The following is a 60,948-nucleotide window of genomic DNA, read 5'->3' on the forward strand; positions in this document are numbered from 1 at the left end:
GCTACAAAACATTTCTTTTCTGGTTGCTGGCGCACCCACTTGCGTCGGTGCAAACATCGAAAAGCAAATTGCTACAGGTTGTGTCTGTGCACTGATGAAAATGGGTTTTGTGAAAACCGAGATGAAGCTCAGGTACAATACAAACCAGGCAAAGAGAAAAACAATATATAATAATTACAACAAATGAAACACTGACGAAAAGGAATAATATTGTTATAATCACGACACAAAACATGACAACACAATGTCACAACATTCAACATAATAAACACGAGCTTCATGGTAGACCAGCCGCGTTAACATTGTTTTTGGCCTGACCACACATTGGGATGAATGGCTGTATAGAGTAAGAACCACCTTAGCGCGAGAGCTGCAAGCACCGACAATAAACGCTGTGGGTCAAGGGGAACGAAGAAAAAACGTTCACTGCGCAAAAGTGTTACGTGGAAACAGATGGAGAAATAAATTTACACAAAACAGTGTTTCAGTGTGTACTTACTTCTGTCCCTCTGTTTCACAATATTTTCACTCGGTGTTTGCAGTACGGTGCATACGCTAGAGCCTGTGACTGAATACACTATTTCGGTACTTCATTTTAGTGGGTTTCTATGTGGTGTGCAAGTGTTGGAGCACTTCTTGTTGGGTGATATTGCTTCCACCAACCAACGCAGTACCTAAAACAAGACGCCGCGGTCAACGAAATTAATTTTTCCAAGAAATTTAGAATTAATATTAACGGCCAGCTCTCTTATCGCTACTGTTCCTCCAGTGGAGTGCTGCAGGGGTCTGTTCTTGGCCTACTATTGTTCTCTCAGTTTGTAAATGATGTTTTCGGCCGCTATAAAGCACTCATCAAGAATTAAACTTTGCATGTTCTAGACATCTGGATAAAAAGAATACCAGCATTATTTCGGGCAATTATGTACAAGCAAGCTTGGTTTGGCGTGTAGTCCAGCCTAGTAGTCGGCGTGGTTTAACCAGCGAAGATATCATCTGGCCTTGGCTGCCTCCTAGTGGTCGATAATGTCGGTGACGATCTGAACGTCGTCATCCTTGACGCCGTTTCGCTCGGCGCCCATCTTCAGCCCCATTGTTAGGCCCATGGCGAAGGTGTACACGCGGGAGTCGATGACAAAGCCTTCCTCGCTGTAGTCTGCATTCCAGGTGTGGGTACAAAAGACAGAGGTGAGTTTGTTTGCTTGACAAGGTTAACGCCAGCATTTAAGATGGAGTAGCAGCAACGGTTATTGTGGAAAGACAAGGTCAGCCCGTTTGTCTTGGTTTTTTGTTTTGTTTTGCTTTATTCGGGGTTGTACCTGCCTGGCACTGCCCCGGTAGCACCTTATCGGCGTGGTGACACACCTCAGCAGCGAGAATGGTCTTCCTAGCAGCCATGGTACATTTCAGCCAATTACCAATATTGCAAAAACCTCCAGTAAGCTTCACTCTCAAAGGAATACATCCCAGGAAGATTGTATATTTACCAAGGAATTAGCGCTTAAAAAGTATTAGTTGAAAATTAGAAGCGCCAGAAAAAATGTGCCGGCAGACATCGTAGCACAGCTGGCTACAAATAACAACAAAAATGCCTCCCCGCCCACCCCCTTTTCGGTTCACCCAAATACCGCATTTACTCGATTCTAAGCACCCCCTGTTTTTCACGATGGTGGTGCCCAAAGTGAGGGGGACGCTTTGGTCCCAAAAAATCTAAAAGTACCCCCTTTCCTTCCCCTGTTTTTCTCTGTACTATCTGGACGAGACGGGCGCAGGGTATAACGTTTTATTAGGGAAATATGAAAAAGAAAATAGGTGCAGACCGAGCAAGCGCGCTAGGTGGCCTGGAAACAGGCACTTCCTTGAAGAAAACGGTGCTTCAATTCGCATGCAAACGTTTTCCACATTTTTTTTTCACGGAAGTAGGGGAGGGTGCTCAGAATCAGGAGGTGCTTAGAATCGAGTAAGTATGGCGTATTTCCACCACTATGCGACACTCAACACGACTTGCCTACCTTAGTGCGATTTCTTTCAGTAGGTACCATTATAGCTGAAGAATATCTGTGCAACAACAAGCGTGAATGTAGACGTACCGTTTAACCGCTGGAGGACGTCGTTCATGGGGACCTGGACAACTTCGTAGAACTCTGCGTGAACGGTAACAAGCGAGATAGAAAGATCAGTCGATCTGCATTTTGACCACACTGACGCAGCAGCGATAAATACGATATTTAACAAGCATGCCAATGCTTCCTTCAAGCTAAGCGCCAGCTACAGCACTTTTGCATAAGAGTTCGTCCAGCCTCGGACGTTGCCACAGTGATGCACCGATGTGGGTTGTTGGTTCTAATGCTTTGACAGCTGCCTTATCGACATTTAATGTCCTGATTGAAACTGGAATAGGAAGAACCCACGATTTAAACTTGGCAAATACAGTTACGCGAATCATGTGCAGCTTTCCCGCTCATGGCAGTCCTTTCAACAGTGATTACTTTGCAATTTTTTAGCGAAATGATAAGTTATTTTGCACAGCTAATATATGGGGTGCACATACTTGCTTTGTGCACAGTTTCAAGTCACGCACGTTGCGCGACTAGGTTCCTGAGCCATGGAAACTATCCCACAGAAATGCATGGGGAGTAAGATTTGACAGCGAATTACACTAAAAGTGTTCAGAATCCTGGAAAGTTCTTTTAGTGTTTTCATCTTCACGTGGACTTCTGGCTTTATGCCAAATATCACTTTCCTAAAGTGGTTTTGCTAGGTTCCTGAGAGGTTGGAATTTTGAGTGAGAAAGCTGGGTACGAGTTGATATTACGCACTCCTATGCACTCCCATCACCGTGCATGAGCACTCGGTGTTAATGTCAGCACATGTGCGGGCGCCACGGGTTAGCAAAAAAAAATCAGCTTCCTTCGCCAGTTGGTATTTTATTTATTCCGCCACGTATGAGGGCAAGCCATGAAGACAAAACACGACTTTGGTTCATTCGAAAAATTGCCTCGTTAGAATCATACTGACACCCCTTTAACGTAAACTTCGCCCAAACAAGCTTCATAATTAGGAAAAACGGCAATGGCCATGCGACTCACTAGCTCATTTCCCGCAACAGAACCCATGATGTCATACCAGACAGCTCTGCAATTGGCAGAGGCCGGCAAAAGCAAATGCAAGTTACGCAGGGCTTATAATCTTCACTCACGAAATATTTTCGCTGAAATCTAAAGCAAATATTCATTTTATAGAAGTAAGAATGGTGAGGTAAGCCATAGAGGTTTCATACTAATATATACTAGAGGGAAATCTGGCGCTGCATTCGCGTGCCGCCGTGGGCGGCGCCATTGCAGCTAGCGACGTTCCTCGCTTCCTTGGCTTGGTTAGCCACATGGCTTCTTTTTCGTCTTGAAGCCAAAAGGGTAGCGTTGTTCTTTTGTTCATCATCCAGGAAGCTTCTAAATAATCCCTGACAATTAAATCTTTCTGGAGCTTTAATTTTATAATAAAGGAACAAATTTTATTAATCTTCTGCAGTAATATTGTTGCATTTTTGCAGCCAAAGCCAACTTTTCAGCCTGTTCGTGAGCCATGCCAAGGACAAGTGGAACGTACCTGCCGGGTACATGACGGCACGCTCGCTGAAGCGCGGCTCCCCTAGACAGTGGCGCCAGATTTCCCTCTAGTGTATATTAGTATGAAACTCTATGGGATAAGCATGGAAGCTGCGAAAGTACACGTAAACATTGAAGTACCAGAGCGTGCTGTTGTTGGTACTGCGCATACTTGGCTTGTCATAGCTGCACAGCAGTATGTCGCTTTCGGGTTGTCTGACACGACACAGGAAGATTAGCGTAAGCGACATTGTCTTACGGGACCCTGTTTGTCGAGTATACCCCATGTTTCACAACACGAGTACTTTCTACGTTAATAAAAACAAGCCAGGCGCAAATACGGTCAAAAACAAAGCAAACGCGGGCAAATGTCAGCCCCGGTACGGTAGCGCCATCAGGGAGGACTGATAGTAAACAAGGCTCTGTAGTTCGCTGGATGCCTTGTGCCGCGTACGCGTTCACTTAAAGGGGTCCTGAAATGCCTTCCGCCGATGCATGGATGTACATGTAACCAAATAAAGCAATGTATTAGCAATCTCCTCCTGCAAGAATTTTGTTAAAGCGATGAGTATTAGCTGAGAAATCGTAAATCAAAAACCGCGAATTATCGTCGCGCCGTATTTCCTCCTCCTTTCAACTGTTTCTTCGCTGTTGGCCTCCCCTCCCATGATGCTCCGCTCCTTAGCGGTGACGTACTTCCGCTATTGCGCTCCCACAGACTGCCGTCTGCTACGGGCCAGCTCTTTCGGCTTTTTCATCTCTGTAGACACCATGGACACAGGCTGGAAAAGCGAACGAATGACCTGGCCGCATGTGTGCGGCCTGGCCTTGCCCTTTCGCGGTGTACGTAGCTGCAGGGCTGCAGTTGGTATCGGCGGCGAACTCGCAGCCCCGTGGGGAGAATCGTGCGCTCGTTCCCTTTGGTGCACCGCGCAATGTTTATCCAAAAAGCGCGGTCTCAGATGTGGCCCCGCTGGTGCCGGGTGTTATTTTGCGGTGGTTGTAATTCCTACTACCGGCGGCATGTGAAAAAAAACATTTTCAACCGACACAGAACCCGTGCACAAAACGCGCCGGATCGGATCGCTTTATCAGCGGCGATGAACGTGAAGGCGAAGAGCAAACCAACGCTGCACTCGATCAGCGAGAACCCGTGTTCTGACAAGCTGCACCCATGTGTTGCATTCAACACTGACGGGAAAGCGTTTGTTTGCACTTGTTTGGATAGTCGTAAAATGTCCAAACACTCCGGCACTCCGCTAGCAGATCAGCCGGCGAGACATTTCGGAAAACATTTGACAGATGGCGCCGTATGCATTAGTGTGTCGCTACGCAAAACTGATGAGACGCTCTACTAAAACTCCCATCGCGGTGTCACGTAGCGGGACGCAAAAATTTAGCGTTTAGCGTATGCAAAGGCCACAAACGCTGTACTAAAACTCTATTAGCAACAAAATAGCGTGCGTATGTGAAACCGCTTGCGTTTACAAAGCTGCACGCCGAGCGCGTACGTTTCAAACCTAGTGACATCGTTTAAATACACTGGCAAGCACAGTGTAACGTAGTCAGATATCAACCGTATGCTCAGGCGACAAGCAAGAGCTTGTTTTATGTGGGGCGGAGATTGCGCATAAAGGCCCGTTCGCACTTGCGACGAAAGCGAATGAGAGCGGCAGGAATTCCGTCACTTTGTCGCGCGACGATCGTTTTTGTCGAATGGTCGGGACAAATTTTGGTTGCGCGACAGAATTCCCGTCGCTTTCGCTCGCTTTCGTCGCAAGCGGGAATGGAAAGTTCTGCCGCTGCCGTCTGCTGCGCAGCTCGGAGGTAACCGCGCGATCTGCTCGGGCCGGATGAACGCGCACACTCCCGCACGGCAGCGCCCCAAGCGGCAGACGGCCGCGTACATCGCTCCCGGCGCCCGCCTGGAGCCCGCCCTCGGCACACTAGCCAGTATATTTCAGGCACTATAATGGAGGAAAGATTTTTTGCTTCCGATGAACCTAGTTCTTTGCCCCTGTGTTTTTAAATACGTGAAGTGGTTAGCACGTCGTCCTCACGCAGCTCTGTATCGTCGTAGCATCGCTGATTGTCCGAACGAAGCTTGCAGCTAAGCCAATGCAGCGACCGAAGCTGTGTGTGTGTGTGTGCATCGCCTCCTGTGTGTTGTGGACGCGTTCGTTTCGCGATGAAATGCGACATTGTACTTCTGCGGGTGGATAGTGCTTCCCATGGTCTGGATTATCTTTCTCGAACGACGTACCACTCAACCTCGCATTTGGTATGTGCAGTGTGCCTGGCTAAAAGCCTTCTCGCTTGCGCGCCAGAGTTGTGACTTGCTGCTCGTCCCCGCAAACCGGGTGTGAGGTGAGTGCCGTATTTACGATGGGCAGGAGGAGGCAACTCATCGTCTGTCAATCGCGGTTCAGACTTGCAACGCATGTTGTGACGTTGCGTTCGTTCGAAACGCATCTCTGGATTGTTTTGAAGTTGAATAAAATGTACGCGTCAAACCCGGGCATTCGGCTCAGGGCGTTCCCTGCGATTGCACCAAAGAAGTGCCACGGGACTTTCTTTGTGGTACGTACTCACGTAAGATAAAATCCACGTCGTGTTATGGCCGTGTTGCATTCAATACAAACGGTTAAGCGTTTGTTTACACTTGTTTCGTTTGTCGTAAAATGTCAAAGCACTCCGGCACTCCGCTGGCAGATCAGCCGGCGAGCCGACGCTGAGCAGACGACTCATCTCTTTGCCGGAAGTGCGTGAAAAAGCCGCCCAATAGCAGGATGTCTAGCTCATGACGAACATCTGGGAATCGATGATGTAGACATGTGAAGATGGCGGCGTCCAAAAACACGAAGGAAAGGGTGAGAAAAAAGCGACAAACTTTGCAACAAAAGTGTGAGCTTTCCGCTGCGCGTAAAAGAGTAATACTTGGCACAGGTGACGTTGGCGACCCAATCTAGCGATTGCGCTAGTTCATTTAGTGTGCTCAAAATGCCTTTCAGGGCCCCTTTAAGGCCTGCTTTTCTGACGTCATCGCAGACGACCTCACGAAACACAAGAGTTGGCGGGAAAATCAAAATTTTAACATAAATTGATTAATTTTTGAGTGAATAAACTATCGTATGCTGCCGGACAAGCGCTGGGTGCATATATAAAACACCATATCTTTCGAATAAAACAAACTTGTACTTCGTCTTCATGGCTCCTTTAATGATTACGGAAACATCAGAATTTCCGCTTACCTCCCTCACCGAATTTCTGCTGGGCGTTCAGGTTGCGGAGGTCATCGCCGTTGATCTGCATTGAAAAAGAAACATCGTCTCTGTGAGTGACAGCAACTTCCGCATGAGTAAATGCTCCCTTCTAGCCAGCGTCTCACCCACGGCGCTGGCTACCACCCACCCCCCAAACATAGGGCAGGTACAGTCATATACAAATGAAACGCGAATACGAAAAATAATAATCAAAACATACAAATAGCAAGATTTCTTTCCATGCCCGTCAAACTGACGCGGGGCCTAATTACAGTAACAACGTGGGAAAATGGGGCTTTCTTAACACATAGATAGCGCGCCGTTGTTTGACCTCCACGAATAGTATTTTTAGATTTTGCGTGTTCTGATTCATATTTCCGTGTTAGCATTTGATTTGTCCATAATTGTACATTTACAAAAATCTTCAAAAACGTGACAGCCGCCCCGGCACAGCCGCCCCGGCACAGCCGCCGCGGCACAGCCGCCGCGGCACAGCCGCCGCGGCACAGCCGCCGCGGCACAGCCGCCGCGGCACAGCCGCCGCGGCACAGCCGGCCCGGTAGCCGAATCGGTAAAGTTTTGGAACGAAGTATTGGACCGAAGTAAAGTATCCGTCCGAAGGCAGTGGATCGGCTTGGATTCTATTCGGAGTGCATGGTTTCCTCCACTTTCTTTCAAAGGTTCAGAATCCTTATTTCCGCACAAAAAATGTCGAACTGCTCCCTGTTGAGTACTTGGCGTGCTTGACTTGCTGCGAACCGCTTCCGTGGCAGCCATGCAAACGAGGCCAAACAAAACAAGCACAGGTATGTGCTGGCCGCAAAGTCCACGTGGTAAGCCGAAAAAAAAATCAGTGCCCTGACACTCTGTGAAGAAGGACGATCAGTGAAGCTGGGCGCAGTCAAAAGAGCGCACAAAACAAAACGTTTGTTTGTAATTTGCGATTGAACGTATACTACCTAGTTAATTAACTGAATAAAACTTGGACGGAGAGGAGTTTTAACCTAGACGACAAACATGGGCCTGTCCGTATCCCTGCCGCGTCGTAGGCGCCTTACTGCCTGTGTAACACACTAACTCAAACCGCTCGACCACGGAGGACAGCAGTCAGGCGGCATTGGGCCGTGAGACATCCTCATTGAAATCTCCCACCAGCACAATGACCATGTCATCGGAGAGCGCTTGAAGCGTATACGTTAGCGTAAAATGGCGCTACCCTTTCCTTCGCGGTCGCAGCGACGAAACTGTGCAGTCCGCCTTGGTTTTCATAGTGACATTATATAGAGAGTTTAAGCAGTCCGTCTGTTCCGTCTTGTACGTTGTTACCGTGTTGACCGGGACCCGACTGCGCATGCGCGCGCGGAAGGGCGAGGAGGAAGGGCGAGGAGGCTCACCCCACCGTGGCGAATGCACGGACATGGCGAAGGCCGGCCCGCGGAACTATAATCCTCCTACCGCGACGAATGCTCAAGTGCCCAGACGAGTACCGGTCAACACGGTAACTACGTACATGATGGAACAGACGGACTGCTAAAACTCTATTACCTGGTCGCTCACCCACGCTTGCCGCAGTGGGCCGTTTACCCTCCTGTTATATTTTCTTTCTCCGTGCTCCTGCGTGACGCAAGACCTACAGCATACGGACGACATGTCTCGACCTACCACAGCTACGCTGTTAAAAAACATGGAGGAGGGCAATGCAAGCAGCGTGAAATGAGAGGAAGAAATGAACGGAGAGTAGAGGCGCGAAAAGCAGGAGCTATGCCGGCTTCGAGCATTTCTAGTTTCGCGGTAGCCTTCGCTTTGTTTGTAGAGGAGCTTTCCAGGCCCACCCTGATCCGTTGCAAGAAGCCGGTCATGGCATAATCTGGGAACGCATAACCAGGGTTCTACTCTACGTATCTGTTTGTAATGGTTTTTCTGTTGTGCCAGTACGGTGTCCGCATCTTACAGTGTGTAAAGCGTACGATAAAGCTGATACGTATTGCTGTTCTCTGGGCTGCCTTGTGAGGACAAATATTTTTAAGCCACGCTTTTTACTCCGGGGGCCGAGTTCTGGAAAACGACGGCCTTCACTTTGAAACGACGCGGTAGTGGCGTGCAAACGCGTGTATTTCTGCGTTCATGTGTCCTTCGGGTGAGCGAGGAACTTCAGAAAACACAGCAAGTTGCCCGGATCAGGGCCTCCTTTTGCGCGTCGTTTTGTTCCCTGGAGGCCCTTCTGAAGTCCCTTGCCCACCCAAAGGACATACAAACGCAGGAATACATGCGTTTTTACGCCGCTACCGCGTCGTTTCAAAGTGACAGCCGTCGTTTAAGATAATTGGGCCCCTTGTCAAACCCAGAACACGGCGAGTTCCTCGTAGCGTCTACCCGACCTTCAAGTTCAGCCAAGGTGAGTGAAGCCAGGCCAGCGCCTCTAGCGGTTGCGCAGTGAAAGCCTCTAATCGCTCGTTCGTTCAAAGGAAAGGGGTGCGGAGAGAGGGACACACTCTTAAAAAAAGGTTGGGGTATTCACTAACGGAACACTAACAACTCATTTGTACCAGTATACACTAGGTACTTAGGTACTGGAGGTAGTGAAAGCAGCACTAGTCAGGCTTACTAACTGAAGCAGGCAGTAAAGTCCTAGCGATAGTAAAGTCCTAGCGATAGCACCCTTCTGAGCTACAAGCGTTTACTAACTGGCCATGCATAACCTAGTCAAGTACGATCTAGTGTATACTACTTGATACACCCAGTTAATTTCCTAACCATGCAGTTGCTAGTGGCAGAGCCTGCGTACAAAACCACGGGGTAGTAAGGTTCGTAAGGTGTTAGTAAATACGACCGTTACTACCCTTTTAGGACCTTTTTTTATTAGGAGTGGGGGGCGGAAAGGACAAGGGCGCGTTCCATCAAAAAGTGATACGAGAAGAGGCTTTGGCTGAATCCCGCTCCACTGCACCCTCGCTAAGGTGACTCAGTCGCCTACAGCGCTGATGCGCCGAGAAGCGTCACTAGTTTAGTCTTGCGATGCAAATATGTGCGCGCTCACTGCGCGCACTCAGCTAGAAAGCGGAACTATCCTTCGAAAAATTTGGTTTTACCGCGTTCAACTGCGGCTAGTTGATACATAAATTATTTGTCAACTCATGTCCTAATAATTATGGTTGGACACGCACCTTCACAGAGTGAAATGGGTGATGATATTTTTTTTTTTTTGCGTTTCGTGCAAAAACTGATTGTCCCTGCCACCCCGTTTGCGTAGGCGTTGTACTCACATCGAGAGAGACGAGCTTCGTCGTGCAAGCTGTGTGGACTGGGTCCGAGGCGGTCACTGCGAAAAGGAAAAGAAGAAGGCGCGAAAAATAAAATACACCCACCGAAAAATTTCGCTGGAAATGTTTCAAATTACATGGCAGTGTAAGTATGCTTTCACAGCTCCATTCGAAGCTCCATTGGAGAGTTAAAAAGCTTAGAACCGGTCACGGTACGATACACAGTAGCCAACCGGCGCCACCACGCGTGCGCAGAAAGAGCGTGACGGGTTTCTGGCATGCGCATATGCGTCAACCGTGTACCGTGCACCGTCCCAGCACCGGTTTTTCGCCGAGCTACACCCTCATCATCATCCATGATGATGGACGGTAACGACGTCCATCATCATGGGCGTCGTTACCGGAAGTTCCCTCACTTCCAAAAGTATCGTAGTACTAGCGCCATTAACCTGGTCGCGTAGGACCAGGCACTTTTTAGAGCGAAAGATATACTACGTCCCATCTTTTAACATCATATATCACGTCGAAAGTGGCCTTCAGCAGCCAGCGCGCAAGCTGAGGCGTTGTTGTCACTTCACTCGCTCGCTTGGAGACTCGCTGCTTCTGTACCACGTGACTAGGCGACTTTGAAACGGCGATTATGCGCATGCGCTTCAGCGCAAGCAAACCACGTGACTAGGCGAGGGTTTAATGGCTGCTTCGCCGGCGTTTGGTTTCTCAGTCTCACCATCGACAGCGCGCTGGCTCGGCTGTCTATCCAGTCATCCAGTAGATACAGCTATACGGCAGGCTGCGACCCCTCGAGAGAAGGCAAACTGTCACGAAACACTGTTTTCATAGTCTTTGCTTTCGCTAGTGATAGGTAGGTTTAGAGGTGTTAAACCTGGGCCATTTTTTTCAAGCGTGGGTGAACTGCATGAGCAAGAGGGCGGCGTGGTGGTGAAACTTACGAGGACTGACTTGCTTGACGCCCGTAGACGTGTAGCCAGTCTGCGAGTTGAGCCGACGCAAGGCCGAGTGCTCGGAGGTGGTGTCCCCGGATTCAACAACGCCTTCGGAGGAAAGAATGACAAGAATGAGGAGGAGGTTAGGCGTACTCCCGTTAGGAAGCGATGTGCTTAGAACGGCGGAATCGGGCAATAGGGAACAGCCCGCGGGTGCATTGCCTTTGACTTTCGTTGTTACTTTCAGCCGTGTCAGCAATGCTTAGCTTTCCATGAACGCCGTCTGTAATCTTTTTTGAGGGTTTTGGTTCTTTCAAGTCGGTACTTCCAGATTCCACAGTGACTGCTAGAACTTTACGGAGACCGGCCCCGTTAGACGAGGCGGTTCACTAAAAATTGTGGTTGAACCCTTCGCACATGACGGGGGTTCCTTTAACATTCAACTGCTCCTGTGAAGGCACCTTTCACTTTCGTGTTTTATACCCATTCCTATGACAGAGTGTCATAGAAATCGGAATAAAACACGAAAGTGTTTTATATCGGTTTGTCTACTAAATAAATTCGCGTAAACGCACCAAGAGTGGTCGAAACATGGCCTAGGGACTGAGTACTACAATTTGCGCTAGTAATCCCGCAATATTTACAAATCACTTCAGTGTCCCTTTCAATGCCACTGTACCGCGAAATTTAAACACTCTTCGATATCTCTTGCGTTTTTTTTTTCTTTTTGTTAAAAACATCTTTCCTGGCTGCAATAGAGCACAGTCAGCTACTAGAGGTTAGGGCTTCAAATTAAAAGAAATTTTATTTTGTCTTCATGACTCTTAACGATAGGCTGTCGCTTGCTGTCGTTTTTTTTTTCTCTTGTTGAACGCGAGCGAAACGGCTGGTGGTCGCGGGTTCGATTCCCGGCCGCGGCGTCCGCTTTTCTGATGCAGGTGAAAAGCAAAAACGCCCGTGTGCACGAGATTTCGGCGCACGTTAAAGATCCCCAGGTGGTCGAAATTAATCCGGAGCCCTCCACTACGGTGCGTCTCATCGCCTGCGTTGCGTCGGCGCGTTAAACCCTACAATCAATCAATCAATCAATCAATCAATCAATCAATCAATCAATCATCGACATGGCTGGTCCCTTACCGGCGGGGAACTCCAGGGTGAAGGACTTCATGGAAGGCCGGTACTGCTTGACTAGGACGAGGCAGTCGTACTTGAGCATCCGACGAAGAATCGGCAGCGCGCACACGGCTGCGGCGGGAAAAACAGAAGCGTCAGTTTAACACACTACTTCTGTTAGCCACTGTGGGCAACTTTCAGCAACTTCTCTCTCCCTGAAGCTCAGAAGGAAAGCAGTGTGCGTTAGTTTTCTTCAGACTCAGCTAAGTAAAAGGTGCCATTCAAAGTTTCTCCAATGGTGGCACGACACCGGAACTGCCTCCAAACGCTGTACATGGTCACGTGTTCGCAGCACTAACGATAACTAGACGTTGCATGTACCGCTAAGCTCAAAAGTAAGGCCTGTAAACGCACATGAGAGCCGCGCGTAGTTGCGTTGCACACGATAAAACGCAAACAGGAGGGCAGAAATGCCAGAGGCAGTGATGGGAGCGGAGGGATCCGAGTATCAGCAGCCTAGCCGGGGCACGAATCTTCGAGATCTAGGCCTAAGACTAATGGACCATTACCATAGTCTATAGATAGGGAGTATCCGCGCCCTGCGTGGCCGGGGACCTCCCGCACGCCGGATGTTTTCTATAAAGTCTTTTCTCTCTCTCTCTCGTTAATTCCTTCCGGTGTACAAAAGAGCCCGAGCCTTCCTGCAAAGCCACTCTAGCATCCAAGTCGCTTTATCTGACGCTTAACTATTTTAATGCGAGCGTTGGTGGCACTCTATGGAATAACGTGCAAATGGCAAAAGTTAACAAGCGACGTTAAAAGATTATGCGTCCTTTTGTTATGTTGACGCGTCATCACGAAGATTTGCTTGTAAAGAGTGAAGCTCCACATACAAGGTTATTATGCGGCAAAGCTGGCTTTACCGTCTAACTTTACATTAAATTTAATAGTTAATTTTGTTCCCCAGATTATGCACTTAGTTTCTCTGGCTAGAAAGTTCCCGTCAATGATTTCACACTTACAGTCAGACTCGTGGCTTCTCGGCTTCTGACATCTCTCGGCCACCTCCCAGACCCTGGGGAAAAAAAAATCGGCACATTGAAATTTCGCTTGTCTTGGCAACCTGACTCCCTGCGCTACGAGATGCAGCAAGCGCAGATCCTCAGTTATTTTTGTCAGAGCACAAGAGTTACTTACTTCTGGTTGCCGGTGGCGTCCACGTATTTGTACTTGGCCAGCGACATGTGTTCACCGCGGGCGATCTCCTGCGAACGAGAGAATGAAAAAAAGACGAACTCGAATTAATCACAGCCACATACCGCACGTAAACAAAGGTGTAACATTTTCATCCAATTGTTGACGCGCACACCACCAAACATGGACATGCCCTGGAAGTAAGGGCATTCGAAGGAAATGTTTGATGGCAGCAGGCCTAAATTTGCGGCAAGACACGCATTACCATCGGTGGCTCCATGGTCCTGCCTACCGTTCCCTACTGGGCTGTAACCGGGAGGCCAACCTAGTTTCCGGGATATAAATCGGACGCGCTTAGTGTCTACTAAGCCTTCACGCTATTATATAAACGAACAAACAACAACAACAAAAGGTAATGGGTGTTTGGTGACACTTGAAACAAGCCGCCGATGGCAAAGTAGGTATACCAGTGCCGACACAAGGGGTTCTAATGCGTAACAAAAGGGTGTAAGGTGTGGAGGTGATAATGTGACGGGAGCAGAATGAATGTGGGAAAACGTCGAGGGGTGGGGAAAGCCAAGCTATTCAGGAAGGCGGATTAATATGCTCTAACTAAAGGAAAGTTTCCAGTAAAATGTCGCGGCAGCGAGTGCTTGGAGCAAAACATGGGGGTATGAACTCATCTAGATGAACCTCGAATCTGAAGCCCTTCACAATTTGGCAAGAAGCTGAAGCGAGCATCTGCAAACCAGGTCACGACACGTTCTGCAGCGTGCCATGCCGCTGAAGCGTCAAACCAGGGTCCGCGCAGCGTGCTAGAGCATATAGCACATGCACAGAAGGAGCGGAAACAAGCAGTATAAAATGCACAAAACAGCGAGTGAGCCCACAAAAACGCTGCCTGCAATATTGCTTCAAAACAATTGAAATGGCGATCGCGTAATGTGACACGTTTGTGCATCACATGTGCATTTTGCTCCAATCAAAATCAAACCATAAGTTACAGTTTTAAGAGGGTTAGTTCATCTGTGCTAAGATGTCACAATCTAATTACAGAACTGTGTGTAGCGTCAGCAACATAACGCTGAACAGAGGAAAGCCGCTTTCACACGTACGAGCCACGCCATGTATATATGCGCGCCCCCCGTTGTCCCAGGACGGCTGATGTGTAACTTCTATTACTTTACCATGCACTAAAATTCATGCTAATCATTGTTTTATAATTACCTGCTACCGCAATTACAGCTGTCAGGGATGCGCAGTTGCCTAGTACATTACAGAGTGCCTCTGCAAGTAGGAACTTCGTTTAAGTCTAACGGAGCATTGGACAGCAATATCAAAAAAAAAAAAGTCATTTGAGATAAAGTTTGCAATCTTATTGTTGCAGCATGTGTTAAGCAGACATCTGTATTTTTCCCACGGAGTTGAGATCCAGACATTGCCGACATCAGTGGACGCTAACCTAACACAGCGGGCAGAAGCAGGTCATCAACTTATATTGCAGAAGAAATCCGGACAACTGAGGACAACTGCCCGTCGAAAAATTATAGTGGCGCAACAATTAGTACCAATTCGACTAGTAGCCATGTGGGATTTGTCGTGTAATCGATTGTGCTCTTTCTAGAATACGTAATGGGCTCTCGAGGTGGTGCTGCGCTCGGCATTCATTGGAGGGCTCCATTTCCGTCATCAATTGCATATTGGAATCAACTTCCATCAATAGCTGTGAACTGTGGCACAATAGAATGCTTTATTGAAAAGATTAAAACTATTGATAAGTTTTGAAGAATAGATGCAAATGTACGAATAGGGGCTTTATTGTAAGCAGTTTTTCCCCTTAGATTCGATTGTACTTTCCCGCGTGATTCTGAACTTTGCATTCTGACACTGTTGTTTTACACTACTGGGAATTTAATAGTTTTGTTCTCTTCTTGTATTGTGCCTGTGCCTTTCTGTTCGTGACATCGTTGTTTGTATACGCTATGTACCACTCCTACTTGGACCGAGATGGTCTGGAGTATACTCAAATAAAAATAAAAAAAATAAAATGGTATGCTTCCGCTATCAGTTCCAGCCGACTCTTTCGACGAGCAACCGCAACTGCAGTAGCACTATCACGGCACACAAAAAGAAACCGGAACGGAGCTGGTATATTTGGAGACGGCGGTTCGAGTGCGTGCACAGTTCGAGTGGAGGTGCTCCACTTATCGCTGCGAGGCAAACGAATTACGCGCTCTGCCAGCAGCGTTCGACATGCACCGATTAGCAAGTCCAATAGCAGCAACCCGAGTGTCCCGGCTGCATGGGACTCGTCCTGTGAGAAGCGCCGTCCCGGGACGGGAAGGCACTTGAAACGAGTACCATATACCGAACCACTTTACGTCCTTAGTGCTCTTCTGAAGAAGAGCAGTATCGTTGGAAAACGACGGTGTCCCTGCTGGATAGCAGATCGATAAATGGCACGCCCTGTTCGAGTGCTCCGCAGTGCGCTTAGACTGCGGCGCCGACGATGAAATATCGGAAACAATGGAAGTGAAGGCATTACGTATATTGCCTGTGCTTTCTAATCGCCTCTAGCACCCACACTCTCGTGCGCCATTTTCTTCAAAATTTCCATAGAATACGTTGCTCAGGGAAAAGCATGAATTGTTCGGTGCTCTTGTTGTTTTACACTTCTCGGTGTTCAGAGGTATAGCGCACCTGTGCAATTTGTTGACGGGAACGCGTTTTATTTTCTTTTTTTGCTTGAATTGTCCTTAACAGTGCTACCAAGGCAGCATTTGGCCATTTTCTGGGCCAGGTCAAAAAAGTGCACCGCTTGAAAAAAAAAAAAATGCATCATAGGGCAAAGCCTGCGTTGCCGCACAGAGCCCGAGGTGGCGAGTTGGATTTCCCAGTTTTACGGCTCTTTTACGATTAAGGCAAAAAAATGGCGATGACCAGGAACACGAAATTTCGGTGTTGGACATCCCCGCGTGGTCTGAGTTAACCCGTCACCCCTCGTGGCCGTCTCATGGCTGTACTGACCTTCTCAATCGGTCAACGACGGCTAGAGAGGTCTACTATCACAGTTCTTCAAAGAAAGAAAGAAAAAAAAACGAAAAAAAAAAGGCTCGCCGTTGCCCGACGCTGTCGAGGATTCGTAACGGAGATAAAGTTGGCGCCTCGGCTATCCTTTATGTCTCGACTCGGCATCAAGAAGAAAGATACTTTGCATGTGTCGCTCGCTTTCCTCGGGGTAAGCGGAGACGATCGCTGCCCGAGGCTGTTACAGTAGGCGGTCGTCGCGTGAGCAGCTTTGTTGCTATTATCGGCACGTCAGGAGAGATTTGACGCGGGCAGAGAGCGCACTGGCCCCCAGAACGGATTACTAGCAGATACTGCCTGCCGCAGTAAACAGTGCCGGGGGAGCAACGACACCTCCGAGACGGAAACACCCCGTAAGATGGGACCACGCCATTTCAAGGCCCACAGAGGGGACGAAAAAAGATAGGTGGTAGAAGTTCCAACCCATGGACAGTCATGCAAAGTGTCCAACGGGTAGCACTTCAAGCTTTCAGAACTGGACAGACGTCACCGCCGGGCTTCTGGTCACACCTCGTGTTCAATACTTTGCAAGAATTGTCCGTAAATGCGAACGTTCCCGGTGAACGCTAACAAATTCAATTCAACATTAAAATAGATAAAAAGAAGGTATTGCGACAAGGCTGCGTCCAATGTTACGGCAGCCGTGACAAATTGCCCCCGGGAAATTCTCACGGCAGTTTCCATAAAAGCTGGCTGGCCTAAAATTTGCTGAATATTACGACCCGACTTACCCTAACCTAAATAACATAACCTCACCGAACCTAACGTAACCTAACATAACCGAACGCATCATAACCTACCCAAATCAAGCCCAACTGCAACAAAGCTAATCTAACCTAGCCCAGCGACACAGAACACAACCTGTATTAAACGTAATTCAACACATTCTAGAAGTCTACATGTGCGTCGAGCTATGTTGTAAAAACCATAGTAAAAAAAACGTTAACAAAATTACCACGACCAAAAAATTCCGAAAGCAAAAAAAAAAAGAAAAGAAAATCTCTTAATGTCGAACCCGAACCTCAGTCTTCTCGCTTAAAGGAGCCATGAAGACAAAATACAAGTTAGGTTTGTTAGAAAGACTGCTTAGTCCCGATAACAACGACACCAATATCATCGCAATCTTCGAACAAATAACGGAGATATTAAAGAAAACGCGTGAAGCAGTCGCGACCCCCTAGCCAATTTCCCGCAACTTTTCTATGACGTCACGGAACCTTGTTTGTGCGATTGGCGGCCGCCTAACTGACCTGTCGCGACGACGCATGACTGGACGTCTGTAATGGGGCCTCTAGTTCCATTTGACCGCATCACTTGAATGCTAACGTGCAGTTAATGTACTGAAAATTACGTTTTATTGTTGTCCCGTATGACGTTATTCTTGCTCATAACACGTCACTGTGGCGCAAAATTTGAAAGTTTTTAAATACTTCTTGCTTTTTTTCGTTAAAAAAACATCTTTTGTGGCTGTAATGGAGCTGAGTGAGATACTGAATCCTAGTTCTTTCAAATTAAACAAAGTTGTATTTTCTCTTCCTGGCTCCTTTAAAAGCCAGTAGTATACCACAGCGCTTCAGGGGCAGCTAAAAACCCGGCTTTTTAGGGAATATGTTTCCCATTGAATCTCAGCGTGTTTAGCCAATGAGAAGCGACTGCCGGGAGAAATTTGACAATTCGTACCTTGCGGGAACCTTAATAATCGAGTTGCATAATAGTTATTTATACTTGCACTACCAACTGACTTCAATATGACCTCTCCGAGCTCGATCTCACTACCGCAGGTGATGTTACTATACACTCGGGAGGGGCCAAAAAAATAAATGCGGTGCATTTATTCGCCATTATAAGTGTCAGATGCAATGCGTTATTCAGCGGCCAGGTGTTACGCATTGTCTACGGAGAGCAACATACTGGAAAGCTACAGATTTAAGTTTTACCACGTCGTGTTATATAGCCTGTGCGGCAGTGACGTACCCAATGATATTTTAGAATTTTTAGTTCCTCCTCAATTGAGCAAAGGTACCTTTGTGTCGATTTGGGCGAACAGAGAATGCAGCGCGAAGATTTCACAAGCTGCCGGAACGGCGCCGTGTGTACTTTCGTCTTGATGGCGCCGCTGTCTGATCACGAGTTCTTGGTCGCCCAGCCACTTACGAACGCGAGAGAACCGTGCACAACCAGCAGCCGTGACTAAGTTCTCTCACATCAGTCCACCGTACAACGATTCAGCCACCTGACACCCTTCTCGGTCTCGCTATCTACAGTTACGATTCTTCTGCGTTTTTGTTTTTGACTCGCACGCCAGGTCGCACGTACAGCCCCTCCGAAGCACGCGCCAACGCCAAACAACCTCGAGAGGCTATCTACGGCCTTCGTATCTCATTCCCCCTTCCCCCATAAAAAGAAAGGCGCTAGCGTATTCTCAGCCACTGCTCGAAGGCATCACATGGTTGCAACCTGGAACTCCGCCACGATCTCCTTGGGGCATTCACGGAGCACGTGAAGACGCGCTTCCGCGAAGGAGAAGAAGCCTTGGCATTGGACGGCAAGGAGCATCGCATTGCCTCCGATAGCGCCGTTGTGATCCGGTTCGCGCTGCCAGCTAATCTCGGCACGCAAGGCCTTGACCGCCGCGCCCTCCTTTCTTCCCGCCCTCTTCTCTCCCCAGAGTACACAAACTCGACAGCTCGAGGCCATCGGCGACACTCGGTGTTGTTGTTTGCGTCGTTTTTGTTTTGTGCCGCTGGACAAACAAGGTAACCCTCGTCACACCGCTGCAATGTGTTGGCGAATGAAGAACCTCTCAAGCGCCGAGCCATCCGCGTAGGGCTAACGCGGCACTTCGAAGCACGTCCGAACTCTCCCTCTAGCGACCCGGCCTTTAGGTTTTGGAACAGGCGTTCGCTGAGCACAGTTTTTTCCGCGGTTCAACTACAGGAACAAACCACGCCTGTGCAGGTGTGGTATGAAATGAAACATGTCAAAATGAATGGAATACTCTAAAATACTCATTTTAACACGATAGTGTTTTATTCCGGGATACACAAACATTTGTGACGTCATATCCGTCACGGAAAGGACGCCAGTACAACGAAGCAAGCGGCCTGTAAAGGGTGCACCTCTGCATACAGGGTCTTTTTGCAGGGAAGCAACCTTCAGTACTAAAGAGTACATTTTTCATGGGTTGTTCGTTTTCGGGCTTTGTATTTTAACATGGAAGTGTTTTATGTCATTATGCACCAAGATTTCACTGGTGTCATATTCGTCACGGAAATGACGCCAGTACACCTTTGCCGGAGCGACCCACCAGCCGGACGTCGCTCGCCAAACACACCCACAAGACACCCGCAAATCATGCTCAGCTGTAGATTTCGCTGCACATTGCACTTTCGTGCTTTACTGATTCCTATGGCAGAGGTACCAGCCACGGTTTTTTAGCAGATTTTCTTCATCAAGACGGTTCTTACGGCTTGGTTTGAGCCAACGTTATTTATATAAACGATGCTTCGAGCAAGTTGGTTCTATGAACGTTGGTTTAAACTGCGGCATCGGATCGTTGCCAGCGACCTGTGCACCTTGTCCCAAGGCGACGCGATGTTACGCGCGAAGTACAGGTTCGATACCCAATGTTCAGATTGCAGTTCTGACGACGGCGAAACAAAACCACCCGTCGCGCTCTGTTTTATGCAAACGAAACCGTCCCACTCCGGCATTAACCACGACGAGTGAGGCAGCAGGTTTCTCTGGCATCAGGCCGGACCTGGCAGTAATGAAATTACAGTAATTAAATTACAATAAAATTACTTTCTGTTGCAATTAGTAATTTAATTAATTACTTTCGAGTGTTGGTAACTCAGTATTGTAATAAATTATGTCACGCCAGTAATTTCAAGGAAATTACTCATTACTTTGCCAATTACTTTCGCCTACGATATAGGCTGTCTGCTTTCCTTACGGCATAAAAAGTTGACCAAGACAAGTTGAACAAGTAGAGTTCCAATGCTCGGAAAGTCTCTGGTCACTGGAACTCTACGAACGCGAAGGAAACAACGCTTCGATGACAGCTCTGCCTGCTTTCTAGTGACTCTTCGTACCCTTTTCATGCGTTTCAAAATAATTTTATTACTTTTGAAAAATAATAGTAATGTAATGTCATTATTTTCGGCTACCTGTAATTTCTAAAGTTTTTTTAATTACATTTTAGAAAATTCCAGGATAGTAATGAGTAATGTAATTTAATTACTCTTTAGAAGTAATTTTGCCATCTCTGGCAGCAGGCGACGTGCGCTGGCACATACGTGGCATGCTCTGTTGGTACTGTGGCTACAGCACGCTACGCACCCTTGCTACGCTACATCGAGCGGGCGAGTTGAAGGGCATACGGCCACTGCCTTGAAGAATAGGATTGGATGGGGAAAAAATTCCCCCGCACCTCCCCGAGGGGGACTGTGAGGATGCAGAAATGCATTGGGTGCACCGATGAGTGTGATGCGATTAATGGCGAAGAGAGAGGCGAGAGTGTTAGCGTAATCATTTATTTTTTTCTTTTCCCACACCCGTCATTTCCGCTTCGTTATAGAGAAGCGTCTTCGAGACCGCGTTGAACGCAACCGCCAACTGCAGAGGATAGTTCACGTCAAAGTCGTCGGGAATCGGTTCGAACTCACCGTCAGCATCATCGACGTCGTCTTCCTGCGGTTCCTCTCGTTCGCCGCCGTCATCGAAGTGATCGAGCCGACTCCAATCGACCCGAACGTTGATGGCGCGATACAGCGGGGTGTGTTCCAGGTGCTTGAGCCAAGCCAGGATGTTGCCGCGCTTCACCAACCCGCGCTTGTACGTTGCCGGAGTCATCAGCCTCCGCTTGATGTGAACGTCTAACGTAACGTCCTCGGGTACCATGCGAGGAAGGCACCTTCGAGTCGAGGCACGATGAGCCGCTCTTCGACCGGGTTCAGATCGGGAAGATGCGCCGGCCGAGGAGGATAACGGTAGCCAAAACTCACGCAGCCCTCCTCTTCGCAGCTTTGTCTTCTTCTCCTTCTTCATCTTCAGCGGTTCCCCTACGGGAAGATGACGATGGTGGTTGAACGCGAAGCTATCTCGTGATGGATTGTTTGGTTGGCCAATCCCTAGGGGCATCATGCCACAATCATCATCAGACGCGCTGCGGACGCCGGCCAAGGGACGCACGACAACCCCCGACTATAATGCATTTCTGCATAAAACGTCTTTCGGGCCTGCGAATGAAGTCCTATTGCTAGGTCTTCATGACTTGGCCGGAGTCGTCACCACAGATGTAGCCAACCCGGCTAGGGGTCCTCCGCTCCCCGTCACCGGGTCGCCGGGGTCCTCCTGCCTTGCCAGCGCCACGTTGACTCGCTGGACAGCCAGTAGTTGAAGATTTTGGTCTTCAGTCCGCACCGCCTCCTCGAAGGCAGGTGGCATCGTTCTTGTGTTTGATTCGTCCGGGTATGCGAGGCAATCCCAGATGATGTGCTCGAGTCTTGCTGGAGCTTTGCGACACACCCGACAGGTGGCATCAGGGTATGTCTCCGGGTACATCTTGTGCTTTAGGTAGGGGTTCGGGACCGCCTTTGTTTGGAGTTGCCTATCGATGACCGCCTGCGCGAAGCAGATCCAACGCACTCCGCTGAAGCTTGGCGCCAAGGAATCGAGCTCCTCTTTTGTAGCGTGAGCTACACTGGCAGAGGTTGAGCAGTTTCGCGTGGCTCCTGGAGAGCCGTGCTGCGCATGCGCGAGGAGCAGTGACGTCACACGACGCACAGAACATTACTCGTTGCCCGGCGTCTCTAACACACCCCACGCACTCAGTGTCTTCACCGACCTCCGTTCCGCACGTGGCAGCCCGGTCCACTTGATGATATCATGCGAGGGGTGGCCGGGTGTGCAACCGATGGCTCGTGCGCCGCAGCAACACCGGCGTGCGCCTGTGGAACCAGCTTAGCTCTAAAGCGATCGGTGACGCTGCGCCGGAGCCGCTTGATAAATATACATGTGTCACATAATGCCTACACCGTGTGTATGTGTCATTCAAGCAGCAGTAAGCATGATAATCAAGGTAATCCTAGACAACCAGGAAAGCGAAGAATAACCAGTTGAACCTTAGCTCACGCTACGTATACCTGGCATAACCTAGCTAAGCCACTGCTCATTTTTTCTGCTGTACTTATTCCACCGTCACACACCTTGCAGAGACGATTATTTTTTCATGTGTACAAAAAGTCTCCTTAGCGCAGTCCTAGTCTCAGGAGTGGATCAGTGCCACTCTAGAAGGGCTTCCGCCTATTGCGTTTCCGTGCTTAGCATCTGCTCTTCAAGTTCAGTGCCCCTAAAATTGTCGACACCGATGTTAGGCCTCAGTATTTCTATATTCTAACATGAACAAATAACGAGAGAATTGTCCAGGGTTATGCATGGACAGGCGGCAAACTGTCCATTGAAACGAAAACATTCCGCTCACTAGTGTTTCATTGCATGCACCATCGTCAGCCTTATCTCAAATCGACCAGCACGTCCATGTTGGGAATGAATGGCCCGACTCCGATGAGATTAGGTTACAAAGACCAAGTACGCACCTTTGTACGCACCTGGGCTACCAGAGATAGAGAATAAGCTTTATTAAATGAAAGGAGCCAAATGTTTGGTTTTCTCAGTTCACGGCCCCGTTGGAGCGTCCAGCCATCTCAGCCAATGGCTGGACGCAACTCAAAATTCTAGGCATGATTTTCCAAGCAGATTGCGCGAACACCAGGTGGATAAGGAATTTGGAATGCGCAAGGGGACAGGTTGTTCATATGCTTCGTCAGATCACGGTAGAAGGAAGAGGCCAGGGCTATGAGGTGCGCCGTAGTGGAGGGCTTTCGCATCTTTAGCGTGTACCGAACTGTCGACACGCGGGCGTTTTCGCTTTTCGCCTCCATCAGAGAAGCAGCCACCGCGGCCGGGAGTCGAACCCGCGTCCTTCCGCTCAGCAGCACAAACCCTTAGCCACTGAGCCACCCTGGCGAATGGCAGTGGAATGCCGCGGATTAACCGGCGCCAAAACGTCAAGCGCAATACAGCTTCCACGACCAGGAATACGAACCGCGGTAAGCGCCGGCCTACTTTCTTTACCCCCGGGCTCCTAGCCGAAGCCCTAGCTAAACTGGCCCCTTTATACAAATTTACACGTTTTCTTTACTATAAAGATAAAGTGACTACTTTCACCTCTAAGCAAATATGTATAGCACGGGTTCTCTCCGAAATTGTTAACTATGTGCGGGTGCATTCACAAGTTGGATTCGGAATTCTCCAGCACCTTGATTCCGAATATTCACAAGTTCGTTCACGATTTTTTGCTCAAAATAAAAAGAGAAAAGCTTGCCTGTGACACCCAATTAGAAGAATAGTTCAAAATATCCCGAATTTCTCATGAAGAGGTCCTTTCCTGGGCAAAGTATAAACCTTTTCGTCCGTTAGTCTTTCATAAGATCAGGACACGTTCTGGGCCGTGTTGCGCATGCGCTGTCACATCTTCCTGTAGGCTGCGCTAATTATAGGGCCACTAACACCGCCCACTAATAAAATGGCAGCTGTCAGGACGAAGCAGTTAAAAAGGTTTACAGATGTTCCAGCACGACAGATAGGCGGTCAGTTTTTGACAACTACGCCGTACTCCGACAAGCACGCGCTGGTGTAAGCATATCACTACCGTCGGCAAGATTCAAATTGAGGCTCCAGGAGTGCTCCTGCAAACAGATAAAAGAAAGCCGAAGCACATGCATGCGCGATAAGTCTGCCAGACCCTACTCGATCCTGAGAGCCCACAGATGCCGCCCCACGTGTGGTTTAGGGCAACCTTGCGCGAGCGCAGCTGATAACGGCACCGGAAGCAAGTCAGGGGACCAAGATACGGTGGGCGAGTGGGGCGGAGAGGAGGAGAGATAAGAGGAAAGGTCCAGCCAGGCCGCGGATAAGTGACAGCTGCCGGGCGCGTGTCCAGGGGGCGTAAAGTTCACTCCTCGAGTCCGTTGCCAACTTTCGTCTCCCCTTGGATGTATTCATATCAGCGCGTGCCCCGCTTGTCTTCCTTTTCCGTCCTTCCCCCAAGTACGCGCTCCGATTACGCAAGCTGACGCAGGAGCTTCCATTCTAAATTCGTCCTGGCGAGAGCGCGAAAGAGAAGTAGGCCTACGTTCCGGTGTGCGCAATACGCAAGCGCTCCTTGATAGCGGACGGCTGAACAAGCTGGCAACAAACAGTAGTCTGGCCCCACTGAACCTGGCTACATGGCACTGGTTCATTCTCCTACTGCGCGTTAAAGTAAATACACTAAACCATCGTTTATGCGAATTCCTCGGCACACCAAACTGTCTTCGCTGTAAGCGATACTTTCTCAAAAGAGGGCATTATTTGCTCTTAAGCGTTGCGGTTGGGATCACGAAACAATTGGAATAAATCGAGTTAATTATATCGGTAACTTCACGGTGGAAGCACTCGCGGGCTACTTTTCATGCAGCAAAGTACACTGTGACGAGGGACTTGGTTGCTACAAATTGGGATATGTCACGAACGAACAAGCTCGGTCTGCGTCCCGGAAGCGTCCAGGAACATCGTCGACTTTTGATAAAGTACAAGGGACACGGAAAAAAATTTGGACGATATCCCCGCCCTGCGAAAGTGGATGTCCAGCGAACCTCTTGCAAAGCCAATGCACATCCTGATCGCGGTATACAATGCCTTTATTGCCTTGTAGCCAAGACCAAACCCAAACAACCCGTTGCTGTGGCTTCAGTGGATAAGGTCTTCTGCTACTGAGCCCGAAGAGGCCAGTTCCATCCCGGGCGCGGTGGCCGATCTTCAGATGAATGCGAAAAGCGAAAACGCCCGTGCGTCGACATTTAGGCGCACGTCCACGATCCGCAGGTGACCGAAATTAATCCGGAGCCCTCCACTACGGCGCGCCTCATAGCGTATACCTTCGGCGTGTTAAACCCCAGAATCAGTTTAGTAATGTTGACGTCTGGGCTAGTCGGTTCAACCCTAACTTGTCCTTGTGTATGGTTTTATTGCGCTGTAGCTTAAGCATGTTAAACCCACAATCAATCACAACCAACCAAATTCAAACACGATATGTGCCACGTGGTTGGACGTTGGGGGTCGTTGTAGCATAGGAGTCCAAAGGTATACAGAAGTCTGAAGCCTGCAGAATTTTCGGTCGGGTTTCGCAATATCAATAATAAAGCCACCGACGGATCCTCTGCTGTGTGTTGCGCTTGTCTCAGCCATGCCAACTTGCTATACACGAAGGTGTCGGTGTCTTAACAGTCCGTCACTCTTGTGCACAACACAGACATCGGTACAAACGGTAGCATTGGTCCCTGGCTTCAGCATCAGCGACTGTAGGCGCTTAGTGCTACCATGTTGCTCACATTGTACGAGTTTTTGGACTCGCACGAGGCAGAAAATGCTGGAGAAAAGCGTCACTGGGAACATGTAACGTTGTACGAGTTTTAGGGCTAGCACGAAATAAGACAACCCGGATGTAAGCGCCGGTCGAGCGGTCGTGGTCGGTCCGTATGTCCCTGGGGGTATGTCCAGCGCTGTGCATATATGTACGACTGTGCGAGCAATACGCAGGATGGTCAGTTTCGTGCACTAGCACGAAACTGAAAATCGCGAGAGTAAGCGTTGAACAATACAACTCCGTGAGTGCGTGCTGTGGCCCTTGTTAGGTTTAACGATGGATAGCCGCAGCTTGTTGAGCGTAGCCACGTGCCAAGCAACGTTGAAATCATTGTACGGCAAGCTGCGGATACCGGAAAACGTTTTGAGATCCCAAAGTGTAATGTCAGGGTAAATTCCAGGAAAATCCCGTGAAAACAGGGACGGCCACCATCTTCTCGGCGGCTACGTCACGTGCTGAATCATGGAGCAAGAAAAAGGTAGGAGACGGCATGACGTCCTGCAGCCAGCCTTCGCAAGCCCATCTCCCTCGGCGCCGCACCCTCGCTGTTTCCCTTTCCCGATCCGCCGTAGTCCACCCCGCACGTGACCCAGCGGTTGCATGGTTGGAGGTAGCTTTTAGCAGGCCTCCCTGTATTCTGAGGCCAAGAAATTCCTCCGCGCGCTATCACATGGCGGGGTCACTTGGCATTGTGACGTCTGGACCAATTCTGATTTGATTTTTTTACTTCTCGCGTGAGGATGGAGTAGTACAATTCTATTGCCGCCAGCCTTAACTTAGCCGAGGTATTCCGAAAAAAAAAAACGCCAATGAGAACGTACGGGTGAGTAGACTACATGTCAACACTGCGGACCCCAGGGGAGCAATGGAGTGACCGCGAGTTGCCGGCTTAAACTGTGCAAAAATTCAGTGATTTGGTTAACTGCATGTAGTTCTCAGCTTCGATAAAAATGTACGTGGTAATGAGCACACAACAGCGCTAACTTTCGTTCCTTTTGCTCAAACACACGTCCCTGCAAACTTCGCTACTGGTGTAACAGGTTTACCGCAAGCAGACGACAGGATAATATATAAAAATGTATCCACTATGTTTACATAAAAAGGCGAGCAACGAAATTTTCTCAAAGCAGAAACAAACAGTGAATGGGGCAAGGCCATTTTCGAACGGATTTTCATGCATCGCACGCCGTCCAAAGGTTGCCAGAACAACCATGCGGTCCCCCGAGTTAGCGAGGGAGTGTGACGCCAGAAAACAGACGACATCAGTGAGATATAGAAAGCTTCGCTTTAAAAGATTATAGCGATGCGGTGTTTATAGCTTGGCTCTGTGCATTGCCCGAGACACCGAAGCAAATATGTATGACATGCGTTTTTGTGTAAGAGGAGCAAATTGGACGTGGTAGGTTCACTTCCCGTAGGCCCAAGGAACCGGCATTCCAACTCGACAAAACAAGGCCTGGCTGAATCCGTTCAACTTGGAGCTTTCCGTGACTTTGTTGGTGGGCAGCACCAAACAGAAGAGCCATAGTGCAAGAAGATAAGCCCTCAAACAGTGGGAATACTCACAGTAGCAGAATAGTGACATATAGTCTAGAATTTTATTACTTTTATAGCGTACTAAATTTGGAAGACGGCAGAGGAGTTTCGCCAAAAAAAAAATCGTTAAATTTCGCTCGCCTTGAGAGCAGAATGTCGCAACCTGCATGCCTTTATTGCAGCGATTCCGAATTCTTTATTCTCGCTATAACACTGTACAGGAAAAAGGACAATGTACGCTGGTTGCAATTTCGGCTAAAAATGTCTCTGCCGCAAAAAATCGTCCGTCTTCGTTACACTAACAAGTGGAACGGACAGCTAGCTCCCGTCTTAGCGGAACGCTGTTTCCTTACATCCTCAAAACAAACAAAAAAAACCGCTGTTTATGGCGAGAAACCCAACTGTCAATGTATATCCGAGACTGTCGAGGAGTCTGAATTAGCTCTGTACTTTTGAAGCAGGCTGAGGGGAAATAAACTGAGCGCTTAACTGAGGTTGGCACGCAAGCCACGCACTCAAGAACAGAGCGCATGCGCAAAAGATACCGGCACTGTGTTGGGTGTGCAGTCAACGCGCGGGAGAATCAAACCTGGCTTCGCGGAGACGCGAGGACCATGTATCCCACCTCATGCCATTACCGTTTTTCCGATATGATATTACAACACGAGTTATCTGGTAGCACATTAAAACCGCAGCATGCATAAAGCCGAGGTGCTTATGCAGATAATGTCACTCATGCGACGAAAGTGCAGAGGGCAAGAATCATTGGTGCCTGATTTGCACGAAAAGAAAAATGCGTGACTGTACCTTAGGCCGAAAAAAAATGTTATTCCTCATGCTTTCCTCGCATAAGAAGGAACCTTATGGAACTGTTGAGGAGGATGATGATGATGGTTGGATGCTAATAGCGTAAGGCCAACTGGGGCAAAGAGCGCCAAAACAATACTGTTGAGGAACGAACTAGCATCCCGCAGCAAGTTCTGTTAGACAGGACATGGTACAGGAGGCGGCCTATGGCCAGAAGTCGCAGGTTGGCCTGGCCCTAAACACGAATGTAACCACCAGTGCTAACTCCAAACAGCACAAAGAGGCCTCGGCGCCAAAAAAACTAGCCGGAGTAAACTGACCTCTTCCAGGACAGCAGGCATCGTTGAGGACGGAGAGGAGTGAAGACTATGGTGCAAGACTCCGCAGGGGTCTGAAGGCGACGGGAATCGGGCGCGAAAACAGACTGACTGCGCAGCCCAGTGCGCACGGTAATTTATGCGCCCTGGTGGAGGAAGTCAGCCGTGTGGAAGAGACCACAGTGTTGACGCTTCGCTTTATCGCCAGGGCGCAGCCCCAGTCATCGCCCTTTCCCCTCAACGAACTCACCCTCACCGCCACCTTTCTCCGGGTACCTCCTCCCCCACCCCCTCCCTGGTTACCCTCGCAGGCAGAGTCACTGCGATAAGGAGAGGAGGGTGGCGAGTCGCGATTTCAGGAACGCACAGTCACTGCGGAACGTGACGCTTTCCGCCATTTTTAGGCGACGATATCGGCTGCGCCGTTTCCGTAAGGTGCCCGTAACACTCGAGGAATGCGCCGTAACTGTCGAGTCACCGCTTCTGGTTGCAACGACAGAAGCAACGAATCTTATCTGCGTCTCTCCGCGCTGTCACTGTCGTTCCTTAGCATCCTTTTGGGTGCGTGATAGCCTTACTGATATCGCTTTTTTCCCCTGGAGTGCAACCAATCTCATCGCTTGATTATGGAAATCTTCCTTCTATTCATTCAACTCGCATCGGGGGTGGGGGTGGGGGGGCGATTGTGCACATAGGGATGATTAGCACGGAGGATTACGTAGTGGACGTACACAATAGCTCTAGCAGCGGCTACAACCAGTGGTAACGGACTGCGAGAACGGAGACAGGAACTTGAACATAATTTCCCTGTATGTCAGCACCCGGATTAAAGCATGGAAATGTTTGCTCACACATTGGCAGGAAACGCAAATTCCAAGCAACGGGCCACCCCTGCTCAACGTAAGCCTGGTGTCATAGACAAGGCCTACCTGTCAGTGTCGAGTCACTAGGCGCAGGGGTTATTACAAAGAAAAGAACTACTTCGAAAATGATACGTCGGTTTGTGAGCATATGTTTCTACAAAACCAGTTTGCGACGCGTTCTTCCCAGTTACGTACATTTCGGTCCATTTTCGTGGTCCTTCATAGGCCATTTTTTCTGCGGGCCTACAAGACTTTTGTGGCCCATTGCAATCTGCTGAATCGGCTGTTTTGTCGCCTACGGCGGAAAAAAAGTTTTGGAAGTGCAGGGGGCGACATACTGGTCTATAGCGCAGCTTTCGTATTTCCAGCTTTGTCCTGTCTCGCTGGAGGGGGATTTGGAGAAAACTAGACTGCGGCGTTCTGAAGTCTAAGAGCACCCCTTTCGACGCCAACACGTTTTAGAAGTGCTTGCGTCGCCAGTTTTCAGATGCAAGTAAAGTTAAACCTGGATATAACGAACCTCTTTGTAATGAATCCCTGCATTTAACGAACTTTTTTCAATTCCCTATTGCCAGCCCCATTGAAGCCCATGTGTTGCGACCTCTAAGTAACGAAGGTGTTACGATACGGCTAACCTTGATGTAACTAATTCTCTACGCTGATGAGCCATTGTTTTTTGTACTTTTTCTGAAACATCGGCTGGAGAGATGCACTAATTTAGCGAATTTCGTCCGCACTGCAAACTGTATACCGTGCGTTGTTAGGTGATAGGCCTGCTTTTCGGCGTGTAGGGTCACGCGTCTGCACTGCTACGCGAGGTGTCGGTTCGTCGATGGTGAATTCTGCTGCCAGAAAACGAAAAGCTTTGTTTCCTAGACAAGCTCGCAATTTCAAATGCCGTCTCCGCTGGCGAGAAAGAAGAACGTAGCCGCCCAGCTAGCACCCTCTCATACATTTTCAGTGCTGAAAGAGCATCAAGTTCACACAATGGCGAACTTTCAGCAGAAGTTTGGCCGTCTTTTAAACGCGTTTGAAACCAAAAAGTCTCAAGAGGCAAAAGTGATACCAGGGTCCCGTACCATATAAAAGCTTAGAAAGCAGATACCACCAGAAAAACTTATACTAGAGAAAAGCACTGAAGAACTCCGGTGATACTTAAGCTATACGTTTGGGAATACGGGGTTAATTGAGTGACGTTACTTCTTTGGAGTGCAGTGTAGCGGCTAAGCTCGTGGGAGAGCGGATGGTGCAAATTACACCTGTTCTCCGTGATATAAATTTTTGAAAAGCAAGTTCACCGTCACTGATGTCTAGCATTTTGGTTTCGTTTCTGCTTCGTTGAACCCGCCGGTATAGACGAGTGTGTTGACCACCGAACACATTTCCACCAACTTCGCGAAACCTGATATCACCATTGCAGACAATTCTAGATATTCATGTTCTCAACTGGTGGTAATTAAACGAGAACTGTTGCAGGGAAACAGCATCAGGCCACTGAGACTCCGACAAGAACTTGTCTTAGCTGATTATTCGCTGAAGTCTGATTCAAAAGAAAATTCATTATGACACACTTCTTGTGCTTCCCGCCATTTCTTCTTCCCCTAAAATTCCGTACACTTGGGGCAGTTGGACCGTTCCACCAGGAGTCTGCCAGATTACAGTGTGGCCGCTTCTTGAGCACGTTCAAAAAATTAATCGTGGAGCCCCCCAACCCTTTATCCTCTTCAGGAGGCATGGTGGCTGCAGACCGCAACGGATAGTACGACTGGTACGCCGGAATACAGTTCTTTCTCTCTCTCTCTCTCTCTTTAAACCTTCTTTGTTTTTGTCCTGACCGCCGGAAAAAATCGCTGCCATCGGCATCAAGAAAATAGCCGCTATCTAGTATGCCAGTGTCTGCACTTTCATTTGATTTTTTTTTTCTGCCCCCATCGTCCAATGTCCGCCCGCTCCACCCGCCGCTCCCACCACACACAGAAGCTGCCACAGTGTGGTGGACTTTCGAGAAGAGTGCATACGGATGCGAACCACCTGCACTGAAACAAACCCTACGCCCCCTATGGAGTTCCGCCCGCGAGAATTCAAAAGTGAGCCCACGTTTTCTTTTCTGCATTTACGCAGAGCGCCCAACTGTTTAATAAACTCGAATACTACGTACAAGATTACACTTGCGGCGTTACAAATACCACACACAGCAATACCGCTCACTACCAACAAGCATTTCTTGGGTAAGTTGGGAGTCGGGTTAATTACCGGAGCAGTGAGACGAATCAAAACAAGGCGACAAAGACTACACCAAAGGAGCAGAACACACAAGACGGGAGCTAAGCATCAATTCTTGGTGTACTATAGGCACGTTGAACCGGACAAAGGCCTCTGTGAGCGCAGCCCTTTTCCTACTAAAGTTGTCTGTAGCGCAGGGCGTCGGTAAAGGAGTGGCGATTCTTCCATCCGTTATCACCCACTGCCTCCAGCATGCCGTGCGACAATCTATGGGGTCGACACTGAGACACGCTGTCAAGAAAGACGGCCGTGATGAATGCATCAATTCCTTCTTGCCATTTGTATTATCTGCGATCTGACTGGTCGGCTACAATATCAACAGCTAATGTATTTTCGTCTGCGCCACTTAAACTGTTCCTTCTGCTCAGCCTTGTTACCATGACGTTTTCTTAGATGCCTTCTCTGTCTGGGTGCCCGTGCGCGACTCGTGATAATCCCGGCTGTTGCTGTCCAGGACAGGCCGCCGACACTTACGTAATATGAATGCTACGAACCCAGCCCGATATGCGTGGCATCTTTCCTAAAAGAAATGACCCCCGAACCACCAGGATATAAAAAACGGCGCTGCTGCTTGCGAGGCAAACATCAGCGCAACATGCCTATAGTTTGTGTTCAACGCTCTTATGGTGTGTGCCCTTTATAGTCAGCGTCTTCACTGCGTTTTTTTATATCCTCCACTCCTTTCACTGCCATCAGAACGAGTACCCTAGAATTTACCACAGCCACGGCGCGTGCGCGCAAGCCCGAAATAAGTAACGCGCATGCGCAGTCCGCCACGCCGTCTAAGGTGACGTTTTCAAAACATCGCAGGCGTGCTGCCTTGCCGAGCGGCAAACACCAAGAACGTCCGATATCGTTCAAGGTTAGCCAGCTAGAAGGCCAGTGGTTTCTCTGTTGCCCTAATAAAAACATCTCGTGCGCCGTGACGAGGCGTTATTTGGAAGGCCTGCTCGCAACTTCGGCGCGCTATCGCGATAACGGAATTCGCCTAACGACCCAACCCGCCTCCACTTCAGTGATAACAATCCGCGCTTGTGAACAGCCGCGGGATTTCCGACGTGTCCAGTTGCATGTGCTTTCGGATTCTAGGAGAAATGCACCCGAGGCGACATCCGAGAAATGTGCCGAGGGGTTCATCAAAACGAAACCCCCTTTACGGCCCCTCATCTACAGCCATTCACAGAGGCGGAACATTGCGATAACCAACATAATGTAGTCGCCTCGGCCTCCAGTCGTGGTAGCCGTATACTCACGCACGAAACAACACCCGTGTACACGAAGTTCGTCGCATTTTACGAACTGAGGCTGCTATTCGAAAGGGCACTCCGCAAGCTCACATACGCTTCAGACCTCTGGAACTTTTTAGCAGCGATTCAAAAACTGCGCTAGAAAGCATCATGCATGGTACTAGTCCCGCTAGAATCCTTGTCATTGATTGTTTCTTTCGCACTTGCTTCTGCGGGCCCCCTATCTGCTCTTGACTCCTTTAAATTAGTCAATAAAACATTCCAGTAATAAGTATTTGCTCCTACACATGAAAAGAGGGTCAGGGCTCCTGGATCGGCGCAACGACTCGACGTAACAAAATGTTCTTGGCGCGTTCATCTGTTTTCTAAATCTGTAAAAATATCCTTGCGTTCAATTTTTCGGCGACTTTGTTGACAAAAATTATTCGCCTTTATGTTGCAAAAACTGCGGCTTTTCTGAATCGCAGGTCCTTTATGCGTCACCCGCCACAAACGTATTTGACAGATAAACATGGTGATATGCCTGGCATAAACCATTAAAATACACTGATAAGTGCCGTTAATATATTTCAAAATGCATATCAAAAAGCCTTCGTTAAGGAAGTGTCTGCATTGAAACGCGTAGGGGAGGGCATGGCATAGAAATGATTATGTTTGCACATGGCAGCAAACATGAATGCTTCACTTTCGCATTATAGAGACTGAAGCCCTCAAAACAATTTCATTTGGCGCAAAAATTCAGCGGCAGTCAAAAACAAGATTAATATCTTTTTGTTACGTTTCTACACGTCTTCTGGATTGTGCGCATAAAATAAACTTCACCGGAATGAGACAAAGCCGCCAATGCATTTTCCCTTTTCTATGGGGTTAGGTACACTGGCCAGGGCTACTTTAGCCGAGAGCCTTTCAAGTGGTTTGTTACCCGCCGCGGTGGCTCAGTGGCTGACGCGTTGCGCTGCTGAGCACGAGGTCGCGGGTTCAATTCCCGGCGGCGGCGGCCGCTTTTCTGATGCAGGCGAAAAGCAAAAACGCCCGTGTGTACGAGATTTCGGCGCACGTCAAAGATCGTCAGGTGGTCAAAATTAATCCGGAGCCCTCCACTACGGCGCGCATCATCGCTTGCGTTGCGTAGGCGCGTTAAACCCTACAATGAATCAATCAATGTTGTATGATGGAGTTAACTGCTTATGTTTCAGCGTTCCATTGCATCACCCACTTCGCCCCATATTGTTCACAAATCGATTTCCCCGGCCGGCGCGATTCGACGGGTTAGTCAGGTTCAAACCGATTGTCAACTGTTGTGACAAAGTTCTCGAGTGTGTACAAGTCATTGTTCGGCTGAGCAGAGCGGCCTAAAACGCCGCCTTGCTTTTCGCAGGCATGACTCAGCCAGAACGGAGAGTATCGTCGAGTGTCGTATCTCTCTGTTTACGCGGTCGATGTCGACATCCCCACAGACGCCTCGCGTTTCTCGTTATCGCCGTGACTTTGCATGTATCCTTTCCTTTCAGCCGTACCTGCATTCGGCCGCGCCGATCGTAACCCGATAAGCGGATGGAAATAAATGGTCTCTTCCATTTGTCATTTCCGGCTGCCCTGAACTGCCTCAGGCCAGCTCCGTTTTTTTTTTTTTTCTGCCCATAGAATACCAACTGCTAGAGCAGTCCTGGACTGCCAACAACCCGCTCTGAACTGTCCTGAGGTGGCCAATCAAAGAGACCAAATCTGGTCTTGTTCGAGGCGTGCAAGCTGGCCGACGAGAACTCGGAAACATTGCGCTGTCGCACTAAAATATATTGGTTTAGTTCACTGATCTGGCCACACGTTTATCACTAACCGGGTTTTTGAGAAACGGCGAATTTCTCACGTTGTATTGCGCAGCTCAATGTCGACTTCATTGTAATAACACAGATAGAGAGCCATGATAGGTGGGGAGGAAGTTTAGAAGCCTTCTGCCGAGTCCTTGTTGATTGTAAGTCTTAATCTAAAAGCTGCTATCACTGTGCATGACCAGCCAGAGGAAACGCGAGAGACGCAGACTCACGGGCACACACTGCCAGTAATTGATAACGAAAGCTAATCCCACTCGTTGGCCAAAGAAGGTGATGTTGCGATAGCATTCAAAAGCGTGGTCATGTTGTGTGTTATGTTGCAGATTTAGTAAGTAAGAGGAAGAGGACAAAGGCGGCTAACCGCCAACTATCATTACTATCGGAGAGAGGAGAAAGAAGCGAACCCGGGTTTCGGCACCAGAGAGTTGTGTAGCGAAAGGGAACTAGAAAACAAGGCGTCCGGGTATCAACGATGCCTACGAACGACTGCCGTGAGAGTCGCGCTCGTGGAGCGAGCCCCCGCTGCCTGCCTCGTGGCGCGCTTCTTTCTCTTTATTCAACATGTTATGCACATCCCGCAGCTATAACAAGACAACGGTTGCCAGACGGAAGAGGGAGGATTGTCACACCAAAGACGCAAAGACACGGCAGCTTTAAAATTGCCTCTGTATTAAAAAAAAAGCCTTGGGGTATAAGGTACGCGTGCCAGCCCGTGCCTCAGTCGCGTTCCCCGCTATCTACTATCCAATCATTATTAATGGCTCATTGGCCCAATTCGGTGCATCGATGGCTGCAGCCGCCAAAGACTAAACCACATTCGCGATAACCGAAAATAAAATGCGTGCAACAAGCGCGGTAAGCCGTCAGCTGAATACGACGTACGAGCGAAGATGCGGAAAATCAAGGCGCCGTAGATCGAAAGCCAAAAGGCACTTTCCTTTCGTAGTCGCCCAAACAGGTTTCTTGTGACCTTACATTTACCGCGCCCTTTTTCCTCTCGGTTGAAAGAACAACATTGCGAGCCGTCTTCGACATTCCCGCCGTAATGAGTGCACAACTTGCAGTTTCGAATGCTCATAAAAAGGCCAGGGTATTTCAAACAATTCGAAGAACGCGTGCAATAAATGGTAGACAGGAGGTTGTTTTTTTGTGCGCGTAGCATATGCAGGTTACGTAGCTCGGATAAACTCCTTCCTTCGGAGGAAGCGATTGCTATCAGTGCCCCCAACATGACTTACATCTACCGAGGAATCAGGACACCACGCGTCAGTAATCAGAGCAACCACCAAATTAGACTTTCAGCTACGATCAGCTAGACATCACAGTTGGCCTTTAGTGATGAGAGTCGTGAGAGAATATCCCAGGACGAACTCACCTCGCTGGAGACGTGCGTGAACTTCTTCTTGTCGAGCCGCTTGGAGTGGGACGGCGTCGGCGAGGGCGCCATTGTCAGGCGCGACTGAAACAGCGTCGTCATGGTGTCCAGCGTAAGGCTGAGTGTCACCTGCTCTTACAAGCCGAGCAACTTCTCTATCCTAAACAGATCAACAACGGCGAGATCTAGCGGACGACTTGTCCTCGCTGCACTGCAAGTACTGCCGGAAGGGGATGGACAGTATCTGGACGCTGAACAGCGTGCTCTGGGCGCGGGCCGCGCGGCGGACTCCGGTTTTAAGGGGCGGGGGCGCTACGGTAGGGATGTTTGGACTACGACGCACGCAAGGCTGTCGCCATGGGGGGAAGAGCCGACCGCCTTATCGCGCTCAACCTCGGACAGTCGAGTGAGCTAGCCTGCTCCGCGGTGACCGAGGGACGTCGCAGAGGGCGAGAGAAGAGGCCTTTAGCGGGGCAAGTCGGGAAGGGAAACAACGAGAGAGAGAGAGTCAGCACGGTTTGTTTTTTTTGGCTCCGTACCCTGGCTTGCGCAAGGCGAAGAAACGAGGGTGTTGGAGGAAGGGGATGGAAGATAAGGCTCCGTACGTGCACGAGGGCGCGTCGTGCGAGAGGTGCGGGGTGTCTTCTCGAGGGCGACGAGAAGCACAGGCCGGAGGAGCAGGAACACGTGCTTAGGACATGATCGGCCTGGCTTTCTCGGCAGCTTCGGCGGCACCGGTGCCTGCGGCGGCATCGCGACGCGATCGAGGCAAGGCTGCTGGAAGCTTGACCAGTTTTAGAAACGAAAGCGAGAAAGAAGAAACCTCGCCCTGAGCTAACTTGCGGCTATGGTCGCTGCCAGACCGTGAAGGAAGCGGGTGTCAGCTTGCGCGTCCTTTGCAGTGCACTCTGTCGTGGACGAGACCATGAACGAACGACGGCGGCGGAGGGAGGTAGACAAGGTGGCAACAGACCATTGCTAACGGGCGAAGGATTTCCTGATGCTATCACGTCAAGAGAGCTGGCTTCCTGGAACTATGCTCTCCTTGCAAGTGAGGAACAGGAGTAATGACGTTGTTTGCCTTCCACCTGTACTTGTGGGGCTTCACACCAAGAGGTCAGAGAATTGTCAATGCTGCTTTACAAAACGGCGTTGAAGGACTGGAAGTAATGTATGCACGAATGAAGCCTCCAGAGTGTTGCAAGACGTGCCTTTCTATCCGTAACCTGCACCTTAATTAAGGACGGAAAGTTCGGCTAGTAGGTTAGACTATAATGGGTACATTTTACTAGCGCAAAAGACGGACCACATGAGTAAGAAAAACACAGGACGTCCTGTGTTTTTCTTACTCGTGTGGTCCGTCTTTTGCGCTAGTAAAATGTACCCATTAACTGCACCTTTAAATTTTGGGTCAGGTGGCTGAAACCAGAAGCTTCCAAACAGAACCAACGAGTGGACGTTGAAGAGGCAGTAAAAATCACTTCAGTTCGTCGTCGTCGTCATCATCATCATCATCACCACCACCACCGCCAGCCTATCTACGCCCACTGCAGGGCAAAGGCCTCTCCCATTAATATCCAATTGCCCCGGTCCTGTGCTAACTGGGACCAATTTATCTCCGCAAACTTCTTGATCTCATTTGCCCGACTGACTTACTGCAGCCCCCTGCCACGCTTGCCTCCCATAGGGATCCACTCTGTTACCCTTGATGACCAACGGTTACCTTGCCTTCACGTTGCATGCCCTGCCCACGTCAATCTTCATTATGCTCCAAGTTTTGTCGATTTAAAAGAACCGCCTTTTGTTAAACTGGCTGGACGCAGATTTCTTGCGTGCCTTTTCCGAATGTGTAGGCACACTGTCCCTGGTTGCCCTGGTATTCTTTGTCATCCAGTTCCGAGTGGTGTCCATTAAATATATCTACAATATGAGTTTCACCGACTCTTTTTCTCTGCGTACTCTCACCAACACTGCTTGTCGCGGCTACTTCGGTAGTCGCTAAATTGTCACCAATAATGTACCCGACAAACTTCTTGTCACATCCCTTGATGCTCCTCGTGTTATCATCATCACAATTGTTTACCGATTTACTTTATTTATTTATTTATTTATTTACACTTAAAGGCTCCTAGCGAGGTGTTAGCAAAGATGGGATAACAAGTAAGTAAATAACATCAAATAAAAGGTTTCTTCTACGAGGATTGCTGCATTGCAAATTAATCGTCTGCAGAAAGGTTGCGGTGCTTCCAGATTTATTTCCGAAGGCATATTGAACGTCTTTTCGAAGACTAGTTGTGGAGAAAAGCAGATGGCACCCGATAAATGTCATACCCCAGGGCTTTACATGTTCTTAGAGCCCAAAACACGCTCGAAGTCAAGACTCAGGGAGGGCCACTGGCGCCCGGGGCAATGGAGCAGTTCAATGAAACACGTAAAAAGCGTTGCGCTTGTAAAGGTCCAGCAGTCTTAAGAAAGGCCTTCCTTGGCTGTGTTTGCTTTATACGTTCTTAAAAGGGTCATGAGGACAACATAGACGTTAGGTTTATTCAAAAGGCTGCTTTGTCCCGATAACAACACTACAAAAATTGCCTCCAACTTCAATGCAAATAATCTAGATTAACAACGAAAACATATTCAACAGTGGCGACCACCAGCCGCTTTCGGACAACTTTTCCATGACGTCGTAATATCTTTTTTATGCGATAAAACATGACGGGGAGACTGTAGTGTGACCTTTAGTCCCTTTTTATCGCATCAGTTGAATGCTAACGCGTAGTTAATAAACTTAATAGACTTATAAAACGTTAGTGCCTGTCCACAACACGTCATTGCTGTTAATATTACGTCACTGTGAAGCGAGATTTGAAAATTGTTCAATATTTCGTCCGATTTTTCGGCTAAAAAGTGTCTTTCGCGGCTGGAATGCAGCTGAGTGAGCTACCATAGTCTATTTCAAATAGAACAAAGTCATATTAGGTGCACAGCACTTTAGGCGCTCGCCTTGTCGTCCTAGCTCGCCCGCTGGAACCAAGCATATCGTCACGGCGTTACAGTGTAACCTGTCACGGTCCCTTCGCCGCGGCCTAACTCAGAGGCTTCGAAAGCCAAGCGGCTATGCCAGGATATACGTAGCGTGAGCTAAGGTTCAGCTGGTTATTGTTAACTTTCCTGGTTGTCTAGGATTAGCTGATTATCATGCTTACTGCTGCTTATCATGCAAACCAAATCCAATCCAATTCAATCCAATTCAAAAGCAATTCAATCCAAGCCAATCCAATCCCGAACTCCCGCTGGCGCAGTTTCAGGCAGGGGGCGCGCGAGCACTGCGAAGGCGGGAAATTTGAATTGCATGGGGTGGTAGCAGTAAGCGGATAACGATGGTACAGCCCATTATGGCGAATCACTGCTCTGCACTTCAGACATCTTTCACATAGAGTGGAACGGCTTAAATTTTTTTTTTGCCTCCATGTCTTCTTTAAGCCAGTCGCCTGATGTCATTTGCAGCGTCGGTGAATGGTCCAATCACCGGCATGTTTAAAACAATCAGAAATTTCGGCAATAAGTAGTCTAACCTTTGTACATCAATGTTCGGAAAAGGAGGTGTCGTTGCTGTTAACACGAAGGCGATTCTTCTATTTGCTTTCACGCAACTTGATACCCGTCGTCAGTATTAAACCAAAACTGTGGGCACTAAAGTCTTGGAGTATGTTAAAGGGTGACAAGTGCTTCAAATTAACTCATGCAGAGACCTGCACCAGAAGACGCCACTGTCTGTAGAGTAAGCATGTAGTTTCAGTTTTTGTCGGAATCTTCTTGCTGCCGAATGATCGTAGTGTTTATACGAACAAATCCTAGTACGCAGGATGGATAAAAAATAGCGTTGGATACGGAAACACAAAGGGAAAAAATTACATGGACAACTAAGGAATGATGTGATGTTTGTGGAAGCAGTACTGTCCAGTGGTCGAGAGCGTTCTATCCTTACTGTCATTCTTCTCTCTATAGGCGTTTTTGTCTCCTCTCCGTTATATATGACTGGACACATACCGTATTTATTCGAATATAAGGTTTTTTTTCAATATATATATATATATATATATATATATATATATATATATATACACACGGCGATTTCTTTACTCTCCAAACTGCACCATCGCTTTATAATCGAGGGCGCGCGCCTTATAATCGAATCAATACGGTACCGACTTTCGAATCACCAAGAAAGGGGGACATTCGGCGCGAACGAGTACTTTTCTACTCGTATGACTGCCACTTCTGTAATTCATCATCATCATCATCATACTCATAACCATCATCCTGTTCGTGTCCACAACAGCATGCAGACCTCCACCAAAGATTTCCCGCAACTGTTATTGGGAGCTTGTTGAGCCTATAACTTCTGTGCTGACCGTGGTCAATTGACTCCTGTAGGCCTCAGAACGTACGTGTCTCTAACACACGTTTCCAAGTCGAAGGCCACAACGCATTCTCTAGGTCCACCCTCCGCCAGCTAGACTCATTGAGCACTACCCTAGTGTTAGGTATGCCTGCTTGTCGCGCGCCCTCAAAACCTGATGTTCGATTCCCATACCCAAATTTACCCAATTTCATGTTCAACGCAATTGCTTTATATCCTTCATACGAGCTTCTCTGAGAAATTTACCGCCACCCCAAGCGTCCGTTCTTTTTTTTGTTTTATTCTTTCAAATCTGGAGATCAAAAGATCTGGAGATCTTCAAATCTGGAGATCTGGTGTGCAAAGCCTAGCATCGATGCAAAAAGCTACATGCATATAGTAATGATATTATGCTCGTAATACCATTGTGTTTTGTCCCACTACAGCTATACTATGAATGAGCTACTATTCGTGCGGTAGTATCTGTTACACGTTTGTTGTATTTTTACTGTATTTTTTGTATCTATGAAAGAGTCCATACGCTGTATCCGTTGCCACGACAACGGGGCAAGGACCTCGTCAAGCTGCTGTACTGCGACCTTTTGTTCTTGTCCCAGCACTCTTTTATGAAAAGAAGGCTAAATAAAAGGTTGATTGATTGATCTTAAAGATTGTTCAATGTTACAAAAGATGAATACCCAACTGACTTACCGGGCTTTGCCAACTTGGTGAAATACCACAGACACGCGCGTTATATTGCAAGGGCTGCCTTAAAATGACAATGGAGTAAATTGCCTTGCATAAGACATCATAATAAACGGCTTCATCCTCCACGTACCGGTTAATTCGGTTTGGTGTTTCAGGTTACTGGATGAGAAGCGGTCACCAGGATACTGTAAAAGCACCAAACACTGTTCGATAGGCTCTGCATTTTCGTACTGTTTGCAGCAAGTTTGCCTGCTTCCGAAAGCTGCATGCGTATATATTTTTATCTACGGACGAGTTTTTAAACAGGAGCAATGAGAGAGGGTTGGGACGTATATTGGGACGTATATGGAACTTCTCAGGGCCCCACAGACAGCTTTTCTGCGCTCAGTTTTCTTCTTTAAGTAGAGCAGGGGGGGGGGGTAACCAGGTAACCAAAAGAACACCATAACAATAGAAGGCAAGTTATTGATTCCTAAAATGTCGCATGTGTCCTCCTCACATTTTGATTCCGTTCAGACATTCCTTTGGACATTTTGGTTCCTTTGGTTAGGGTGTACAGTCGAACCTCGTTATTATAACGAAGTAGTATCGGGGCAGTAAATTAGTTCGTCATATCCGATATTCGTTATAACCGTAGAGGTAAAAATTGGCTTTAATAAATTAATAATTTAGCTCGCGCAACAATCCTAGGTAAAAAACGCGTTGTTCTAGGCTTGGAACGCACTACAGTAAAGGCTCGTTATTTCGAACTCGGTTAATTCGAACTTTCGGTTAATTCGAACTTCCGGATAATTCGAACTTCCGCATAATTCGAACTTACGCCCCGGTCCCGGCACAGCCCTGTATATTTCAATGTGCGAAAGCTCCCGATAGTTCGAATGCGTCTGTATACAGAACGGTTAATTCGAACCATGATCCCCTGGTTTCCATCGCTCCTGGCAGAAGAATTCGGTCCAGAGTGATTACAATATGCTGCAAATCCAAACCAAAACAAATTTACTGCAGATGCAAAACAACGACACTGAAAAGCAACAGCGTGTCGTGCGCGCTACGCTCCTGCAACAGCTTATTTCGCGTCTACAGAGGGCGCCGCGCCACCGGCGCCAGTGCTTCAGCGCATGCCGTTATTACTTACGAAACAGTATTTACGAAATCAACTGCCACAAACGCGTAGTAGCGCCTAATTCGCGATAACGAATCCAGAGGTGGCTTCTTTGAGTTCTGCCCGCGCAGTGTGGCGCAATTTTCATTCATTCTAGCGCCCTCCCGCTAATTCGAACTCAGCTAAATTCGAATAATTTTACGGTCGCCTTCGAGTTATATATAGTTAACGAGCTTTTACTGCATAAACGAGGTACTCCTTATCTGTCTCCTTGTGGTATTTTACACTAAACAAACCGGAACGTGAGAACGTGAAATTACAGCAGGACAAAGTTCGTTCAACAAAACAGGCCGGCCTTTTCATTTACTTGAAGGAGGATGTGGCGTTCGCCTGGTGGCTTTTCACAGTCTGAGCAAAATAAAGTTTTTCACAGTGTCCACGCAATAAAGGGCCTTGAGCTACAAAAAAAAAACGGTTTTGTCTCGCTTTTCTTTTTAATTTTGCTTTTATTATGCTAGCTGTCGAGTTCTGAGCCTCGGGGGAACCAACTATATTTATTTCTTCTTTATAGCCCATATCACGCGGCTCTCCAGGTTTCGGTTTCGTTATAGAAAGAACTGAAATGAAGCGTGACCAAACAAACTCCGCATTTAGTTCGCTATATCCAATAATTCGTTGTATCCGTGTTCGCTATAACGAGGTTCGACTGTACATTATCATAACCATCTTAGTATGGGGCGCAGCTTTCAGGCTAATAGCTGCATGGTGTAAGTAAAGCCCAAGCCATGCTAATCGCGGTCGGCGAGCAGCCAAATCCAGCAAAATACTGCAGGGTTCGTTGATTTGAAGATAGACTGACGGGAAATGTCGCTACATTCTCATAATCTAATGCGCAGTCAAATAACTTGGTATAAAACTCAGGTTGCGCAGGGCATGCATCATTCCTCGGAGTTTATAATGAAAAGCGTGAAGAAAAAAAAACGGGGGAAGTTGCAGATGGACTGTTGCCCACTAAGCCAATAGCATGGGATGGGAAGCGCAGATCTGATAAAAAGGATCGAGGGGGATGGGGGGTCATTTAGCGTTGAGAAAAAAAAACCACCCCAAGCAGCTTGTACCTGCATACCAACACACAACACATACTGACGGAGGGGGGAAAGGAGGGGGGGGGACTGGTGAAAAAACTGTTGTTGATTCCTCTGTCAAAGGAATCGGCAAAACACGAAAGTGAAATGTGCACCGAAATCTGCAGCTGAGCATGATTTGAGGGTGGGTGTGCTTGGCGAGCGACTTTCTGCTGGCGGGTCGCTTCGGCAAAGGTGTACTGGCGTCATTTCAGTGACAGATAAGACGTCAGTGAAATCTTGGTGTATTCCGCTATAAAACAATTTTGTGTTAAGATATAAAGCCCGAAAACGAACAGACCTAAGTATAACGTACTCTTTAGTACTAATGGTTGCTCCCCCGCGAGAAGGCCCCGTGTGCAGGGGTGCACCCTTTACAGACCCCTTGCCTCGTTGGCGTCATTTCCGTGACGGATATGATGTCAGTGGAATCTGTGTATCCCGGAATAAAACACTTTCGTGTTAAAAGGGTGGAATTGGCAAATAACAAACATAACGTGCGCTGTGCACCGTGCGGGAAATACTATTTTGTTTGCTTGCTTGCTTGCTCGCTACCTTGCTCACAGGCTCGCTCAGTGGAAACGCTCGTATTCAAATTATATGTAGTGTACCGCTTTGTCAGGGGACATTCAACTACTTTTCTTGTTTCTCTTGCTGTAGGCAGAGGACGCTGCTCCCTCGGGGAACAGTTGGAAGTGCACACCGAAAAGAACAGCAATCGGGCAAAGGAGATGCCCTTGGGAGACCTCTGGGCTGATTGGGGTAGAACAATAAATGACGGCGTGCCTGACCTCTAGATAATGTTTGTAAGACTACAGAAAACAATGGCGTTCGCTCTATAAAAAGACGCGTACAGTGGAAAACACAGCCGCCTCCAAGAACAAACAAGGGGGTATTTGTTTGACCATAGGTTGTGTACGAGGCACCGAAGCGAAAATGGGCGTTCAGCGGGGAGGTGTATAGTACTAGCAAGGTGACTATGCAACACCCCCCATACCCGCCGCGGTGGCTCAGTGGCTAAGGCGTTTGAGCACTAGGTCGCGGGTTCGATTCCCAGCCACGGCGGCCGCTTTTCTGATGGAGTCGAAAAGCAAAAACGTCCGTGTGTACGAGGTTTCGGCGCACGTTAAAGATCCCCAGGTGGTCAAAATTAATCCGGAGCCCTCCACTAAGACGCGCCTCATCGCCTGATCTGTGTCGGCGTGTTAAACCATACAATCAATCAATCAATCAATCAATCAATCAATCAATCAATCAATCAATCAATCAATCAATCAATCAATCAATCAATCAATGCAACACCCCCTCCCACTCTGTTTCAAAGGGAAAGCCCCTAACGATCATCTCCGCCATCCCCAAATGCTAACCAAGAAGAAAACGGGGAGTGGATCATTCGGGCGTCACATTCCAGGGGAAGAGTTTCGGGACTGCATGCCCAGAAGAACTCTAAATGATGTTGCAGTTGTGAGTGGCCTTGAAGCTATAGAAATAAAAAAGTAGGGGCAGCTTGGTTGCGTAAAGTGTCCGTATACGCTGTCACTCGAGTGCAGCTACCTAAGGCACGTTAAGTCATGGCGTGCCACTATAAATATTTCACAAGCATGAAGAAAATTCTCTGAGTTTGTACACGATGGAAATGCCTCATGTGGCAGTTTGAGAACGCCTTATATTTCGCTGGAAACACCGCTGCACCTTATCATACACACCAAGGGAGCTGGAGAGGATGTCGCGGATAAACTGATAGTCACACTAGAAAGAGTCGCATTGAAACGATAGAAACTAAGGAACTTACATTACAAATGCTCTGCTTCACATTCCTCGATAAACGCTTGGAGGGTATTTTTCCCTTTGTCCGGTTGACTTTTCTCTACCCGCGAAACGGGTCATAGGAAGAACTCCAAAAGGGGGCAGGAGCGCCCATGCAAGCTGCATTACCTGATTCCAAAGTGGTTAACGTCCGGACAGACGTCCCAAACATCGTTTCCCCTCATCGCACCCTTACATTTTTATTATTGGCTGAAAATGTTTGGTTATTTTCTTTACGGAAATTATTGATTAAAGGCGCGCATGAAATCGTCAACTGACAGTCTTAATGACGTGTGTCTAATATCCCGGTACACCGTCCTTACCCCGCTCTAGCAAGGCATTAGAGAGTTTTAGCATTCCGTCCGTTCCGTCGTGTACTTTGTTACCGGGTTGACCGGGACCCGTCTGGGCACTTGGGCATTCGTCGCGGTAGGGGGATTAGCTCCGCGGGCCGGCCTTCGCCATGTCCGCGCCTCTGCGCCCTTCCTCCTCGTCCTTCCGCGCGCGCAGGCGCAGACACGTCCCGGAAAACCCGGTAGCAACGTACGTGACGGAACGGCCGGACTGCTAAAACTCTCTATTAAAGTTATCGGGTTGACCGGGACCCGTCTGGGCACTTGTGCATTCGTCGCGGTAGGGGGATTGGTTCCGCCACCCTGCCTTCGCCATGTACGCGTCTCCTCGCCCTTCCGCGCGCGCAGGCGCAGACGGGTCCCGGATAATCCGGTAGCAACGTACGTGACGGAACGGACGGACTGCTAAAACTCTCTATTCAAAGCCGGTTGAGGTCGGCAAGATAGCGTACCCAAGACCGCACCAATCCGCCACTGGTTCCAACCAGAACAGGCCACTTATATCCGGCCCGAGCCCCTTCACACAGCTGTAGGTGGGCGCCTCCCACCAAGTGTGTCCACGTTTATATGCGTCCCCCTATCAGCCTCCCGACATTTGTAAACACCCTTTGGTATGACAGCGAGCGCGTGTGCGCGCGAGGACATAACAGTTGGCCGGTGTGCGTGACGACCGTCACGTGCTGCCTCTGCGCCTGGCGCGTAGATGGCGAGCCGGGAGGGCGCCCTCTTTCCCGCAGATAACGCGATTCATTTCTCTTTGTTCGCATACGGGCGCAGCTATTTTCTCGGTAAGAGTCCTCGACCTCTATCGAGGCCCGATGGAAAATTGCGATAGCGAGCGGTGAGGGTGGAGGGCGATGATTTCGGCACCAGGAGAGGACGTCCTGTGCCGCGGATAACGGGCTGATTACGCGTTCTTTTTTTGGACGTTCACGTGAATCATGGTGGCTTTGAAGGATGTACGAGGAGAACGTTGCTCCCGTTTCCACTTTTGCTCCCATGCACACAAAGGGGTGCGCTGTGACGACTCAATAACAAGCTCAAATACCATGGATATCCGGCTCTCCTCGTGGTCTGGCGAGTGACCTGACCTCTCGTCCTCGTCAATGCGCACATCGGTGTTTTGTTTACAATGCCGCGAGCATTACCGAGGTCCTTGCCAGATAACTCCAGTGAACGTTTACGTGTGGACAAGGGCGTACGTTTGGGTGCCGGTTACGTACGAAAGCTCCGCTTGTCAATACGATAGTCAAGACAAGGAGGTGGTGAAAGAATTATGCGCCTGAGAACGAGGGACCTTAATTTTATGACGCGCATTCTATGAGCTGTCGTTGAGGATTTGTTGTCTAACTGCTTTACAATTTCCGCACACAACTCCAAGTAGCCTGTTCTTCCGTGCCGGACCAGCGCATCTCTAACTCACCCTAAATTACATCTTTACTCACCCTAAACAAGCAGCACTACATAAGAAACTCTCAGCACCCAGCACCCACAAAACGGAATCAAGCACAACTGTGGCGCGGAACATACCGGCACTTAAAACCAATAACGTTCACTCATTGCCACCAGATACCACTAATAAAGGGGCAGAATTCGAAGGTATTGTCCTCAATGTTCATAAAATGCCATCCCTTTCCAATCACAAAGACACATTCACATAGCCTTTTTAACACGAAAGTGTTTCATTCCGGGGGATACCAGAATTTCGCTGATGTCATATCCGCCACGGAAATGGCGCCAGTACAACGAAGCAAGCGGCTTGTAAAGGGTGCACCCCTGCACACAAGGTCTTCTTGCGGGGAAGCAACCTTTAGTACTAAAGAGTATGTTATACTTAGGGTGGTTCGTTTTACGGTTTTATGTTTTATCACGAAAGTGTTTTATGCCGGGATACACCAAGATTTCACTGACGTCATAGCCGCCACGGAAATGACGCCGGTACACCTTTGTCGAAGCGACCCGCCAGCAGTACGTCGCTCGCCAAGCACGCCCACTATTATTTAACGAAACGGCGCAATACACAGGACAATGGAGAAGAAAAGACGACACAAGCGCTGACTAACAACAAAAGACGACTTGTGTCGTATTTTCTTCCCCGTTGTCCCGTGTATAGCGCTGTTTCGTTAAATGATGCAACAACTTTGCCGAACTACAAACCCTGCCACACCCACAAGACAGCTGCCGACCCACAAATCATGCTCAGCTTAAGATTTCACGGCACATTTCTCTTTCGTCTCTTACCGATTCCTTTGACAGAGGAACCAGCCACAGCTTTTCTGGAGCGCGCCTATAACGTAGTATTCGTCTCAAAAAGATACAAGATACAGGAACTCAAGAAAATATGCCATCAATAAGAGTTCGGCGCCACCATTATGTGGGCGCCTGACCATGCTGGAATACTCGGAAATGAGGCAGCCCATTTGGCAGCACGTGCGTCCAGAACAGCTAGAACCACGGCCAGAACAGCTAGACCCTGCCAGACTATGATTACGACACTGACGAACACCGGACCGCAATCAAGAAGTAGAGAAAAGATCTTCCGGCCTACATAGTTAACCACACTGCCATTCCCGCGTCCAACACGTCCTCCCAATGCAACTAATGACTTGCAAACCTTTCTCCTGCAAAATGATCAGTTTTTCATATTTCTCCCAATGATATGTGGATCACCTGTAGAATTCCGGACACAACTGAACGTATTTATTGGGAACGCCCTCGGTTTTGAAACTAAAGGCAGAAACTCCTTGACACCCGTTTTCCGGTAACTACGTATTCCAAAATTCTCTAAACGATCTCTTACTTGTTCTCACTACCCACCAAACTAGCAAAATAAGCGTGGGACGCCTTCCTGCACTTCCTGAAGTCCGGCTATTGCTGGCGCACCAAGCGACGACGGCACCAAGATCAATCAGGGTCCGGGAATAAGGATTTGGATCACCGCGTGCAACGCTGCTACAATAACGGTATATTCCTCTTTCTTCCAACCCACTACTTTCTCCGTGCTATTTTTCACCCACACTCATCTTAGAAAATAGCTCTTCCCTACCCTGAGGTGTAGCTGATGCATAGCAAGAGACCCGAGGTTTTCATTATTTGAATAAACGTTTAACGACGTGTGCGTAAACCTGCGGTTAGCTGTTATTGTTATGCCTGGAAGTGCAACGTCAGGCCTAATATCTACGTTTAGCCTAACAACATGCCTAGAAAAGTCAAAGTCACTGTACGTCGACCTGCGAGTAGTACCGTCGTTAGAGCTCAAAGTGTAGCATTAGACCTACCGTCAGAGCTTTGGCCAGACCTCCAGAATGTTGCGTGTTTCTGCTGCTCGACGGGCACGTAACACTGTACGAGTTTTAACAGCGGAGATATCGAAGGCCGAGCTCATTCATCCGTCTGCTGTAGGTCATGCGTCACGCGTGGGTGGGAGTAGTGTCACTAGATAAGCTACAGATTACCGTTACTGAGGCACACAAGTGAGCAACGGCGGCCATTTTGGTGTTTATCAGTGTTGCCGGATGGCCGCTTCTGCGGCCTCACCGCTAACTTTGACGGGGTCATTTGTAAACGACACTGCCGAAGAGGCAGCAACACGGCATCTTCGGACACACTTCTGCAGCTGAAATGCTGCGAAGTGCGTTATCTTTGATTCGCATTCGGAACGACGTCAGTCGCGCGCAGCCGCAGAGCAGGCAGGACAAGCTGAGACTACCACAGTTGACCGACAGAAAACGGAAAAACAACAAAATGGCGGCGCCCATGAACCGTCGCAGTGTAACCAAATGTTACGTGATGCGAACAGGCCAATGATCACGGGGGCGGCACGGAACAACAATAGGAGAAAAGAGTGCCGGTACTCTGTAACCTTATCTAGTGACACTAGGTAGGAGCAGGTTTCCAGAACCGCCGGCGGCCTCTCCATCGCGGAAATGACGCCAGTACACCTTTGCCGAAGCGAGCCGGCAGCAGGACGTCGCTCGCCAAGCACGCCCACAAGACAGCCACCTACGCGCAAATCATGCTCAGCAGCAGATTTTGCTGCACATTTCACTTTCGTGTTTGACTGATTCCTATGACAGAGGAATCAACCACAGTGTTTTTGTGACGCGCGCCCGCGGGCCCCTGCAGCACAGCGTGGACTACGGGACTAAAGGGTGCCCACCCCCCGCTTACGGTCGCACTCAATGCGATAGTAAAAAAATGGTTTCCAATCCAATTCAATCCAATCCGCAAGTTCAGCACATCGCGGCCCCTCCCTCACAATAAAATCACTGCCGCTTCTTCTGTGCTTCAGTTATAAATAGAATCCAGTTTTTCATACTTGAGTGAAGGTTCGAAACAATGTCGACGCACTGACTAAAAAAAAGTTATTTGTTAGGCAGGGGAAAGACATGACGAAGGTGAGAAAACCTTGTATTCATTTTTAACCAATACAAAATCGCCGTGTCTACGCCGGTCAATGCGCCGTCGTGCAATTTTACAAGATCGCAAAGTATGCTTCAGGTGCGGGGTTAGTTGTACACATCGTCGCACAGACTCCTAGGCAAACATGAACTTGTATCCGTAAACAACTTCGTAGTAACAAGAACAACGCCTGAATCAATCAATAAGCATTGGTATCGTTGGCGTCAAAATTTGGATATGCTGATTCTCCCAGGCAAGTGGCAGTAAATCAGAAAAAGAAACATATCAGGGATGAGCCAGAAGGAACTGGAGCATTAGAAACAAGAAGAGATAACAGAAGCAAAGAACGAAACAAGTTATGCAATGTTTAAGAAGCATAACATGAACTTTCTAGAAGCAATAATGGTGATAGGAGAGAACCGGTGTGTCTCAGTAAGATAAGCTAAGCTCCATGAATGCGACATTTGCGTGCTGCCAAGCACTTTCGTGCCAACAGCGTACATCCGCGTGATAACATGCGAAAGGAAAAGGAGTAAACGAAGTCACATGCCAGCGAGCAGCGTAAGTCGCCTCTGCCGATAGCAGCGATAGCGGTGTATTTTGCATACTTTTGGCGCTTACGTAATGTATTTACGTAACCTACTTTCCCTTCGTGAAGGGACCCCTCTCATGAAGGGAACGCATGCAAGCCTTTGCAAGGTTAAGGGCCTTATCATTCAACACCCGTTTAGGCGTCTTCAGTTATGGCGTCAGTGACATTGTGCTACTGAGGCGTTGTGCTACTGAGCCCAAGGACGAGCGTTCGATCCCTGCCGCGCTGAGCTACTTTTCTGACGGAGGCGAAAGCGAAAACGCTCGTGCGTCGAGACTTTGGCGCACGCTAAAGGTTACCAGTTGTAGTAGTAGTAGTAGTAAACGTTTATTGGAGCAAAGGGGAAAGGGGAAAGGGTGGTGGTGAAGCGTCCCTAGTCCAGGATGCCTCTCGACCGGGCCGACTCAATGGCCCGAGAAACCAAGGCCCTCTGCCGGGCCGGGTCCGGGCTGGTCAGCTCAGTCTCCCACTGCTCCGGGGTGGGGAAGGGGGGTGGGTTAGGGGAGTGGGGACAGGAGTATACGAGGTGGAATGTGGTGAGTGGGGTGTCGCAGTGTTGGCATTGACGGGGGTAGATAGTGGGTGCGATCTGGTGGAGGATGACGTGGTTGTAAAAGGTACCGGTCTGAAGGCGACGATAGATTATGGCTTGCTGGTTGGTTAGGGAGTGGTGTGGAGGGGGGTAGACTCGGCGGGTAAGGGTGTAGTGGTACAGAAGGGCATTGTACGTGTTATCAAGAGGAATTTGGAGGAGGTCGTCGTTCGTGCGGGGTGATGGGATCACTTGACCATCGGTGGAGAATGCCCGGAAGTGCAGAGCTCGGGCGGCGGCGTGGGCCGCTTCATTCCCCGGAAGGCCGGAGTGTCCGGGAGTCCAGACGATCGTAATGGTGGTCTCGTCAGGTAGACGCTGGAGGAGTGGAATGGCCTGGGGTGGGGCTAGACCTGCCTGGTAGAGGCGGCATGCCTGCTGTGAGTCGGAGACTACAGTGATGTGCGGATGCTTGGCATGGGTGGTGGCTGCGAAGGCGATTGCCAGAGCTTCTGCCGTCTGTATTTTGTTGGTGTGCGTGGTGACAGCCGTGGAGATTCGGCCAGCGTGATTTAGGGTGACCAAAGTTGTGCGTCGAGCGCAGGAGTCATAGGCGACGTCAGTGTAACGGACCTGGGGGTCATCCGCTAGCTTCTTCATGAGATAGCGGACCCGCGCTTCCCGACGGCCTCTGTTGAAGGTGGGATGCATATGTCGTGGTATGGGGGAAACGTGGATACGGTGCTTGATGGTAGTTGGGAGGCGTTGTGGTCGGTCTTGATTTAGCGGTGCAGGGTAGCTGAGCGTGCGGAGAACGGAATGGCCAGTTGGCGTTAAGCTGAGGCGTTGAAGTTGGGAGTTTCGCTGAGCCTCCACAAGCTCGCCAAGGACGTTGTGTATGCCCAGCTTGAGCAGTTTGTCCGTAGAGGTGTAAATGGGGAGGCCAAGAGCCGTTTTGTATGCTTTACGAATGAGGGCTTCAATTTTAGCGGTTTCTTGTGGTCGAAGATTGAGGTACGGTGTGGCATAGGTGATTTTGCTGATCAGGAGAGCTTGGACCAGACGACAAATTTCCCATTCAGTGAGGCCGTGATGTCGGCTGCGGATTCTGCGGATAAGATGGGTTAGGCGAGTAATGGATGTCTGAAGTTGCGGAATGAGCGCTGTACCCGTGCCGTCCCGATGGAAGGGGACGCCGAGGACACGGAGGGTGGTCACGGAGGGGATAAGTTCGCCTTGAATCGACACTTCAGGATCAGGTGTGAGAGGAGGAGGGCGGCCACGTGATCGGGCCCGCAGGATGAGAAGGGCTGATTTGGCAGGTTCACAGGTCAGGCCCCTGGGACGAAGGTAGTTGACGGTGGTGTCTACAGCTTTTTGGAGGGCGTCTTGCTGTTCTCCACTGGAACCAGAGGTAGTCCAGAAAGTAATGTCGTCGGCGTATATGGCATGTTGAAGGTTGGGTATTTTGTTCAGAAGAGTAGGTAGTTCAAGTAATGCGATATTGAAAAGTAGGGGGGATATTACAGATCCTTGCGGTGTCCCTTTAGGGGGTGTTCTGATGATGGCCGAGGTTAGACTTCCGAGCTTGATAGTAGCCGTGCGCTCTCGGAGAAACGCTGCAACGTAGTTGAAGGTGCGAGACCCGCAGATCAAAATTAATCCGGAGCCTCACTACGGCGCGCTTCATAGTCCAGGGCCGGTATTCTCGTAACTGCCCCTTTTGAAAACGTCCCTTTTGCGCCCCTTTCTCGTGACGTACTTCCGGGGAAGCAGTGAGCGTTGCAGTAGGTTTGCCGCGCTTGCGTTACGTCACTTCTGGTTGTTTGCTTTTAGCCAATTAGGGCTTGCCAAAAGGGACCCTTTTGAAAGGGACAAAACTCGAGAATACCACCCCTGGTGTAGTTTCGGCGTGTCAAAACCCTTAATTAACCAATTACGTGCGAGTGTATTTCCACATTTACGTAACGAGAGCTGCACAGTTGTAATTTCATTCGAAGCCGCGCTAATAATATCTTCTCACAAAAGTGAAAGTGACCATTTATTTGCGCACACGTTTTTGCGTCACTCGACTTTTGCACACAAACAAACTGTTTTGTTCATACGCCTCGAGCGCTGCCTGTAGAGTCGCCAGTGATATTCCCCTAGCGGCCCGTTTCGAAAGCAGTCGCGGGAGTCTCCGGCCCGCTCACCACAGTCGCCGTTGCGGCACGTTACCAACTGATATTTTCCGTTTGTGCGCGGTGGAAATACATATTTATGTTGGGCAGTCATTCTGCTCGCGAATGTGGTGTATTTACGAGAGTGTAAATCCTTCTGACGCGATCTTAGTGCATGTGGTACATTCGGTCCGCATAAGCATCAGGTGTGTGTCACAGGCCGGCGTCGCGACACCGGCGTATGCATGGAGCTCATTGTAATTCCACTGCCATAAAATTTACCAACAGTACCTTCGTAAGCCGTTTTCGTTCAGATGCTCATACTACGGCTATACACTGCGATGTAAATTGTTTTCGTGTGCTTACATAATCTAGCGGAGCACTCATACCTGACAGCCCGCCAGTTACGCTTCATATCTCAGATATTGATCACTACCCTGTACAAGCCAACGGGGCATAAATTTCACGGAAATTCTGCGCAATAAGCACGATGGATAATGCAAAATTATATCGGCAGTCAGCCCACGAAAAACAATTTACTGCTGGGTCGTCTTGTCCCGAGGTGAGCACTCGCAAACATTCATCATCCGCTACATATATCCTCCGCTTATCTATCCGCGTGCGCGATTAAACGCTTCTTCGAAACATCGTCATGTGACACAGGGAGCCTGCAGAATTTTGCCCAAAAGTGAAATCAGGGGGCCTTATGAGATATTACACTCTTCCAACGACACCTTTTATCGCTTGTTAAACTTACTGTGTACCTCAAAAGATGTGTCCGTCGAGTGATAAGCTGTTCGTTAAAGTCAAAAAACGAAATTCAAGTGAACGCGCAGCTTGTGTGTGTGATTAATAAAACGGTCATTCCTTGATTTCGCTCCGCATATCTACACAACGATATTTAAGCGCCCCCTCCTCATGCCCCCTGCCCCCCCCCCCCCCCCCCCCCGTCTAGGAAAATATAAGCGCATTTCGCATCCAGTTGGTCTAGTGAGACCTAGCTTGCCTAAGTTAAGACGAAGGTCTCTAGCATTTCCGAAGCTGCACTGGGTTTTTCATTCCCGTACGAGCTATTACATTGCTTCCGCCCTTGGCAGACCATTTATTTTTCCGTGGTTTCATCAACTTTCCTTGGTCCTTGCCATAAGGTGGGAGTGGGCACATATTTAACGACCCACAGACTTGGAATATACTTAACATGTTCGCGTGGCCTTTATTCCTATAAAAGGCACAAGTTATTTTCAGGTGTTAGGTAATCCCATCCCCGAATTACATTTTTCTACGACGTATTTATACGAAACAAAGCCGCATTCGTTGTCCGCACTGCAAAACGAAACCAACCTCTCACTGTGCCAGTATCCGGTATAAACCAGGCGACAATAGAATTCGCTGAGCCTAGCTTATTCGGAGGTGACAGCGGTGATATGCTGCTGCCGTCAACGCACGTCAACGACACCCGTGAGAGCGGCAAAGAAGCGCGTAGTACCCCGTCCCCGGTTAGCTCTTGTTGGCGTTCGAGCAGTCTGTCAGGACGCAGCTGTTAACTGCCCTAAACATACTATTTGCTCATGGACATCACCCCAACAACTTGGTTAGGGCGCAGAAAGGCAAAAAGAAGCGAAGAAGATCCAGAACACTGCATGAGCTGCTATCAGCCGCGCAGCGGTCATCCCGTACGCGCCGCGGAAAAGCGGCGGCACGCGGCGCAGCGATCGCGAAGCTCGAGGCGTATGGGTACGTCGCCAGAAATGTGCATTTCAGGCGGAACGGCGAGCAAAAAAAAAAAGGGGGGGGGGGACGAGAAAACAAGGACCAAAATTACGCTAATAAAAAACTATGCATAAAATATAAAATATGTAAAAAATACCCCATTTATTTTACTAATACAGCGCATGAAATTCAGATGTTGTCGCTCTTGTTTGAACATAGTTCAGTCATTATGTTTTTGCGACATATCTTTACAGTAGTACTGGTGAATTTCTGCGGGGTTAATTGATGTGTCCCTCTGTTTGCGGCATATATGTCATTTTAAATGAAGTAAGGTCCTTTGTTGGGAAAGCTCAGGGGGCATTTTAACACATCTAAGGTCACGATGCTTGCGAGCAGAGGATAAGCAAGACATTAAAAAAAAAGCATTTCTTCGATGTGCTTGCCAATGTAAATCACTACACAGCCAAGATCTAAGGCACTGTAGCATTATGCCACTCCAAGCGTTATGCTTAGAGTCAATAGTAAAATACCTCAGATTGATTGAACGGTTGAACGCACCGACGCAAGGCAGGCGATGAGGCGCGCCGTAGTGGAGGGCTCCGGATTAATTTTGACCACCTGGGGATCTTTAACGTGCGCCGAAATTTTGTACACAGGGGCATTTTTGCTTTTCGCCTCCATCCGAAAAGCGGCCGCCGCGGCCGGGAATCGAACCCGCGACCTCGTGCTCAGCAGCGCAACGCCTCAGCCACTGAGCCACCCCGGCGGGTTAAAGTAACTCAGAGCAGCAGCTAACTGGCGGTAAATAACACAAGGCTGAGTTGAATGAAATCAGTGCATAAGCTGTTCACTTCATCCTGAGTTGCACTAGGGACTATCCTGAAGTCGTCTTGAGCACAGGGCGTCGTCCATTTGGGGCCGCTTCACAGTTGTCTTTTGGTAGCAAATGTACCAAACTATAATGTGCAAACTATTTTCTGAATATTTCAAGAAACTAGGCGTTTCCGAAGGAAATACAAGAGAACTTACCGTTCTGATGAAATGGTAACCCGGTTAAATTTGAGCAGATCGGAGCAGACGATTTCTCTCAGCAACCACGCAACGACGCGGGATGCAGACGCTCGCAGATGACAACGCACTCTACGCCTTCGGGCCGTACAATAGTCATGCGCCTTTACGCGCTGTTCGAATGCTCTTGGCCGACTGGTTGGTCGGTCGGTTCGGACATGCGCGCCGACGTGAGCGGAGGTAATAAAACGCGAATGGGAAAAAGGCGGTGGCCGTTAAATATGCGCTCGCACATACGTCCGCGCACAGCTCGAGGGCGCGTGTGTTGTGTGCACGAAAATAGCTTTGTTTTACCTTTCTGTGCGTTTGGTTTTTCTCCGCGCTGTTTCCCCCTCGCTTCGCGCGGCGTTGTCACTCTCGCTTTTTCCTCGCGCGTTATCTGGGATGCGTACGTGCTTCGCGTTACGTATTTGCGGCGCCCTTTCTGCGGCCACGGGCACGCTGCGAGGGCCGATGCAAGAACCGCCTGCGGGGTCTCGTTGGGCGTGTTCGCGGCCAACTGCGCCACATCGTGCCCCGGAGTGACCGTACGTCGTAAAACGATTTGCACCCTTTTTGTTTATATAACGAACACCCCTACACCGTATCAGAAAACAAAGAAAAACACCATCAGAAGTAATGTAGCTAACGATGGAACACTCTTTGAAAGGGTGTATTCTTGTGTTTTTGCTAGGGTGTGAGGGTGTGTAAACGACACAACTACCTTGAAGGGTGTTTTATTTTGTTGTTTCGCTAAGGTGTAAGGGTGTCAGCTAGGGTGTTAGGGTGTTATGCACAGTGATTTACACCCTTACGGTGTAAATTTACACCCTTAAGGATGTAAGGATGTAACGGGTGTAAATGTACACTCGTAAGGGTGTACACCCTTAACGGTGTAAATGGATTGCACCCTTGAGGGTGTAAATCATTTGTAAGCCCCTAAGAGTGTACGTCGGGAACCGAGCATCACTCATAGTCGGGGTTATTCGTTCTTGGGTTTTATGTATATTTTTTTAATTGGGTGCTATTTTTGAAACTAATAAGCGGGGACAAGCCGCTCTTTTTGTGAAACGCCTCAGTGAACCGCCTTTTTGTGAAACGCCTGGACGCCTCAGGACTCCTCCCGGCTCTCCACTTTCTCCCCACCTAAACTGAACTGTGGCCGTTTTTTTGTGTGTGTGTGTGTGCACTACACAGACATCTTGGCTCACTACCGCCACGAGCGCAGAAGATTCCCTGCACCTCATCCTGAACTGACCCGCACCGAAGCCACCACCCTGCACCATTTACAAACAAACTCATAGCCGCATGGCACAATTCTACACGCAATCCACCCCACCCTCTATCCCGGAACCTGCAAATTCTGCACCCAGCCCAGCACACTATACCATATGGTATGAGAGAGCTCACAAACCCTTAGCCTCTCCCCAAACCCCAACCCCACCTACGAGCAGTGGGCGGCCTGGCTGACCAGCTCAGACCTCTCCTACCAGCGAGACCTGGTACGAAAAGCAAGTGCAGCCAGCAAGGACCCGGGTTTTCCGGACTAAAGAAGACCCCCACAGGGCAGGTGCCCCTAACATCAGCACCTAAAGCTCGTCTTAAATAAAGTTTATTCCATCCATCCATGTGTGTGCGTGGAGGTGGGGGAGTTCCTTTGTGTTTTAGCGTTTATCTTGTATGTATTGTACATATATATGTCCTTGTTAGACCTGTATATATGTACATATGTATCCTCCCCTTTTCACTTTTCTCCCTTTCCTGTACAACTGTGTTCCACATTCCCCACACCCCCCACACCAATAGGCGTTCCTGTGTCCACCCTTAGGTGAGACAAACTACGCCTGATGGGGGTCTTTCCTTTCCTTGTTATCAATAAATTCATTCATTCATTCATTCCCAGTACAATTCGACCATTGCCTTAAAGGCGCCATGAAGACAATGCACAAGTACCGACAGACGTTTTTACACAAAAACATAGAAGAAATATTGAAAAACTCATATTTCATAGTTATGCAATAGATGAAAACTAAAAATACAGCCTTAGTGTACTCTAAATGTTCGTTATCATTAGAGTGATAGGATCAAAGGGAACGAGAGGCCGCGCTTCAATGACACAGAAGGGTTTATCTGCTGTGGCTTTTGTCAGCGGCCGGAAATCATACGAACATGATTATGTAACGTTTTAGATCCTGGCGAGAGAGTGGCTTGTCGGTCATTACGGCTCATCTGTTTTCCTTAGCGTCTAGATTACTCGTGAGAAGTTTGCGATTTAATTGGTACCATTATATTATTGGGACAAAACAATCTTTTCAGGGATAACTAAACTTGTACTTTGCCTTCATGCATGGCCCGAACAAGCCACCGTTATCTTCCCGCACACCCTTTGTCAAGATTTTATAGGCCAATCTTAAGCCTTTTCGACCACGAAAAATTCAAAGAATGAGCTTTACCTTTATATTTGAGAAAAATGTTTTGTGACAGTGAGAAATAAAGCTGTCTTCTATAGCTTTCCGGCATAAAACGTTTCAGCCTCCCTCCGGATGTAGGCTTGTGCATCGAATTTTTCGCGGCCTGCAAACTTTCGGCTTGGCCTGGAAAGTTTTGACAAAGACTGTACATTCCACTTCTTCGATCAGTTGAGCGCCACTCAATCATAAATTATCACTCTTTCGCGAGTTGTGCTCAAAAGAGACTGAACAGTATTTCGTTTGTATATCACGGCGAAAAACTTTGCTTCAACGTTGTCCTCATATGACTTCTCTTGTGGGAGGTCGCATGTCGAGGCAAACGACTAATCAAACCAATCCCTCGCATGCGAATTATTTAAGGCTGCATACTGTGTTTTGGGCTGAAAACGTGAGTCTTTATAATGCCGCGATGTGATAGGACTTGAAAAAAAAAACCGCTCAAGGTGCATTATGTTGAAACTCCAAGGTAAGAAACGTTATTATTTTGTTAGAAAGTGTTCCTAGAATCGCGAAAAAACGTTTGCTTAAATACAAACAGTAATGTCATCAACAACCTGTGGTGCTATGTTTTAAGGTGCGAGGAGATGCCTCTAAAAATTGCTACGAAAGTGTGGATACAAATAAACACATGACACCTTTTTGTTTTCTTTACAACGGGGACGCCTCCACTTGTAGCGGGCTGTGTAAAGGACATTTTTTTTTTCAGCCATGGCTAAAGCGACCAGAGCTCCATGGTTGCGCTATGCGCAAGTTCATCGTTGATATACTTATTGGGACCATTTTTTATTTGTGTAAACCTGTGTTGTTACAGTCCCCCATTGCTGGCCCCCGTAGTTGTATAACGCGTTGTGAAGACCCACGCAGTTCGCGTATAATACCTTCCTCGGCGAGTTCCTTTCGCACTTTTCGTTCTACTGGTGCCTAGAGATGCAAGTTTTTATGAAATTTTGAGGGGCGCAAAGAAAGACAGGTTCTTTTTTTTTCAGAAAAATATGAAAACTTGAAAGAAGATGGTCCCGCACAGCTCTATAAAATCTCGACATACCGTGAAAGCCTTATATGTCTCATCAAACGCGATAAGTGACGGTAGTTGCTGGCGACTATAAGAATGAACCCAAATTACGACCGATGTAAAATAAGTGAACACAATATACACAGAAACTTATACGGGTTCGGATGGGATTTGAACCCGGGTCTCCAGAGCCGCAGCCTGTTGCAGCAACTACAGTGCTGCAGCAACTACATGCAGCAACAAGTTGCATCCGGTTCAGCAGTGAACACGATTCAGCAGTGAAAAGTTTCAATAATCGCTGGCTTTGACCTTCAAATCACTTTTGAGACTTAAGTGCCCGATGAATTTTTCCGTTAACTCTGAAAAGAATATAATTGTTACACACTGCATCCCAAAAGTCCCAGCAGAGCGTCCGCTCTCAGAATGTGCGCCCGATTTCACGTCAAGACATTGATTTCAGAAAGCGCTTCTGCAGATCGGTCGCGTCACAACAAAGTCCCGCGAAGAAGCTCTGTCTTTTTTCCGATGTTATCCTGGTTGCAAAAAAAAAAAAAGAAAACGCTTATTTTTTCTATCTTTTTATGTTTTTTCAGCCTCTCAAATCTCCACTGGTGGATGCTGCTGTGTCTACACTATCTGGCCCAAAACGTGACGCACCGCTCACAATAAGAGACAACGCTCGCGGTCGAGACAACGGCACGTCCGCTCCCGCCAATGTTTACCTCGTCTGCATGACCGCATCGGCAGCCGCTGCGCCGCCCACCCTCTCCCAAACGAGCAGTGGCAATGGAAAATTTCCGTCCGATAGCCCCCCTTCAATCTCCCCCAGATTACTCCTGGGGTTAAGCCTTCGTCGTGAAAGGGTGTTTCAATGTCCTCTCGTTTTTCTGGGTTTCTGTTGCGCGCGTTGGGCGGCAAGCGTGCTTTGTCGGCCCCGGAAATGTTAAGATTGTAACGATACACGCAATCCTCCGCCTTGTCCTACACGTCCGGCGTAGCTCGGGGGTGTTTGGGATCAAAGCGACAATCGGGATAAGTCCGTGGCCCGGTTATGAGTTGACTGCGCAACACTGGCGTCCTCGATGAGGTGTTTGCATCGCAAGTGTCTGCACTGTTTTTTGGGACAGGAGTTGTTTTTATGGGCCGTAAGTTTGGTGTTGCAGGAAAAAATTCCAAGAAAATGCCGAGCGCTCGTGAGCGCGTGCCTCGCGGCGACGCCGAATGTTTCCGGTAAGCGCAGCTGCCTTAACAAAAAAAAATTAAAAAAACTGGCAAAAATCCTGTGAAGCGAGAAAATGCCGAGCGCACGCGTGAGCGCGTGCCTCACGGCGACTGCCGAG

General features: G+C 48.6%; 1 protein-coding gene across 3 annotated transcripts; it reads right to left on the minus strand.

The window, feature by feature from the left end:
- Positions 1–828: 828 nt before the first annotated feature.
- On the minus strand, positions 829–56,338 carry LOC144158725 (ADP-sugar pyrophosphatase-like). 3 transcript variants are annotated; one of them, XM_077689809.1, is made up of 9 exons: positions 56,108–56,338; positions 13,380–13,447; positions 13,205–13,257; positions 12,207–12,314; positions 11,076–11,177; positions 10,129–10,184; positions 6,854–6,908; positions 2,088–2,141; positions 829–1,153 (listed from the first exon to the last, which is right to left on the minus strand). In XM_077689809.1, the coding sequence occupies exons 2-9, from the start codon at positions 13,424–13,426 to the stop codon at positions 1,011–1,013; spliced, it is 618 nt and encodes a 205-aa protein (XP_077545935.1). In that variant the 5' UTR covers positions 13,427–13,447; positions 56,108–56,338; the 3' UTR covers positions 829–1,010. The 3 variants fall into 3 exon arrangements, with proteins under 3 accessions (XP_077545935.1, XP_077545933.1, XP_077545934.1); XM_077689807.1 differs by lacking the exon at positions 56,108–56,338 and adding an exon at positions 36,193–36,463; XM_077689808.1 differs by lacking the exon at positions 56,108–56,338 and adding an exon at positions 28,596–28,732.
- Between the last annotated feature and the right edge of the window lie 4,610 nt (positions 56,339–60,948).

The sequence above is a fragment of the Haemaphysalis longicornis genome, unplaced genomic scaffold, assembly GCF_048455015.1.
Source record: "Haemaphysalis longicornis isolate Haplotype H1 unplaced genomic scaffold, Haemaphysalis longicornis Haplotype H1 scaffold_10, whole genome shotgun sequence".
NCBI lineage: Eukaryota > Metazoa > Arthropoda > Arachnida > Ixodida > Ixodidae > Haemaphysalis > Haemaphysalis longicornis.

Excerpts from the sequence above, each read along its gene's own strand:
- LOC144158725 (XM_077689807.1), bottom strand. The coding sequence starts at position 36,294 with ATGACGACGCTGTTTCAGTCGCGCCTGACAATGGCGCCCTCGCCGACG. Across the intron at positions 13,258-13,379 it reads GACGCCACCGGCAACCAGAA|GGTCTGGGAGGTGGCCGAGA; the intron begins GTAAGTAACTCT and ends TTTTTTCCCCAG. Across the intron at positions 10,185-11,075 it reads CGTCAAGCAAGTCAGTCCTC|TGACCGCCTCGGACCCAGTC; the intron begins GTAAGTTTCACC and ends TCCTTTTCGCAG.